At 44.2% G+C, this 71,324-nt stretch overlaps 3 protein-coding genes across 4 annotated transcripts; all 3 read right to left on the bottom strand.

Annotated features, from left to right (window-relative positions):
- Positions 1–933: 933 nt before the first annotated feature.
- LOC117043009 (keratin, type II cytoskeletal 5-like) lies at positions 934–15,986 on the bottom strand. The gene is made up of 9 exons (XM_033142633.1): positions 15,507–15,986; positions 11,833–12,047; positions 11,082–11,142; positions 9,333–9,428; positions 9,030–9,194; positions 7,593–7,718; positions 5,643–5,863; positions 2,553–2,586; positions 934–969 (listed from the first exon to the last, which is right to left on the bottom strand). Exons 1-9 carry the CDS (start codon positions 15,984–15,986, stop codon positions 934–936), a joined length of 1,434 nt encoding a protein of 477 aa, XP_032998524.1.
- A 9,460-nt stretch (positions 15,987–25,446) lies between these two features.
- Positions 25,447–36,612, bottom strand: LOC117040577 (keratin, type II cytoskeletal 1-like). The gene is made up of 9 exons (XM_033138424.1): positions 35,852–36,612; positions 33,134–33,351; positions 32,768–32,828; positions 31,512–31,607; positions 30,698–30,862; positions 29,848–29,973; positions 27,540–27,760; positions 26,764–26,795; positions 25,447–26,670 (listed from the first exon to the last, which is right to left on the bottom strand). Exons 1-9 carry the CDS (start codon positions 36,479–36,481, stop codon positions 26,267–26,269), a joined length of 1,953 nt encoding a protein of 650 aa, XP_032994315.1. The 5' UTR covers positions 36,482–36,612; the 3' UTR covers positions 25,447–26,266.
- A 13,125-nt stretch (positions 36,613–49,737) lies between these two features.
- Positions 49,738–64,093, bottom strand: LOC117040578 (keratin, type II cytoskeletal 3-like). Of its 2 annotated transcripts, XM_033138427.1 has the most exons (9): positions 63,464–64,071; positions 59,317–59,537; positions 57,334–57,394; positions 57,037–57,132; positions 55,965–56,129; positions 54,599–54,724; positions 54,021–54,241; positions 52,095–52,129; positions 49,738–50,436 (listed from the first exon to the last, which is right to left on the bottom strand). In XM_033138427.1, exons 1-9 carry the CDS (start codon positions 63,995–63,997, stop codon positions 50,168–50,170), a joined length of 1,728 nt encoding a protein of 575 aa, XP_032994318.1. In that variant the 5' UTR covers positions 63,998–64,071; the 3' UTR covers positions 49,738–50,167. The 2 variants fall into 2 exon arrangements, with proteins under 2 accessions (XP_032994318.1, XP_032994316.1); XM_033138425.1 differs by lacking the exon at positions 49,738–50,436 and having other exon boundaries at positions 52,072–52,129; positions 63,464–64,093.
- Between the last annotated feature and the right edge of the window lie 7,231 nt (positions 64,094–71,324).

Genomic DNA, 71,324 nt, shown 5'->3' with positions numbered 1-71,324 from the left:
GTCCCTGAAATCCCCCCCGACATCCAACCACTGAGCATTCCTACTTCCAAAAGGTGAATGCCCAACACCCATGTAATGCCTGGCTAGGGCTTATTGGCTGGGACAGCAGGCAGTCCCCACCTTTAGTGCAGGCACAATCAGGTAGCTCAGGAGGTTCATGCCCTTTGCTCACTGCTGAGTTAAAACAAAATAAAATAAAAATTCTTTCCAGTAGCACCTTAGAGACCAACTAAGTTTGTTCTTGGTATAGCTTTCGTGTGCATGCACACTTCTTCAGATAACATATGAGTTATGCTGAGTTAACATATGCTCTGCTCACAGCCAATGAGGAAATGGGATTCCATTGGGATGTTTTCTCATTAGTCATTGCAGAAAAGTGCCTTCTTGCTAACTTTCTGTCCTCCAGGGGCTTTCTGTTTTGGGATGGGAGCTATAGATAGGATGTTCCATCGTTCCCCAACCGCCCCCTCCTCAAAAAAACCTGGGATAGTATGTTCTCACAAACAAGCATTGGTGGGCCTGTGATTCTTTTCTCATTCTGGGATTGTGCCATGCAAGCCCATCAGTAAAGTGAAATATCAGTGCTTTGGGGGAGGCCCTGACATCACAGGAGGACTTTGGAAAGCACAGTGGGAGCAAGTGATGGGTGATTGGGCAGTGAGTCCCTTGCGTAAAGGGCTATAATGGTAGCCAGGCCCACTTGGAATGAACTCAAGCCTGCAAGATCAAACTGTTTGAATGGGGGAAGCGGAGATGTGTGTTAGGGTGCCATTCTGAGCTGCTGTCACAACCCTTTTTTGCAACACAAAGCAACAGTGCGGAATAATATTGAGAGCATATTAACAGCCCAGCGCACCACAGACTTATATTGGATTAACTGTCACCCCCTCTTTCAAGAGAACCCTGGGAATTGTAGTTCTTGTGCAAGGGTGGTTAGCGAAGCCTAACTAGAGGCTTCTCCGCACTGAGCTGTGGATTTGGAGGAGTGGGGGAGCCATAGCAGATAAGTTAAATGCTTGTAGGAGATTATATATATATCAGTGCCAGCCAACATGGTCAGTGGCCAAGGATGCTGAGAGATATGTGGAGTGCCACAGGTTTCCCAACCCCATTCTGAAGCCATGAAAAAGAGTTGCTGCACACAGAGGGCGAGTTTCTTCACAGCAGATATTTAGTGTTGACAGCCTCTAGGCTTTGCAAGTGGTCAGCTTGGTCCTTCAGTACATTATATGATTGTGGTTCATCTGGTGGTTGTCTTTTGCTCGTAGAGGTTGTTGATATGATTTTCAGGCCAGGGCAACTTCCTCCACCTCCAGAGCCGTATCCCACGGTGCCCCTGCCACTTCCAGAACTTGAACCGCTTCTGATGCTGAGCCCTTCTCCGCGGCTCAGTTGTCCATTTCCTCCTGCCACGCCGCAGTTGCTAACTACAGCTTCAGTAAGAAGCAAGAAGAAGAAGAAGAAGAAGAAGAAGAAGAAGAAGAAGAAGAAGAAGAAGAAGAAGAAGGAGGAGGAGGAGGAGGAGGAGGAGGAGGGAGGAGGAGAGGTGGAGGTTTGAATTGTGGCACATTAATTTTAGAGAGAATTCCCAAGTGAGACACTCATTCAGTTAAGTCTGTATAGGATAGGATACCGTATTTTCCGGCGTATAAGACGACTGGGCATATAAGACGACCCCCAACTTTTCCAGTTAAAATATACAGTTTGAGATATACTCGACCGCAGATTCTCCACCCGGCGTATAAGACGACCCCCGACTTTGAGAAGATTTTCCTGGATTAAAAAGTAGTCTTATAGGCCAGAATATACAGTAATACAAATTGCCCATGCATCAAAACATTGTAGAGAGGAGTTCCTTTTTTCTGAATCCAGCAGCTAGCTAGCCAGCCAGCCGGGTCCTTTTCTAAGAAACTCATTTCACCACCCTCTCCTCATCCAGTTTTTTCCCCCCATTTTCTCCTAACACTCAGTCACCATTCTGCACCATCTGAGGATGTTCAGTCACCGCTGAGTTCGTTTGGGTCTTGTCTAAGGGCCCTCTTTAGGGGAACAAGTTCCCTGTTAGTATATTATATTCACCTTAAAAGCTTTGCAAATATTCGGAACATTTAATGTGCAAACATCTGAATCCTTATGCAGTAGGGGCTGTAGCTTGGGGGAAGGTTCATAGCTCAGTGGTACAGGCAACCTGCTTTACATGCAGAAGGTCCCAGCTTGAACTCAGGTATCCCCAGGTAGAGCAGGTAAAAAGATTTCTGCCTGAACCCTGGATAGCTACTGCCAGTCAGAGTAGACAGTGCTAAACTATGGACCAATGGTCCGATGCAGTATAAAGGAATATCCCCTCTCCTGCTCCCACATGCTGTACTGGGCTTCTCCTGCCTCTGGAGAGTGGATTTGGTGATGCGCAGAGAGAGGGAAAGCTTCACTGCACCAGCAACAGTCTTTGCTCTGGCTTCCAGTGGACTGGGGTACTGAATCTGCCCAGGTGCTTCAGAAACATGCTGTCATTGCAAACACAGAATGCCAGCACAAAATCTTTGGCTACTTACATATGTTACAGCACTGCCGTATTCTCCAGACATCCTGTTTGGGGAAAGCAGAAAAAATAAATAAAAAATTAAAAGTGAGCAATTCAGGACTCCATGTCCTCCTTCTCAAGCAAGTCTGCATATATTATTGTGCATCATGCACACTTTCAGCTTTGCTCCAAACTAAGCCCCACTGAAATTCAATAGGACTTACTCCCAAGTAAGGAGTATGTAGGGTTCATGGATCTTGCTGTTGAGCAGGGATTGAACTCACTGGTATTTTGGTGTTCGTGGCTGCTGAAATTACCTTGCCCAAAACTGACTCATAAAATCATTCAGCTAACAAAATGCCTTGTAAATCAACCTGAAATTGTCCATTGCAAAATTGATTTCAATTGTTTCTTTGTTTCTTGAAATGTCAGTTGCAACTGATGGCACAACTAACATTAACAGCATGGTAATTTTTCTAGGCTGCCATCTCCAGGGACACTGTTGTGCCCCCAGGCTCTTGTGGTGTCTTCGTTCTCAGCAAACAAAACTTTTTTCCCACCTTACACTTACTCAGTAATTACACCTGCCTGCAACTTGCTTTCTTTTCCATGAAAGACTGGTTGTCTCTCTCAGCTTGAAAAGTTTAAATCTGCCAGTTGTTGTTTGTTGTTGCTGTTGCTGTTGTTGTTGTTGGTGTTGTTTAGAATTGTTGTTTAAGATAAATTTTATAAATGCGCTTCAATGGGGAAAACAGAGTTGACACAGAAATGGTTGGTGCAATTTGAGTCACTGCATTTGCTGAAACGCAGTCAAACTCATTCTTTCTGCAGCAATTGCAGGAATAGGTTCTGATAAAGAGCGAAAAAATGGCTCAGAGTGCAGTATCGATTCGGCAGCAGTTGCTGATGTTCTTCACCACGGGAATTTGGTTAAGTTTGAATGAAAACTCGATTTGCGTGGACAGACGGAGTCCCCACAACCCCAGGGACCCTGAGCGGAATAATGATCAAGACAATGTGCTATGGGATTAAAATTGGCCACAACTTTATTAAGTTCAGGTGTAGGGAGGCCTTGGCTCAGGCATTGGGCGTTTATCCTTTCCAGTCCCCAGCCAGGGATCTGGGAGACAACAGGGTTATCCAGAATGTGTAGGGATTGGGCTTGCTCTGGAGAACATGTGTTCAAGCAGAGAGCCCGCCCCCCACCCCCATTCGCCGCCACTGGAGAGCAATGACAACCTCTCGGCGTATGGCTAATCCTTCCCCTCAAGACCCCTTTAACGGAATCCTGGGATCACCGCTGCAAGGAGGGCATGGGTCACCACTTCACACACACACACACACACACACACATTTAGGAAGATAGACTAAAGGATTGCATCCAAGGCCTGAAAATTGCCAAAGTTGTGACGTTTTGCTACGGGAAAGGCAAAACCTGCCAATGCAGGAAAATTCCTTTCCGGCCCTTCAACAGCAACCATGACATAGCAGCGCCTGCGTACCTGTGAAGAGGTTAACCTGCAAAAGAAGGCTTAACTGAGGGAGGGGAGGGAGGGTGGGAGAAGCTCTGGAGCCAACTGAAGCTTCACAGGTAAGAATCACCTTCTGTTGTGTGGGCAGGGTGGTCCCTCCCCCTACCTGGCCGATCCCCTGGCAACGCCTCCTCAGACAGGATTGGGTGATTGGCTGAGGCAGGCGGAGACCTCCAGGTATCCTGCCTGGGGAGGGCGAAGCCAACCCGTACTACTGGGAGCCACACTGGATCCGGGGGGCTGCGCACGGCCATTTGATGTGGGGAGCGCTCATTCTGCAACATTCAAGTACACCCCTGCCATTGAGAATGTAAGTACAGTATAGGATTGCAGCCTTGCTGTTGTTATCCATTATTGCTTATGGCTCATACATTTGGCAAATCATCACCTCTGTACAGGGATGAGGATCCCATGGCCCTCCAGACATTGTCAGAATCAAACTCCCAGCCAGCATGACCAACAATCAGGGATGATGAGAACTGTAGACCATCAACACGTGGAGGACCACAGGATTCCCATTCTGAATATGAGCATTTCTAGGCTGGATTCACTCGTACTTGCTAGCATTATTGTTAGCAAAGCAAATTGCTTGATAATCTACTTACATTGTGAAAATTGTATCACCATACATTGAATACTGCCAGACAACTTTTTAAAACAAACCAACAAACAAGCATTAGTGCTATACTAGTACTGCCACTGTTCACTGGGTGATTGGATTATCTAGTCTTTATATAAAGGGGAAAGTAACATTTTCCATTATTTTTCAAGCAGCACTGAATGAAACTGATCATGTGCCCTCTTCAGAATTTGCTGGCCAAACTGGCTTCCTTTGTCCCAATAGCACTGAGCTTCATCAAACTAGCTAGAAGGTTTATTATTATTATTATTATTATTATTATTATTATTATTATTATTACTATTGTTACTATTACTACTACTACTATATTTGCTCCAATTATTATTATTATTATTATTATTATTATTATTATTATTATTTGCTCCAACACTGACTATCATAGCTGTCAACTTTTCCCTTTTCTTGCAAGGAATCCTATTCGGAATAAGGGGATTCCCCTTAAAAAAAGGGGAAAGTTGACAGCTATGCTGACTATACAGGGGGATGTAGGAGGCAGCATTAGCAATGTAAGATTGCTTGTCTTTACATGAGACAATAGTGGTGGAATCTACACACATTAAAAACGTTCTAAAAATGCTTTTTAAAAGCATTTTTAAAAATACATTGAATTTTCCATAAGGCTCACCATCGCCATCCAGTGTCACATTGTAATATTGCACTTAAATGTTTTACTTGCAGCTGTGTAGCTGAGTCCAGAGTTTGTTTTGATCTCAGAAGATTGTGATGGGATTTAAACAACAACAACAACAACAACATAACAAATCAACATTTGAAGAAGACAGGGCAACAGGGTAAATGAGAACAGAACCTTTTGAGATCAGTGCCTAGTTTCTCAAGAATAAATTGAGGAATGAAACATGTCAATGCCAGAGAAAATGGTGAGTATGGAAACAACTAGTCCTAGTGTGGACAGCCTGTCAGCCATGCCATTGGTTTTCATCACACCCACCTCCATTCTTCTCCTTCCAGGAGGGTCCTGTAGGTGGCAATCTCAATATCCAGGGCTAGCTTAATATTCAAAAGTTCCTGATAATCACGCAAAAGGCGGGCCAACTCCTCCTTAGCCTTCTGCATGGCATTCTCCAGTTCCAACAGTTTCTCCCTTGCATCCTTGAGGGCTATCTCTCCACGTTCTTCAGCTTCAGCAATAGATGACTGAAGATGGACACACTATGGAGAAAGTGCAAAGAATAGAAATCAGCTCACATAGAAATCAGCTCATATAACTAGAGGGTTTTTTTCCTCCTTTTTTCAGAGCAAACATTAGCCATTTTAATTAGTATTTATGATTTATTTTCAGAAATTTCCCATATGCCCAATACAGTCTCAAACTGATACAAGAACACTAACTTAACTGTAAGAACATATTGCATAGCTTTTTAACAAATTGAAATAACAGAGCCATAGGCAAAAGTCACAAAAGGCTTACACAGTCACAATCTCCATTTCATTGTCAAGTACAAGTGATACAACTCAGGAAATGTCTTGGCAATAGGTCTAGCCATCAATTTAATAATTGGGGCTTTAAGAATTTGCACCACAAGTGAAAGTGCTTTGTATTTTTCGAATGTTTCTTTCTGCCTCTGAATGAACGACTCATTCATTTGGATTACTGGAGTCCATTTTTATGCCCTTAACTCTCAGATGCAGCTATGCAGTAAGTCAAAAACAACTCAGGAATCATTGTAGTGCATGAAACTTGGTGCCTTCTAGGTGATGTTGGACTCCAGCTCCCAGCAGCCCCAGCCAACATGACTAATAGGAATGATTTGGCCTATTCCTAATTTAGCCCCCAGTTTTTTTCAAAAGTAAAATTATGTCCTGCACTTCTTGAGGCTAGCATGTTACAGATGATCAGACTAGAATACATCTTTTTGAAAGAATTTTTTTTAAAAAAATGTTCACATCTCAAAAATCCATGTTTACATTTTGAAGTTTGTAGCAGTCATAATTTAAAGGATTTGTGACACACCTGTATCTATGGAATGCCAAACAGGTAAATGAGAGAACCCCATTGTGTTGTGAAAAATATAATAAATAAATAAATAAAATAAAATAAAATAAAATAAAATAGCAAAACTATTTACCAGGAACTGAATTATTTAGTTGAAATAGGTTCAAGGCATATTTGTAGAATCAAACATAAATATTATTGCCAGCCTTGGGCTTAACTCAAGATCATTTCTTCATGATGCTAAAACACCCTGAAAGCAGGGAGAATATCACAGGTGGGGAACCTGTGCCACTTCAGATCTTGATGGACTACAACTCCCATCATCATTGACCATTGGCCAGGCTGTCTGGAACTGATGGGAGTTGGAGTCCAACAGAATCTGGAAGGCCACAGTTTCCCCACCCTGAGTGTGGAACTGACCCCCAAATATTGCAAAACCATGGTAAAACTGCTGGAGCTAAGTAGTGCTGGATTGAGTTATTTTCCAGAAAGCATTACTGGTATTAAATTAGCTAATAATAGATTCACTCCATTAAAAGTCTGTTCCCAAACCACTGCAATGTGTACTACTCACTGTAACATTCTTAGACCATGGATGAGAACCATGTGATTCTCCAGACATAGAATCATAGAGTTGGAAGAGACCACAGGGGCCATCCAGTCCAACTCCCTGCCAAGCAGGAAACACCATCAAAGCATTCCTGACAGGTGGCTGTCAAGCCTCCACTTAAAGACCTCCAAAGAAGGAGACTCCACCACATTTGTTTGACTCCACCACCATTGTTGGACTACAACTCACATCATCCATGACTTCTGATTTTGCTAGCTGAGGCTGATAGGAACTGAATTCCAACAACTTATGGAGAACCTCTGCAGTAGAGCAATCACTGGATGCAAACAAACAACCTTTGCTATGCATATCTGCTAAAGGAACGTGCATCTTACTTGTTTCCTCACGCTTTCCGTTTCTGATCTTAGTCTGTGGATGAGTCGATTCAACTCAGAAATCTCCATCTTGGAATTTTTCAAGGCATCGTCATGTTTCCCAGCTGTGAGCTGAAGTTCCTGAAACTGATTTCATGTGACATCATAAAGCATAGCAGCAGCTGCCAGTCCTTAGGCCAAATCCATCACCAGTTGCAGCTGCCTGAAGCTGCCAGTGGCTAAAGGTAAAAGAGGAGTTGGAGGGAAGAACTATGCCCCCAGGTTTAGGGGGCATGCAGGTGGAGTAGAGGGGGGGGTCCTCAATGCACAAGCAGACCTTGATCCACAAGTGCATACCCCACCTAGCATCAAGTTGAATTCCATCCATTAGTTAATGGCATGTTTCAGCAAACAATTGCGAAAGCAAGAAGCAATAAAACAAAAAACTCTCTGTGTCTCGAGTGTCCCTCAGATTCTCAACTTTGGCTTTTGAATGCAGAAATTCCCAGGCAAGAAGGATCATAGCTCAGTGGCCAAGCATGTGTTTACATACAGGAGGTCCCTGGCCATCTCCAGTCAATAGGATCAAGTGGCATGTGATGAGAAAGCCCTCTCCCTCTCTCTGCCTAAGACCTTGAGGAGCCATTGCAGCCAGCCAGAGTAGACAAGAGTGGGCTAGATTTTTTTTAGAAGCAAGTCAATAGATTTTTATTGTTTTGAGCTCTTCTTTGCAACTAGAAAGCATGTGAATAGAAAAGTACTACAGTGCTCTAACTGCGGGAATTATTTTTAGGTGGGAAATTCTCATTAACTCTCCTGTTTTGAATTTGTCGAGTTTCTTTAAGTAATGTTTGGTAGGCGGGCCACTTTACACTTGAGTTTTTCCTCCTTACACCACTGCCTCAATTGGTGAGATCCACCATGGCATCTTCTGTTCTAGAAGGTCTCTGTATTTCTCCCAGACTTTAAATAAGGATTTTCTGACAATATGATTGGTAAGTCCTTATGTACTTTCCATAGATCAGGTACACATGCCAGCCTTACCTGATATTAAATCCTTCAAGATCTAATAAGTCTGGGTTCCCCAATGAACACCAATCCCTCAACCAGGTGAGACAGACCACCTCATAGTACAGACTTATATCTGGCAGTGAGAAGCCTCTTCTGTCCTTAATATCAATTAAGACTAGGTGTTTTGTTCTGGGTCTCTTCCCCTGCCAGATGATTTTTGAAATATATCGTTGACATTCCCTGAGACAGTTTGTCCCACCCAGTATCGGGATCGATTGAAAGAGAAACAATATAGAGATCCTTCCTAAAAAGGATAGCTACAATCTGCTCCAGGTGTCCAAATTTCTTCTGATGAATTTGTCAAGTTTCATATGGATTTGAGTGGCATTTTAATGGCCACATTTTGCATCACTTGTCATGTTACTTGCCCAAGCCACATGTACACACCTTGCTTTGGTACATGGCATCTGCTTCTGCTCGGCTCCTGTTGGCCATATCTTCATACTGAGCTTTGACTTCTGCAATGATGCTGTCCAAGTCCAGGTCACGGTTGTTGTCCATTGAGAGGATGATGCTGGTGTCACTTAGCTGTCCTTGCATCTGTGACAGCTCCTGTAAGTCACACAAAAATCTTAATCATTGGGTAGCCATTGCTCTATGGAATCCAGATAAGGGTAGGAATGTTTGCAATCAGTTTATTTCATGCAGGGAATCTCAGGTGGTCCTTAGGAGAGCACAAAGTATCCTCACCACTTCATACAGGGATCTCAAGAAGTTGAGTTCATCTGTCAGAGAAGCCACCCTGGTCTCCAGCTCCACCTTGTTCATGTAGGCAGCATCCACATCCTGGGAGGGGGAAATTACATTGAAGCTCATAAAGGGTTAAGAACCAGTCAAATGAACACACAGCAGTAAAGGTCTAGCCTAAGTTAAGCATTTGGTGTAACTGCAGGGAGGAAATCACAGACTGTGGGGCATACCTGCTTTACTCTAGGGTCCTTTCAGATCTACAATGCAAGGTCCTGGGCCTGCAGGGGAAGAGCATTGTAAACACACCTCCCTCTGCCAAAAAAAGGTGAATCCAGTTGGAGCAGGGAGGTAAAAATGGAAACACGTTGCACCCCACCTTCCAAACATAGGCCCTCATTTTCTTTTAGAAGTGTTAAAAGCCCTGAAATTACCATCTTAGATCTCAGATTTGTGCCCTCTACTCTCCCAAACTTAAATCCTATGTTGAATGGAAGAGATTGTGCATCTATCTCTCATCTCTCTCTCTCTCTCTCTCTCTCTCTCTCTCTCTCTCTCTCTCTCATCTATCTATCTATCTATCTATCTATCATCTATCTATCTATCATCTATCTATCTATCTATCTATCTATCTATCTATCTATCATCTATCTATCTATCTATCTATCATCTATCTATTTATCTATCATCTATCTATGGCATCAGCAGTTGATATCCTTGAGCAGCTGCTAGGGCTCCAGTGCTATGGCAGCACCCAGTACAGATGTTGGTGGATTTGAAAGTCACCCACCATTTCAGATACTCATAACATCTCCAGCATAGCATCATTCTAGAGCACTGTGGGAAATCTACATGGCAGATGACTTACCATGCTGCTGCTGCCACCAGTCCTGCTACAGCTGCCTGCTACTGCTGCCACCATAATCTCTAGCAGGTAAGCCCACCAGGAGAGACCAACACCAGAGGAGGCACACCAGAGGGCCTTTCCCCCCCTCAGTGCCCACTCGAACATGGAGCTCATTCAAAACATATGTGTTCATTCATTCGTTTGTTTGTTTTTATTGAACAAAATTCATGCACTGCTTTAATTGTTGATAGAACCTCTTATCCACTAGTTGCACACCCTCCAACATGCCACAGAGGAAAATTGGGAGAGCAGCTCCTACACGAGTCATGTGACTTGTGTGAGAGTGTGCCCCCCCCCCCAAATGCACATCTTTCAGGGCTGCGCTCTCGTGTGAGCCAAAACAGGACATCATGGGATCAGAAGCTTCTGTAATTCCAGGATGTTCTGCTTAAAGCAGGACAGTTGATGGGTAGGTCGTCTGTATATTTACATATTCCCACACTCACATTCCCCTCCATTTGGAATAGGTGCGCAGAACCTTTTTCAGAGCGAAGGCCACATTCTCTTCTGTGCAGCCGCCCAAGGGACCGATGCCAGAGGCCCATGTGGGCAGGGAAAGGAACGTAGATTTTACTTTTGTACAGAAGGTTGGCTTTTACACACACACACACACACCTCTAGCCTCCACCCTGGCACACAAAAGTCATTATCGGAGTTCAAGGACATGTTTCAGCCTGGAGGCTATGAAGCCAGGCCAGTGGGGAGAGAGTGTGTGTGGTTGTGCAGAAAGATTCCCCAGAGCCAGAAAGAGGCCTAGGCAGAGCTATATTCAGACCTCAAGTCTGGGGTATTTCACCCCTGATTTATAACGTGTGTCATCACTTTGCGTGCGTTTCAAGACTTGCCTTTTTTAGCAGTACAAATTCATTCTCAGCAGTGGTGCGCTTGTTGATTTCTTCCTCATACCTTTTGAGAGTCAATGAAAACAAAAGCAAAGATTTTGATGGATTTGTGGCCATAATCTGTTCAGTATCTGTTTAAAGTAAAAGGGGGGGGCACAAACCAGGGGAAACGCCACTGGCAAGGTGAAATAGAGAGTAAAGGGCTCTACTAATTTCTGTTCTGCAATGGCACTTTCCCTCAAATGTGTAAACCATGATAGGAGACCTTTCTCAAAACAGTGCCAGGCAAATGCACTGGCAAGTGAATGTGGTGCTGATGAGGGTTGCTAGTTTATTTGTGACTGATTAGCTTAGAGGCTCAGAGAATGAGGGAAATGGTCAAGGAGAAGCTGGGTACTTTTGCAAGATTGTTTACATTTCTAATTAAAAGCTGAAGGTTGCGTTTCAGTGGGCTGAAGATCTTTGGTTGAAGCCTGATGTGCTTTACAAGGTGAATTTGTTCTTTAACATCTATGACTTGTCAGTTGTTCCTGGTTAAATTTAGTGTTATGCTACACACTGCTGCTCTGGTGCAGGGAAGTGTCTGTGAAGATATGGATAACGCAGCTGCCTGCATTTGAGAGCTGCTGTTCGGATTGTAGCTATGAAGGCTGTCATGATGAGCTCCTGAACTTCAAAACGTACGTCTCCATCACTGGGGAATGGCACTCCAGGTGGGAAGAACTGAGCGCTGGCTTTGCCTTTCCACACCTACCTGTGCTTAAAGTCTTCCACTAGATCCTGCATGTTCTTCAGTTCTGAACCCAGCCTCCCTCTTTCGCCCTTCAGAGAGTCTAGATGTTTCCTCAGGCTGTTGGTGTAGGCCTCAAAGAGGGAATCCACATTGCTCTTCGCATGGGAGATGGGTTGCTGCTGCAGGAGGTTCCATTTGGTCTCTAGGACTTTGTTCTGCTGCTCAAGGAATCGAACCTGAGGATCAAATAGATTGAAAGGGAGGCTGAGTGTCTTTGCAAGTACCCAACAAGAGCACTGGTGAGCAACTTCAACATGCATATAGGAATGGCCAAGGGTAGTCGCACGGCAGCTCTAAGCCTTTCCGGGCATAGCATGGAGAGCAACTGTACTAAAATTTCACATGACATAAAAGAAAAGGAACTGAACTCTTGAATTTTTGAATGCAAATTTTTAAGTCCAAAATTCTCAAATTCATGTGGTGGACATGCCTTGAAGTAAGGGACTTTGGGAGAAAATATATAGTGAATTGAAAAAAGTGTTGAAAAACACATTTAGTAAGAAACCAGAGGCCTTCTTACTGGGCATGCCAAACTATGAAATCTCTAAAGAGGATAGGACAGTCTTTATGTACGCCACAACAGCCGCAAGAATTTTATTAGCTAAAAACTGGAAAACAGAAGAGATACCAACGGTGGAAGAATGGCAAATGAAAATGATTGAATATATGGAACTCGCAGAACTGACCAGGAAACTCCAAGACCAGAAGGACGAAGCGGTACAGAAAGATTGGAAGAAATTTAAAGAGTATTTAAAAACTTATGCTAAGATTAGTATTTGAGAAGTGAACTAGAAGACATATTAGGCTACAGTTATGGAAAATAGATAAGATTAAATAAAGATAGAAGTTTGATAAGGGTATTAGATTCAGAAGAAGATTAAGATAGATTGATGAATATATAATGTTAAGAATTTACTAACGATGTTATACAATGAAAACAGAAGGAGGGGACGTGACGAAGTCAATTAATAATGTTAAGGAAGAGAATGATTATAGTGTTATAGTTGTGTTTGTTGTAGATTTCTTTGTATTTTTGTATTGTGTTGTTTTTATTTTATGTATTTTTGCATTTTGTATAATTTTTGTTATTATGTTATTGTTTTGTTGTGATGTGCTGTTGAAAACTTAATAAAATCTATTTTAAAAAATCTCAAATTCAGGTTTCGACTCTAAAGGACAGGGCACTTTCTATCAGGGTAGCCAATGTGATGCCATTCAGAAGTTGCTGGACCACAACTCCCATAAGTCCACCCAGCACAGTCAATGGTCTGACTGGAAGGTCACAATATTGGCTATTCCTGATATTAATTGCAAAGGTATGGGTCCTTATGTAGTCTAAACAATTCCACCCATGCTGTAGATGGTAGTATCTGCACTCATGGGGAAACCCCAATTTTGCAGAAGCACAAAAAAAGAACACCATGTGGAAAGGGGAACTTCCAAAGCAGCACATTGAGGACAGTATGGTGAGTGGCCACAAAATGCTGGCTATTGAGGGAGAACATGGAAAACTTCCTGAGAGGAGAGAGATTAAATGGAGTCCTGGAAAAGGGCATGGCTAGCTGGCTGGCTGGCTGGCTGGAACCTTCCACACTGTGACATTAGATACATGACTGATTGTATAAATGGCAAGTCTGGATAATAATGCTTAACATTCTATTAATATTTTCCTTGCCAAATCCTGTATATACAAGACGTTTTCTAAACACCCTGGTCCTGATTCAGCTGTAGTTGCAGAAGCAATTGTTGGGCTTGGATGGAAAGTGGTCTCACTCTCTGCATCAATAAGTTCATCCAGCCCATTCAATATGATTTGGATAAACACTGCAGTATGCATGAGCAATAAGACATTGATATCCATTGACTGGCTGCACAGACAAATGTCTACTTCTGCAAATGGATATCACTTGCTGGATGGAGACGCATGCCATCATAAGCAATCATTAAACTATGCGTTCAAATTGGGGGAAAGAGAATCAAATGAGGAAAATTTCCCTGAGTTTTCTTTTCAATTTTATTTCTTCTCTAGCACATAGGAAGCAGCATCACAGTAAGTCTTGTGGTGTATTGTGTGTCCCATCCAGTCTACACTGAAGAAATCACCTGATTGCTTTACTATATAGCTTGCAGCCCATGTTCCCCTACACTAAAGTGGCCAGGTAAATTTCCTCTGGCTTAGATGGAAAACTATGAATTTAAATTTACAAATATTGGAGTATGGAATTTGATTCATACATCCTTCCTGAACAACGAGACGCTGTTCTATCTTTTGTTTCTTTATCCTCCTTGGGCTTGCGTCTGGTTTCCCCCCCCCCCACTCCTCAGCAAGAACAATGCTGAGAGTTCATTGGGCTCCCACAAGACTTGTCAAGATATGTGTTATGGAGTGGTGTTACCTTATGGAGTTGCCTTTCAATATTCTATATCATCTATCATCTATCTATCTATCTATCTATCTATCTATCTATCATCTATCACAGAAAAAGTAAAAACAAAATAAGAAATAAACATATCTATCGATCTATCTATATCTATCTATCATCATCTATCACAGAAAAAGTAAAAACAAAATAAAAAATAAACATATCATCTATCTATCCATCTATCTATCTATCTATCATCTATATCTATCTATCAATCATCTATCTGTATCATCTATCTATATCTATCTATCTATCTATCATCTATCACAGAAAAAGTAAAAACAAAATAAAAAATAAACATATCATCTATCTATCTATCTATCATCTATCTATATATCTATCATTCATCTATCTATCTATCATCTAGATCTATCTATCATCTATCACAGAAAAAGTAAAAACAAAATAAAAAATAAAAAAATTCCTTCCAGTAGCACCTTAGAGACCAACTAAGTTTGTTCTTGGTATGAGCTTTCGAAGAAGTGTGCATGCACACTAAAGCTCATACCAAGAACAAACTTAGTTGGTCTCTAAGGTGCTACTGGAAGGAATTTTTTTTTTTTTCTTTTGGCTATGGTAGACCAACACGGCTACCTACCTGTAACCAGAAAAAAGTAAGTTCAACCCAAATGCATCATACCATGATATTACCACATGCTGTTTTCTCTCAAATGGGAACAGGGGGGTGTACCCAGAATACATTGTTAGAAGATCTTCTTACAAATGTAAAGGCTAACTGAAAAGAGCCCATTTCCTTAACATCACCAAGCTTCATTACAAGATTTCCAAATAAATTTGAAAAAGGACAGTCTTATTAAATCATTCATCTGTCCCCATTCTGTGAATTAAGGTTCAGTGTTTCTACTAAAATGTCTATTTTTCATTGATTTTAATTTGCCATAATGAAAAGACAGGCAGAATCCAAGAAATCTGACCCATTCCCAGATTTAGATAATACAGTAATTGGCCAAAGTAGATGCCTATAATGTCCGTGTGTCCATTGGTGGTGACAAGTGAGTTAAGAATTGTAAAGTGTTTGTATGAAGGGGGTAAGGGGCAGATAAATATATATAATTCAAAAATGTATGAACTAACATAATCACAGGCATATCAATTTGGAATACTGCTAAATATTTCCTGTTTGACAAAGGAATTAAATAACAATTAAGAAAGCAGTTAGTTAACAGAGCAGCTCAAAATTGCAGAACCTACCTTGTCTATAAAGGAAGCAAATTTGTCATTGAGGTTCTTGATCTGCTCTCTTTCTTCTCTGCGCACTTTCTGGATCTCAGGATCAATTTCCAGGTTAAGTGGCGCCAGGAGGCTCTGGTTAATGATGACTTCTGGGATGCTACCCGGCGGATGAGAAAGAAACCCAGGGCCGTTTCTGCCATTGCCAAAGTTGCCGTTGGCCCATCCACCACCAGGAAATCCACCAAAACTAACACCAACATTGCTACCAAATCCACCGCCACGATGTGCACCTCCAGGAACCACACTCTGGGAAATGCGCTTGGTACCCCCCAGATTGTAAAGGCTCCTACTGTAAACGCCGCCAATTCCACTTGCTGCTCCGGTGCTTCTTCGGCTGGGGGAGGAGGCGTTGATCCTGCCCCCTCCGAAAACAATTGCAGAACCAGCGCTAAACCCCCTCCCTCCATTCAAAGCTCTGGCATTCAGCTGCCGACTCATTGCAACATAAAGGTGGTGGCGCAGAGAGAGAGATGAACAGTCCAAAATCCTCTCCAAGTCGTCTTCCTTTATATGGCTTTTCAGAAGCTGGGCTTGGTTGGAGAAGTGAAATGAAAGAAATTCGAAATATTCACAGGCTTGGTTAGTCTGGCACCAGCCCATCCTATCTTGAAACCCACTAAATAATATGTTGACACCTAGTGGGTCTGGGTGAAATGCAAAAAATGACTTTCATTGAGATTATCAAACGTTCCCCTTGCAAACATTTTAACTCCAGAAGGCTACCCCTATATAATTAACACAGTATCTGCCTCTAGTTGAAATCCATATTTCATCATCCTTGTCACTCAAGACCAACATAGGTATTAAATTGTCAGATATAAACATTCAGAAAGCTTCCCCCCTCCCCCTTAGTTTCTTTCTACTATTTACCGCAGTCAAGTAAATCAATCCCTCCCTCATTGGTAATTTATGGGAGTGGTTGACAATTTGTGAAGTATATATATATATATCTGATCGGCCTTTTCGAAGATACCAACCTGTGCACCACCCACGCCAAGCAGGTCACCATCATGCCCAAAGACATCCAGCTGGCTTGCCGCATCTGCGGAGAAAGGGCTTAAAACCATTGTTAAAGTAGGGGCTCCTGTGCGTATGTGTGGCTGAAATTGTGCTTTTTGTTTTGTTTTGTTTTGTTTATGGGATGGCATCCAATTTCATTGTACTTGTACAATGACAATGAATAGTAATAGTAAATTTTATTACGGCCATTGGCCCGTATCAAAACAAAACAGACAAAGCAAACAGAAAATTTGGAGCAACTCGACATAAAACAATAAAAAAGAGGCAGCAACTGCTGCAATTTGAACAATATCAATTCTAAACAGTCCTTCAAGAATAACATTTTAACTCAATTTGGTTAATACATATGCAGGATAGGGATTCAGCTAAAACTTTATTTAAGAGTTAATTAATAACTTAATAATACTGGGTATTAGTTAAACTATCAAAACTATGCAGTGACCCATTTCTCTTTTTCTGGGATAGGACATTTATCAAAAATCTAGCGACTGTAAGAGATCTACTCGGTTCCTCGTCATTCAATAAATGGATTAATTTGGCCTCCTGGGTTCCGTCTGCCTGTCCTATCAGAAGGGGGGATAGAAATCTAGACCGGGCTGCCGAATAAGCTGGGCAGCAAAAAAGTATATGTTGTAATGTTTCTACGGAACCACTATTACAGTCGCATAGCAATGAGACCTGGCCATTAGAGAGTCTGTTGCCCATGACATTTGATGGGAAGGCATTGAATCTGGCCTTGATAAAGGCATACCTGTGCACCGCAACAGAAATAGAAGATAAGTAAGATGGTAATTTCGTTATTGGTGCTAACCCCAGGTTTGTTGGTGAACAAGTGCCACCTCCTGTCAAAATGTTATGCTGGAGATCAACCTCCTTTAGCCTTCTATTAACAGCTCTCTTGACAATGAAGAAATATTATCTTATCTATCTTATCTTATCTTATCTTATCATCTTATCTTATCTTATCTTATGTTGCCCCTCCCCCTTCCATTCAGAAGTTATTTATTATTTAATTATCTTTTTAAAGAAGAATATTATTGGTTTTTCCACAATTTTATACATTTTAACTTCACCATTTCAAACATTAAAATAAAAGGTTCTTTTGAACCTTCGGACCTCCTTCCCTCCCTCCATGGGTTCCATAAAGGTAACGGTAAAGGACCCCTGACAGTTAAGTCCAGTCACGAACGACTCTGGGGTTGCGGTGCTCATCTCGCTTTACTGGCCAAGGGAGCTGGCATTTGTCCGCAGACAGCTTCCGGGTCATGTGGCCAGCATGACTAGGCCACTTCTGGCGAACCAGAGCAGCTCACGGAAACGCTGTTTACCTTCCCGCCGGAGCGGTACCTATTTATCTACTTGCATTTTTTTGGCGTGCTCTTGAACAGCTAGGTTGGCAGGAGCAGGGACCGAGCAACAGGAGCTCACCTCGTCGCAGGGATTCGAACCGCTGACCTTCCGATTGGCAAGCCCAAGGCTAGTGGTTTAGACCACAGCGCCACACGCGTCCCTCCATAGGTTCCATATTTAAGATTAAATTTACTGCATCTTTTACCATTGTCCATCTGTTATATATCCGTAGTAGTAGTAGTAGTAGTAGTAGTAGTAGTAGTAGTAGTTGTTCAGTCGTTCAGTCATGTCTGACTCTTTGTGACCCCATGGACCAGAGCACACCAGGCACCCCTATCCTCCACTGCTTCCTGCAGTTTGGCCAAACTCATGCCAGTCGCTTCGAGAACACTGTCCAACCATCTCATCCTCTGTCGTCCCCTTCTCCTTGTGCCCTCCATCTTTCCCAACATCAGGGTCTTTTCCAGGCAGTCTTCTCTTCTAATGAGGTGGCCAAAGTACTGGAGCCTCAACTCCAGTATATCCATAGTTACCATAATTAATTCCACATTACAAGTGTCATTATATGCCTGCCAGTGATTTTAACTATTTACAGTGGTCTTTTAAATAAATTAAAAATACTTGATCTTCCTGGTTCGGGATCTTCCCCGTCAGTTTCGCCATCTCTGAATACCCCATCAGTTTTGTCTGCCGTCCTTCTTTCGCTGGTACTTCTCCTTCCTTCCATCTCTAGGCTAGTAGCATTCTCGCTGCCTTCGTTACATATATTATTGTTTAATTATCCACTTTGAGGGACAATTCTGAAAGGCAATCTGTAAATACAGAAAGGGAGACATGTGGGTTTCTAAGTTAAGAATTTTGAAATTGACTTCCTGCCACAGACAGGCCTCCAGCTACAAATGCTATATTTTAGGGGGGAAATGACCTGATTACCAAGGGGGGGACCCCTTTAAAATGCCAAGAATCCCTGGGCAATGAATGCATGTGTAAGAAGAGGGACACTTACCTAATTATTATTATCCTAATTATTAGAGCAGTGGTGGCGAACCTTTTAGAGACCGAGTGCCCAAACTGCAAACCAAAACCCACTTATTTATCGCAAAGTGCCCAGAGTTGTTGAGCTTTTCGTTGAGGGTTTTTTTGGGGGGGAGACACCCCAAAGCTGCTGAGCTTTTGGGGGGAGGAGAGAGAACAGAAATAAACGACAAATAATACCTTCCCTGGAACTAACGTGCAGCACCGACATCATCATCAGCCAAAGCACAAAAAACCTAGCACAATAAGGGTTAAAAATGAACGCTGTTATCAGGGGTGGAGCAAGGGGGCGGGGGGCGGTCTGCCCCGGGTACCACCCTGGGGGTGACACTCTGGGGGCAGGCCCCACCCACTCGATCGACAGCGTCGGTGCGGCAACTTTTAAAAGGCTGCAACGCGCGAACAGCAGCATAGCGTCTGTGCTGCTGTTCACGCGCTGCAGCCTTAAAGGATGCCGCACCACATGGAAGGGGTGCCGGCTGATCGCGCCCGCCATCTTGGGTGGACTGCGCATGTCCACCCAAGATGGTGGGCGCGATCGGCTGGCACCCCTTCCAACAGGCGGCACGCCGCGTTTTAAGGCTGCAGCGGGCGAACTGTTCGCCTGCTGCAGCCTTAAAACGCGGTGTGGCGCAGCGCAGCGCCGGTCAGAAGGGGTGCTGGCCGACCATGCCCACCATCTTGGGTGGACTGTGCATGTCCACAGCGTCTGTTCTGCTATTCACACACTGCAGCCTTAAAGGTTGCCACACCGCACGGAAGGGGTGCCAGCCGATCGCGCCCGCCATCTTGGGTGGACTGTGCAAAAAGGAAATAAAAGGTTCCGGGTTTCAACAGCGGACACAAGCTGCAGCATAGAGAGGGGGACACGAATGGGGGGGGGAAACAACAGCAGCACGGATGGGCCAATGGCACGTGTGCCAGCAGTGAGGGCTCTGCGTGCCAAGTCTGGAACACATGCCATAGGTTCGCCGCCGCTGTATTAGAGTGTCTGTGTAGAACCCAACACAAAATAAAAAGGACATGGAAAGCAACATGCTACTTCTGCAAACATCAGAGAGAGAGAGAAAAAAATAAAAAATAAAAAAAATTCCTTCCAGTAGCACCTTAGAGACCAACTAAGTTTGTTCTTGGTATGAGCTTTCGTGTGCATGCACACTTCTTCAGATACCTTTGCATAGTGCAAAGAGTAGGGTGTGTGCCTGTGATGCCTAGGCAACTGGGAAATGCTTGCTTTCATTTGGCAAGTGTTGTGCAGGTACTTAGGCAACATTGGGGGGGGGTGGATTGCCAAACCCTTTGTCGGGATAACCAGTCGCTGGAGAGCCTGCTCCCACTGGTTATGAGGGTTGCTTGAAGGTCGTGAGGAGTTTTAGGAATAGTTGAAGGGCTGAAGAGGATAGCGATAGGCAGTAAGAAAAGTAAAAGGTGTGGCCGAAGAAGCAGAAGGAGGCCAAAATAAATCAGACTGCAGTCGGTTGTTGAAGTGCACTCACTGAATGCGAGTGAGCTCTCCGTCTCTCTGTGTTAACCGCTAACAGAGGCAGAGGCTATCTATTGAGAACTTGTACAGCGTCACCAAATCAGCATAAACCAATCACAACTTAGCAATAATGAGTCTTTTCGGGCAGGAAACCAGCCTTGCAGCCCTTAGCAGGAGGCTTCCTGGCGCGCTCTTGGGAGGCGCGGAGGGATCCAGGCTCCAACTCCGGCCGGATCTTCTTATCCTTCTGCGCGGGAGTGCGGAACGATCGGTGCAGCGGCTATCGCGCGCGGGAGAAACCAAAAACGTATTCCCACACCCTTAGCACTCTGTGCTGCAGTTGCAGTATCATTCCGAAAGCTAGGAAAGCATCCCCACCCTTGGGACAAAGATGATCATGGCTGCAAACTGATCAAAGCCAAATTAGCTGGGCAAGAGAACAGAACCAGAGAGGGCACACCAATTTCATAGAATCATAGAATTGCAGAGTTTGAAGGGACCACAAGGATCATTTCTGCTTGGCTTTCATAACCTTTGCTGTTAGCTTTCACCCCATCCTCATCCGTCTCCAACCTCTGATGCACCGGACACAGCCAGGATCTGTTCCCTTGACCTACCAGGTTCTCTTTCCTGTCAGGTTAGGCTAGGCTTCTGCCCCATTCCACTAGGCTCCACTCCATAACCTATCAGGCAGCATCCCTTACTTCAGAAAAGGGGGACCTGTGGCCTTTCAGGTGGTATTGGACTCCAAATCCCATCAGCCTTAGCCAGCATGGCTAATGGATAGAGATGATATGAGCTGTAGTCCAGCAACATCAGAAAGGCTGCAGGTTCTCCGTCCATGTCTTGTTGTAGCCTCTGCCCTCTGGGTCTTAGGATCTCAGTGGACCAAGCAACCCTAAGCCAGGTGGAGAAGAACCTGGGCAGGTTGGTATGAAATGAATCTGCTAGATTCAAGTGTTCTATTAACTAAGGCTTGGGTTACAGGGAGACTGAGGGCTTGTGGTGGCGGTCTGGGTATTATTGCCCAAATCTTCAGAGATACAGACCCTGGGGGTCAGGGCAGAGCATTGAGAGGCGAGCAGGTCGTGGCAAAATGTCTCTGGTAGGTTGAGGTGGAGCCTGGAAATGTGCAGTTGGTCTAGGGACTGGATCATGCTAGGGCCAGGGATGAGTCCTGTCACAAAAGCCCATAGTTTATGTATCCAAAGCGCATAGTTTAGTTCCAAACTTTTTTCAAAGAGGGCCAGATTTGATGAAGTGATGAAGTGAAGGGCCATGGGGGTAGACCAAAGGACCAGCCTAAGTTGTTGACCATTTTTTTAAGGATTGAAGTTGCTTGAACTTTTTTTTAGGGTTAGAGCTGTTGACTTTCTTTTAGGATTGAGGTTGTTGAGGGTTTTTTTTTTAGGATTTTACCCCAGGAAATAAACTTCCTCAGGGGCCGGATTAAACCGAGCAGAGGGCAAGATTAGGCCCCTAAAACAGACTTTGGACATGCCTGGTTTAGGTATTCTACACCAAGGAACCAGTTTTAATTCCAGAACAGAGGAGAAGGCTGGGAATGAACCATATAGAGAAACCTGACACACACACCCTCAATCTGAGGTTTAACTAAGCTTTAAATGTGCAGTGTGGATGGGACGTCATTTACTTAAAGAGTCCAAGGAGGAATATTATGTGGTATGTTGCTTCTTTCCCTCTCTGTCATCCTGGGACTCTATGAACCAGGACTGTTTGTGAGCAAGATGGGAAAGTGACAGAGGTCAGCATCTACCAGTCTGAGCAGTAAAGATCTGGGCACACTGAACCATATGAACCAGTAGAAATTTAGAGAACCACCCAGGCTTAACTGCAGCTTGAGGGTGTAGGTGTATATATATAGGAGGAGAAGTGTGGTAAGAGACAGGATAAACAGGCTGGATTCATTAGGGTGGGGTCTAGAATTTATCTATTGCAGAAAACAGTATTGCAGAGGTGTAACCTGTTAGGGTGTGGCCAATTATGCATCATCACAAAGAGAGGACACAGATTTGCATCAAAATGGCAGGTGCTGATTTGGATGAGTAGATGCACATTTATAAATAATTTCTAAGATTCAAATCCAAATACATAAAAAAGAGACCTGCTGGATCAGGCCAATGGCCCATCTAGTCCACATGATGGTTCTCACAGTTGCCAACCAGATACCTCCATAAGCAGGACCTGAACACAAAAGCATTCTTCACTCACCTGGTATTCAGAACCATTACCGCCTCCAATTGCGGAGGCCTAGCAAAAGTGTCAGTGGATTAATCTAATCTTTCGAAAGAATTAGATAAATTAAGGGAGGATAAAGCTAACTCTTTTAAAAGATTAAATTAATCCAAGTTGGCAGCCATCACTGCCTGCTGTAGGAATAAGTACATCTCAACACAAAGGGGGAAACTGTGGCCAAGTGACCTTTGTGCCTGCTCGGAATAAATGTTGGCGGACAACTTCAAGGCCACTCCTTTCCTTTCTTTACACCAGACCTGGACCAGAAAACACCTGCAAATAGGGGGCGCCTTCCAAGCAGGTTTTTCTGGTTTGCTTTTAAATGCTGGTAAAAGTGCTTGTTGCTGCTTTTAGAAACTGTTTGTTACATTTGTACTGGGACCTTATGGTGGAGCATGAGTAAGAAATCAAAATTTAAAATAATAATAAAGGTGAAGGTACCCCTGACCGTTAGGTCCAGTCATGGACGATTCTGGAGTTGAGCGCTCATCTCGCTCTACGGGCCGAGGGAGCCGGCGTTTGTCTGCGGGCAGCTTCTGGGTCATGTGGCCAGCATGACTAAGCCACTTCTGGCAAACCACAGCAGCGCACGGAAACGCCGTTTACCTTCCCTCTGGAACGGTACCTATTTATCTATTTGCACTGATGTGCTTTCAAACTGCTAGGTTGGCAGGGGCAGGAACTGAGCAACGGGAGCTCCCCCCCCCCCCGTCCCGGGGATTCAAACCGCTGACCTTCTGATCAGCAAGCCCTAGGCTCTGTGGTTTAGACCACAGTGCCACCCGCGTCCCTAATAATAATAATAATAATAATAATAATAATGCTTTGTATTGTTTATATGACGGCTTTATCATTATGCTATAAGCATAATTGCTTACTTTTAATGGTTACCTTATACTTTTAGCCAGTTTCAGTTTAAACCAGGAGGGTGTATTGCAGCTGCCTTTCTTATCTAGGAGACAGGCAAACTTATTCCTCATTCACACTTTCCATGATGACATCAGCAAGCCTCCACCCATTACAGTACAGTGTACAGATCCGTTGTGGCTGTTGCCATGGCAGTGAACTCGTCAAATGATTAGCGGGTGGAATACCACTTCATGTCTCCTAATCGATAATATAACATTATAACGGAAATGCACACTTTAGATGTGAGTACCATGACTGCCTTCTGTTTTCCTGCTGATTCCAGACATAGGCTTCCCTTGTGTGCTCACATTTGTGGGGGACACATACATTAGATGTTTGCCATCTAATCTATGTGAATAGACTCCCAGAAGCTGGGAAGAGGTTCCAGTGATTGGAGGGTCAGCCTTCATAGTCCCCCTTTCCCATGGCTCTGAGTCTCCACCTACATACTATGGCCTACCCCCCGCCACTCTATTCTTTACCAAAAAAAAAAAAACTCAGAAGAAATCCTGAGTCTTCAGAAAGCAAATTTAGAATAAATTATACTTTGCAACATTTATGCAAAATGTAGCATCCTGCATAATTTATTCAAAGGGAAGAATTTGGCACACATGGTATTTTTCATAATTCAAGGAATGACTCTAGGTTTTCTTCCAGGATTCTCTTTCCATTAGGTCCAGCTGGCTCATGGTGACACCCTCCTGCTGTCAATTTTGAAAAGCAAGGGCATGTAAAAGGGTGTTCATAGGGACCTCAGAGTTCCCTTTCTGCACAGACAAAGCAAAGCCAGACGTTCTATTCCATAACCAGCCTCTTCCTGTCAAGAAACGTTTAAGGGCCAGTGAGCACTGCAGCAAGCGGCTCTTTAAATGGCTACTATTGTTTCATTTTTAAAAGGAATGCTTAATTGATTTAGATTGCTCTCCCCCGGGACATATTCACAACCAGCATTAGGAACACCTCTTAGTCTCACCTGTGACACTTGTGAACTAATGTAATGAAGCATGCTGTGGACCAGAGACTCATTTTAACTGCAATTACAGGCTGGAAGGTGGGTTCCTATCCTTGGGTCGGCGCTTGATAGTATTGTTTCTGCCACTCTGTGCTTTTAGTTGGATTCTGTTCTTAAATCATGAGTTATATTGCTTAATTTTAAGGCACAAAAGTATTAATTGGCCAAGCTAAATCCCTGTGTAACCCAAACATCACCCACGTTTATGAATGCTGGAGAAAGGAACAGACTTGAAGCTACAGGTGGGTAGCCGTGTTGGTCTGCCATAGTCGAAACAAAATAAAAAATCTTTCCAGTAGCACCTTAGAGACCAACTGAGTTTGTTCTTGGTATGAGCTTTCGTGTGCATGCACACGAAAGCTCATACCAAGAACAAACTCAGTTGGTCTCTAAGGTGCTACTGGAAAGAATTTTTTATTTTGTTTTGACTTGAAGCTGCAATCCTATAAACACTTGTTCAGATTTGTCCCATGAAACTTAATGGGCCTTAATTCCTAAGTAAACATGCACAGGATTTTATTGCAATAGTTTTTTTTTTTTTAAAAGCTAATTCAGCTTCAGAGATGCCATATGACAGCAATCTCCAGCCTTTTCTGGCTGGGAACCCACCTTTTAACCTGCATTTGGAGACCCCTTTCTCAACTTCTTGCCATACATTCGTATAGTGGCAGTGCTGCTCTTGCGACCCACTTAAGATCAGGCCATGACCACCAAGCTGTGGCCCCAATCTACCATCTGAAAACTGGCAGTGTACAAGATCCCTCCAAAGTTGTTTTAGCCTTAAATTAAATGAAATGTACCAATAAGTAAATAATAATAATCAAGACCACATATGACTTGACTGCAGTTTATTGAAAATGGCCACCTCCCAACAACATGGGAAGCAAACCATGGGAAATAAAGACAGGTGCAATGTAATTCACAAAACTGACACAAGAATGTACTTTGAGATAGCTTTTCCAATGACATAATTATAGTAAATGATTGTTGACTCAGTGTTGTTGCTCTGTAGCCTCGATCAGGCTGCCTGATCATTGATTAAACCATGGCTTTGATTCAAGGGAGGAAATGCTCTATTTTCCTTTCTATTTCTAGGCAGATAAGAGCAATCATAACTCAGCATTATCAATGTTGACTTGTCCAACATCAGCACATAGTCGAATGCAGTGGGAACAAATTATGTCTTTTGGGAAGCAAGGAACTACAACAACACCTGGAGAGAACAACCAACGGGAAGTAGCCTCAAGAAAGAGAAGGAAAGGCCACTTCAATACAGAATGCCATGAACTGGCAGCCACCATAAAAAGCCAAAAAATGTACAGCATACTCTGAAAGAAATAAGAGTCCTCCCCTTCCCTCTTCCAGCTACTCTGGGCTAACTGATATCCTAAAATGCAACACCATCAGCATATTTCATTAGCATTCTCCACCACTGAACAACTAAGCAACAGGTGACAGAAGCAAGATGGAAGATGCTAAGCTTAATGGTGCCTTCTTGCAGGTTTTCTTTGGGGAGCAAATTAGATACAACATTGTGTTTTAAAGGACAGAGTTTGTTGTTTTCTGTATTACCAGGGTGGGGTTGAAGGTGTTGTGCTGCTGCCACAAGAAGCTAGAAGATGTTTCTTTCCTTTTAGGGACCAGCTGGGACATTTAATGCCTTCCTCCGCCTTTGATGGATGAGCTGCTTGTGGTGGTTCTCCTAATGATCGTGCTAGAGCCGGAACCTGAACCCTGAGAGTATCCACCACCGCCTATGCAGGAGCCTCCAGAGCCTCCTCCTCCTATGATTCCACCTCCGTAACCTCCGCTTCCACCGCCATAACCTCCACTTCCACCGCCATAGCCTCCGCTTCCACCGCCATAACCTCCGCCATAACCTCCGCTTCCACCGCCATAGCCACCTCCTACAATGCTGCCACCGCTAATGCCACCTCCCATGCTACCAACGCCAATGCCGCCGCCGCTCATGCCGCCGCCGCCAATTCCGCCCATGCCGCCGCCCATGCCGCCGCCAATTCCTCCCATGCCGCCGCCATATTGGGAACTCCTCACAGCTGCAAAGGAAACACAGGTTCAGTACGTACACTTTCATGTTGAAAAATAATTCATTTTTTTAAAATGTGAAGGTGAACATGGAAGCTACTTACAGACGTGGACTTGGGATCCTTGACCACTCAGCCTGTTTAGGAACAAGAAAAAACTGGTCACAAAATGAAACAAAACCTTCTTTTCACTACAAGTATGATCACTTAATCCAGGCCTCCTCAAACTTGGCCCTCCAGATGTTTTGAGACTACAATTCCCATCATCTCTGACCACTGGTCCTGCTAGCTAGGGACCATGGGAGTTGTAGGCCAAAAACATCTGGAGGGCTAAGTTTGAAGAAGCCTGACTTAATAGGCCTAGTGGTATCTGCAGATAATAGTAGTCCTGTCTAGCACCTGTGAGTCATAGAATTACTAGGCCTGACTTACAAGTGGCCAAAAAAGCCATGTAGTCCTATGCCCATTTTACAAGGCTAGACCTTCCATCCTCCATCCTCCAACCTCCAACCTCCCAATCCCCTCCTGCAAATCAATCCATATAATCCAGACCAATGAGAAGCAAGCAGAGATGGCAGAGTGCTACCCAACCTGATCAAAATAACTAAAGGAAAGCACACAATACAGCAAGGAGGCATAACAAAATAACAAAAAAAAAACCCACCAAGGACATTCCTTCTGGAGCCATAACAAATTTGCTCCCCAAAACGTGGATGTCCAATATGCCACTAAGCATTCTATGAATGCTCAAATATTTGCAGAATCCTTCCTGAACCCAGCAATATTTGAAATCGAGGCAGATGCTGCCTGTGGACACTTGGCCTAGTTAACCTACAAAGGAAAAAAAAGTCCCCATGTGGAAGGTTGCAATGGTCACCCACCTGCTCTCTTCTCCTTCCAGCAGTTTCCTGTACATGGCAATCTCAATGTCCAGAGCAAGCTTGATGTTCAGCAGGTCTTGGTACTCTTTCAATAGGCGAGCCAACTCTTCCTTGTCCTTTGTCAGGGCACATTCCAATTCTTCCAGTTTCTGCCTAGCATCCCGGAGGGCCAACTCGCCACGCTCCTCAGCTTCGGCAATGGCTGACTGCAGTTGAGCACACTGCAAGACAAGAAGAAGGAAAGGATAAAAACTTTTCTGTTTCCACGATGAACTTATTTCCAATACAACTGAGACCTTGGGATGGACTTTTTGGACACTGTTCCTTCTGGAATCCCAGCCTTCCTTGTTGCTTTGTTTACCTGCCCAGTTATTTAACAAGCCTCCCAGGCAGGGATTGCATCAGAAGCCCAAGTTTTTTGGACAGCTTTTTCAGTCCAATCTCTGAATATCTGTCTCATTATTCCTGTCTAGCACCTGAAACCCTGAATTTAGGAACAAAGGTTGGGAACAGACTGATCCATCCCTGATCTGAGCACCCATCAGGGATAATTGTTTCCAGGCCAAAGAATGGGATTTATAGGCCAGCCTGGACCCACAGTGCCAAGGGATATGGCCATGTTAATGATCTTAGAAAAATAAAGATGCTGAGGCTCAAAACTGCATAGGAGCCTTTGTCGCTGCCCTGAAAGATGCATTCAAGATGCCACGAGCATCCTTTCCCAACCTGTTGCCCACCAGATGTTGCTGGACTGGCCCTTGGCCATGCTGAATGAAACTGATGAGAGTTGGAGTCCAATGACATCTGGAGGAGAGACTACTTGTGAGTGCTCAGAAGTGGTGGGGACCAACATTTTGCCTCAATTGAGCCATCTCTTTCAAGTCTGAATTCTGATGTTCCAAACAGGTTCAGAGGCTGAGTCCAGGTAAGCCTAGGATCAGGTTCAGCTCTCCCAACACATGTCTTTTCTACTTATTGATATGCTAGATATCATTATTTAATGGAGAAAATTAAGCAATATTTGGGTGTGTGTTTTTTTGTTAAGTCTACCTCCAGGTGCTTTCCCCAGTCTTCCTGTACTAAAATATCTCAGCTGACACTTGCCACCATAGCACATTTCCACAGAAGAGTGGCAGCTTCTAGCAACAGCTGATGTGTGAGAGACTGAGAACTCTCTGTAGAATATGGAGCAACACTTCTCCCATTATGCTGCACATTAAGGCAGCAGCTTGGAGAGGGCACCACACAGAGGCGATTCCAAGTGGCCTCCATGTGGCCATGGTGAATGTGCTGGTCCCTCATTGCCAACATCCATGCATCTTGAATTAGAGTATCACGAGTCCATTGCTGAGCAACAGTTGTAAATCAAGGTCCTCTCCAGAAAGGAGCTCTGCCTCTCCAAGGCATGCATATGGGTGCAGTGGAGCAGAGCTTCTGCCAGATTCCTTTTAGGCAGGAGACAAGACTCAGAACAGAACGACTGCTGCTGTCTGCACAATCCACTAAGTGGCGAGTCAGCATCCCTCCTCGCTCAGATGTTAAAAGCTGAGGAACATAGGAAACTCCCTTATACAGACTCAGATTATTTGATCATCTAGGTCAGCATTGCTTACACATCCCTTCCCTAACATGGTTTAGAGTACAGTTCCCATTATCCACAACCATTAGCTATGCTGGCTGGGGTTTATGGGAATTATAGTCCAGAATATCTCAAGGGTTCCAGGCTGGTCTAAATTGACTGACTGCAGCTCCCCAGGATTTACAGACAAGACTTGGCTTAATGCCAAAACGTTTCCACCCTAAAAGTCTCCCATGTTCAAATTGCAACATGGTGTCCCTTGAACCACCCAGGCTTCTCCGGGAAATGTAACTTCAATCACTGTCACACCTGAATTTACACACAGGCAATGCAATTTGCATCGTGTGCTTGCCTGATCTGATGCAACGGTTGAACAAAGCCACCGCCATCCTTAACAGATTGCAGAGTGTTGAGAGAGTGGAAGGGCAATTCCAAAAGAGAATAGTGGGAATCAGGCATCTTCCAGAGATAAATGTATGAAGTTGCTGAGTCAGAATACCATCTATTTCAAGGGAGGCATTTGGTCTCTTCCAAGGTCTAAGACAACAATGTAACACTTAGATCTGGAATTATCGAGGATTGGACTAGGAGATTCCAGAAGCTATCATTGAGCTAAAGACCACCTGACAGCTGAGATGAACTTTACATCCATGTAGTGTGATGTAGATCTCCTGAAAAAAGAAGACACTTTTCAGCCCTTGCCAAAATGGGAATGTTCATGTCCCATACCTGCTTCTTGACACGGTCAATCTCCCCACGCAGTCTCTGAATGTTCCTGGTCAGCTCTTGAATCTCATGTCTGGTGTTAGTCAGGCTGTCCCCATGTCTTCCAGCTGTGTTTTGCAGAGCTTCGTACTGTTGGGCAGAAACGGCGTTGTGTTTCAGAAACAAAACAAAAGCACCCCCAGCAATATTCTAATCATGGATACCACCCAAAGGTCCCTCTGTCACAACACATTAGCCCAAGCACAGGGGTCATGCAGGGGCAGATTTGGGTACTATGGTGCCCTGTGCAAGGCCAAAATTTGGTGCCCCCTTCAGTCCTTGCGGTGCCTTTCCAAAGGTAGGCAAGGAGGTGGCCAGCTTTGGGAAGGAGGTGTGAGGACTCTGGCAGGATCCCAGGGTCCTCCTACCTCATTCCCAAAATCATGAAGGCACTAACTAGATGAACTCTATGACCCTGTCAGAGCCTCATGACTCCTTCCTAAAGCCCAGCACGCCATCGTCTCAGCAACTCAGTGCAGGCACACCACTCACACAGCCCTAAATCCATCCCTGGTTCATGATGGAAGTAGGAAACTGCAGAGGACTTCTCACTATGCTACAAGTCTATGTTGATTTCATTACACCAGTTTGCATGCCATGACTTCACCAAAGGACTAGGAATTGTGGCTGCCATTTTAAATGTCAAATAATATTCTAGTTTGGCTAAGGATTCTCAGTTTGAGATTTGCAGTGACTTTCCTTCCTTCACAGGGGTCCCATGGAGAAAGTGATCTGCCCTCAGGTCCCTTGCAATAGAAAGTAAACCCAGGAAACCACAAGGCATGTCAGGTTTCCTCTTTGCGTGATTGCTTACCTGGCTATGGTACCAACTTTCGGCCTCAGCTCGGCTGCTCCGGGCAATCTCTTCATATTGGCTTCGTACTTCATCAATGATGCCTTCCAAGTTGAAGTGGCTGCTGTTATCCATACTCACCACCACAGAGGTGTCATGACCACCTGTCTGGACCTGAGACAGTTCCTGTTAAAGGACCAAAAAGCCATCAATCAGTAAGACTTGCAATCTGCCTCATTTCTGCCATTTCTCCCCTGATTCACCACTCTTTGGGGGGGGGGACGAATATCAATTATGTTTGAACTAATCAATATAAATTATAATTTTTATGTGTCTGGGTTGTAATTGCTTTCATGCTTTTTCATAGCTTTCACTTTTAAAAAAAATAATGCAAGTTTCTAGATTTCAGAGAGGAAAGGGGGGGGGAAACAAACCCTGAAACTTGCCATGCTGTTACACTGATTAAGTTTTTTGTTTCAGGTGCAGGGCATGGAGCAACCCAACCTAAGGTGAACACAGATGTCTCCATCCCAGTTTAATTGTGGTGGCTGGGAGGAAGTTCAGCACAGTCAAGGGAAGTACAGAATCACCAGGATGGAGTGAGGCTTCTGCGGCCATCCATCTTAGTCCTTTAGTCCTCAGTGACTATCACATACTTTCCTCCGGTTCCTTGCATCCCTCCCTCCAAACTATGTGGAGTGGTAAGTGACATTCCCATGTATGCCTTCATCTATTTTAAGGAGAGGGAATTCAGTTCCTTTGAATTTGGGTTCAATGGGTGATGGTAGAGGAGGGAGAATTCTTAGCTAGCAGTTGGAATGGATAGACTCCTTACCTGTTCAAAGATACGTCTAAGGAATTGTATCTGCTCAGCTAGCGCACCCACTTTGGCTTCCAAGTCAACCTTGGTCATGTAGGCAGAATCCACATCCTAGAAGAGAGATTATGGGGAATGCAAACTTTAAAGCTTCACAGATTGTTATCGCTGACTGAGGCACCACATACAAGAGTTTAAGCATGTCCACATACATAACATTTTGTCCTCCCTTCCTGTTGGGATGACTCAACAGGGACTCTGCTTCCCATATGAAGACATAATTAAAGACAGGGTGTTCCTAGCATGCACAGATTTCTCTTTCCCTCTTCACCAAGAAACCCCAGGAATTACCCACACATCTGGCTGTAGGGGGGAAAGGGCTTCTGGGTCAGAGGGTGTTGTTGCCAAGCAGGCTTAATCCAACAGCTCCTCTCAATTTATTAATGAAACAATGGATTCTAAACAAATTACCCTGGATGCATAGGAAGCAGCAGTTTAATAGACGCTGCCATGTTTTGCAATGTGCCCCTGCAATTTCTATGATTGCCATTTTGAACTACTATAGATCCAGTATAATTTGCTACTATGAGCTCTCCAGTGAGATGAGTGAAAGGTGTCTTGGGGGTTCAGTTGTTCTCCAAAAGGCCATTAAACATGTATGCAGGCCCAAGAGAAACAGAGGCAGTGCAGTGGTTAAAGCGTCAGATCAGGACCTGGGAGAAAAAGGGTTCCGATCCGCACTCAGCCATGAAGCTTGCTGGGTCACCTTGGACCAGTCACAGATTCTCAGTGTAATCTACCTCACAGGGATACTGTGAGGAGAAAATGGGGAAGCTTGTGCTGACATGTCAGGGAGAAGGCCTATACTGTACTTATAGCCTAGACTTCCCCCTGACATATGGGATAAAACAACATTTCTATGCAATGGTTAGGCTTTGTATAGTGGTACCTCTGGTTACGTACTTAATTCGTTCCGGAGGTCCGTTCTTAACCTGAAACTGTTCTTAACCTGAAGCACCACTTTAGCTAATGGGACCTCCCGCTGCTGCTGCGCCACCAGAGCACGATTTCTGTTCTTATCCTGAAGCAAAGTTCTTAACCTGAAGCATTATTTCTGGGTTAGCGGAGTCTGTAACCTGAAGTGTATGTAACCTGAAGCATATGTAACCCAAGGTACCACTGTATAGCTTGAAAACATTTCGATGCCTGATTCAATTCTATCCGACCACGATGCCTTCTCTATTTATAGTATGTTGCCAAACGCCACTCCTCACCTTTTTCAGCACCACAAATTCATTCTCAGCAGATGTGCGCCTGCTGATCTCTTCTTCATACCTGTTTAAACCAGAAAAAGAGGTCACAATCAGCTCACTGAGACAGACTACTGCAAGTGTACAAGATGCCAAGGCATTAAAATAAACCACACAAGCTGAACATTGCAAATCCCCCAGAGAAACACACACACACACACAGCTACTCAGATTAGTGTTTCCAACCTTCTGTTGTACTGCAAAAGGTTGTAATTCAGAGTGCAACCTGCACTCATTTGGGATGCCCTGGAACTGAGGACAATTTCAATATTCTGAACCGAAGCACAAATAGTGATGGCAAAGCACATTTCACTTTTGGTTGTTCCTTACTTGTTCTTGTAGTCTTCTACAAGGTGCTGCATGTTCTGAAGTTCTGATGCCAACTGTGACTTCTGCATACGGATTCGTTCAATTTGGTTTCTCAGGCCATTGATGAATTGCTGGAACTCAGCATCCAGGTTCTGGTGTGGGCCTCGGCCCTGGGTTTGCTGCTGTAAGATCTGCCATTTGGTTTGCAGAACCTTGTTTTGTTGCTCTAGGAACCGGACCTGAAACCCAAGAAATGGAAGATGTATAAGACATTGAAGAGGATCAGCATCATAGCACATTGGAGATGGGTCCATTCTTTCACGGGTTACTGGATCCACATGTAGGCAACCTGGCTGAGCCCCAAACTACACTCTGCTCCCCCTGTTTGTTGTTACTCTGAATTAATAATTGCATAATTGGAAACACTCACAATTTTCAGTTTCTGGGGCCCATTTCCTTAGAACTATGCTTTATGGTTCTCATAGCAGGGCCACAGATCAGTGCCTGCTCCCCAAGTGATGATACAACATAAGAAACCGGGATGAAAGGTCATTTTTATGGTGACCATAAAATGTAGCTGTGCAATAATAAACCAGTGTTGGCACTGTAAACTGCAGTTGCCTCTATCTGGGCAACACCACCCTGGCTTGAGATACCAACCCACCAGAGTGGATCAGTTCTTGTCACAGCCACAATGTCCTAAAGGCAGCCTGAGGAGTCCATACTTGATCTCCGGTCTGCATTCACCAGGAAGAGGACCACCTAAACCGAGTTCTGCATCCTCCCACATCATCTCAAACATTCAAGAAGTGATAGCTCAGTATAGAACATCTGCTTTGCATGCAAAAGATGGCTGGCATCTGCAGGTAAGACTAGGTGAGACTCCTGTCCGAATACCTAGAGAGTCTCAGCCAATCAATGTGGACAATATTGAGTGTGATGGATCAATGGTCTGACTCAGTGCAAGGCAGTTTCCTATGTTCCTTCACCCCACATGCCTCAAGGTGCTCACCAAATATTCTACACTTATGTCCACCACACCCACCCTTAAACTGACCAGAAAGCAAATCAGCCACAAGAGAAGCACACACCCCAAAAAGAGACATGACAGTGAGGAACGGATGGAAAAGATGTGCACAAAGGTGGATCTTAAGCCCACCCCAGATAAATCCTATTCTGACCACACAAATAACAGCCCGCCATAGCCCTGGCTATCAACCCCAGGATGACTAGGTCGGTGGGTAGCTGCACCAAAGGGATAGAAGAATTCCAGGCAGTATTGCCTTATGTAGGGTCATGTGAAGGGTCATTCCTGAGTCCTAGTGAAGACGTAGCATACTACCCTCTTCATTCAATCCAGAAGCATCGGGGAAACTCACCCCTGATCAATGCCGGGGAAATGACATTGCATGTAGACAGTCAAAGGTTGCCATCTGTAATTAATGTATATCAGGTAGGAGGACTGGGGAGACCCCTACTTGAGACCCTGGAGAGCCTCTCAAAATAGACAACACTAGGCCAGATAGACCAGTGGTCTGAGTCAGCAGCAGCTTCATATGACATATCTTAGGACTGAAGTTGATGGACTGCAACTCCCACCATCCCTCACACTAGCCATGCTAGCTGGGGCTGATAGGAGATGAAGTCAAACATCATCTGAAGGGCACCAGGTTCCCCTGACAAATATATGAAAAAGCTACTTTAGTTTTAACAGCCATGCAACTCACAGCTGAGAAGTTTTGCTAGTCATACCAAAATATTTTTTGCTTCCTTAGAATCCTTGCTTTGGGTGTATCCAGTGCTAGTCCTACTCAGAGTAGATCCATTGAATTTAATGGACCAAAGTTAGTCATATCTATTGACATAAATGGATCTACTCTGAGCAGGAATATCATTGGATACAATCCAATGTTTCAGCAGAGGAGCTCCCCCAAATCCCTTTGAATTTTGCTTAAAGCCAAGTTCCAGGCAATGGCAATTTTAATTGGCATGTTGTCCTGTGTGTCAGGCCTCAGTGCATCCCATCGGGCCAATTCTGCACACTTCCTTGGGCTTTGGACAACTCTTAACACTTCATTAAACTTTTTCCATTTCACATGTCTTGTGAAACCATATACATCCATGTACCTGTAACACAAATATTTCTCCCAATAAATCTCACTTGTGTCTTAGCCAAGACCAATAAAAAAGTAGCAACATACTATTGCTATCCTGGAGTTCCTTGGCGAATCTACTGGCTAATGCAAAGACTCCAGACATCTGCTTCTGCTTAATTTTCTTAATATTGGGCAGATGGGAGGAACAGAGCAAATTTTCTTCCCTCTGTTTCATGCCACAAACATATTCAACACCCTGATCATCTTCCATTGCAAATGGCCCCAACTGACATTAATGGCTTTTCAACAGTTAACTAGAAGGCTGTTACAGATATTGTGATATATAAGTATCACCACCCTGAGTCATACATATGCATGTAGAAAGGTAAGATATAAATGCTGGTATAAATGAATAAAGCAAAGAACTCATCATTTCAGAACTTAAGTAAAATACTCTGTGAAAATTAAATCCCATCTAATCCATAATTAGTGGTAAACAAACAAATGTAAACCTCAAAATTCAAGCTTTCATATTTTCAGACGTTACTCAAGTGGTCATAGCAAAAATTAACGGCATTTTCCCAGACAACACGCATTATGTGAAATCAGTCAAACTGCATCACTTCCTGCTCTGGTAGCTTACCTTGTCAATGAAGGTAGCAAATTGATTGTTGAGACTCTTGATTTGCTCTTTCTCCTGATTTTTCACTTGCTGGATCTGGGGGTCAATATCTACACGAACTGGTCTCAGAAGACTTGGGTCTATTTGAACACTGCCAATGCCTCCACCACTAACACCAGGGCCAATTCCCCCACCGAAAGGACCACCGCCCATTCCTCCGCCACCATAACCACCGCCCATTCCTCCACCAAAAGGACCACCACCCATTCCTCCACCAAAAGGACCACCTCCCATTCCTCCGCCACCATAACCACCGCCCATTCCTCCACCACCATAACCACCGCCCATTCCTCCGCCACCATAACCACCGCCCATTCCTCCGCCACCATAACCACCACCTATTCCTCCACCACAGATCCCACCACCATAGCCGCCACCCATTCCACCGCCATAGCCTCGTCCGTAGGAAATTCTTGTTCCTCTACTGCCATAGTTATGGAGGCTCCTGCTGCCATATTGGCCTCTTATGCCACCACCATATCCCCTGCTTGATGAAGCATAGCCAATTCTACTTCCTCCACCTCCACCACCGCCGATAACAGAAGTTGAGCTGTAGCCTCTGCGGCTCACTTGGCAGGATTTGACAGACATCCCTGTGTCAGAGTTGAATGAGGAGCAGAGAAAATGATCAAGCCCAGAAGTTGCAATGCAAAAAAAAGGAGAGGAAGAGATGTATGCAGAGCCCAAGGGAAGCGAATCCCTCTGGATCCGGAGTTGGAAAGAGCCTCCCTTTTATCTGCTTTAGGGAGGAGCTGGGCTTGAGTTTGCATGGGCGGGAAGAAGGATATCATTGTATTGTGTTCATGAACTTGGTGTGGTTGACAGATCTTCATCTTCAATTTTCCAAACACTGACCCTACCCATTAGCACACCCCTTCACTGCCAAAGGAAGAGAAGATGACAATGATGAGGATGACCAATGATGGCACAATGTCTTTTCCAGTGACTAAGATACCTTAAGCTTGATTATTTTGTCTGGGGAGTAGGCTCTTTAATTGGCACAGTGCATCACTCTTTATTCTCAATGGAGGTCCTATCTATCAGTATCTTCATCTGCATTTCTAATTGCAAAGCTCCATGGCAGGCAGCCGCTTTGCAGCATGCAAAGCATTAGCACGCCTTTCACAATCCTCAAAGTACGCCCGCAATTACACCCTAAATCTGCCTCTATGTGGAAAATTGCCTTTGGCTCCCTAAGAGCAATTTCTCAACTTGAAGTTCACGGAGGATCTTCATCACCTCGGTAAACAAAATGCTTTGTCAGAGCAGATCCGTCTGGGCTCTTCTCGCATGGGCATCCCTAAAACTCCTTGGAACAGCAGCAGTTCCTTTATGCCGAGGAGCTAGCAACAACACTGAATGAATCTTAAGACGGGCAACACCAGCTAAAAGAGAATGGAGATCACATGCTGATGGACAAATGGTGGACGTCCATGGAGGACACTTCTCTTTTGACTTTGGATGGTGGGCATAAGGAAACAAAGAGGCGACTGAGGCATGCAACCCTCTGCTTTGGTGGAGATGGTAGGCTGTGGATGGCAAAGCTCAAGAAGAACGGATGGACTAAAACAGCAGAAGGGAAAGGATCAACTGTTCTGCAGGACCTTCAAGAATGACTGATTAACTGCAGCATGAACTGTTCCTACTTCTTCTCTCTGTCTCCTTCTAGGTCACATGTAGGAATCCCATAAGATACATGCTGTGCTCAGCCAATTTATAGACTTTAGAATCTGAGTTAGCTTGTTTAGAAAATTTATATACCACTTGATTGTGGGGGGAAACCAAGCAAACAAACCTTTTAAAAAGTTTTTTAAAGATACAGGTGAAACTCGAAAAATTAGAATATCGTGGAAAGGTTCATTTCTTTCAGTAATTCAACTTAAAAGGTGAAACTAAGATATGAGATAGACTCATGACATGCAAAGCGAGATATGTCAAGACTTTATTTGTTATAATTGTGATGATTATGGCGTACAGCTGATGAGAACCCCAAATTAATAATTTCAACTTTGGGGTTTTCATCAGCTGCATGCCATAATCATCACAATTATAACAAACAAAGGCTTGACATATCTCGCTTTGCATGTCATGAGTCCATCTCATATATTAAACTCCAGTAGCTAATGAAAACAATTGCTTACATAAATGGACTTTTCCACGATATTCTAATTTTTTCGAGTTTCACCTGTACATATAAATGAGTGTATATGTGTCACAGAGAGAAAAAAAGAGAGGCAGTCAAACGTGTGAAGGTAGATTAGAAGGATTGGATGGGTCATTGATGGAGAGATGGGCAAACAATTGTGAAACAGATTGGATGGTAAACTAAGAGCTTAAAGAAATTGCTATTCAGGCTACATGAAAATGGGACCCAGCAATCACCTAGTGCTTATGAAGGAAAGAAAACATTGTGAAGAAAGTCATTGTGAAATGTATTTTTTTTTTTATTATGAAATGCATTCATCACGCAGGAGCTAATCTGTAACAAGCTGAGTTATCGTTTTTCAAAGACATGAGCCATGTCTCAATCTTCTTTTTCCTTTTTCCTAACCTCCATTAAATATACCCATTAAAATTTGCTATGACTTTGCCAGACATTATTTCTTGGGTAATAATGACTGAATTCACCAAAAAGCATTTTTGCTCTAACTCCCCTCCCACTAATAATAATAATAATAATAATAATAATAATAATAATAATAATGCAGATTTAAGAAAATAACCATTTTTAAATATTGTCCTTTTAAAAAGGAAGAAAGAATTTCTTAGCATTATTTTCTATTGAACCAATCAGACTCTTTGAAGCCTTGTTTGTACATGAATGAACAGGTCAGTGCTTCTTCTCTATCCTTGGTGATTAATACACCCATCCATTTCTTGCAGATGCACATATAATACCTTCATTTGCATTTCCTCCTGCGCATTTCAATATCATGGGCAATGCCTCTGGAGGTGCCCTTTCCACCTGCACAGGTGCTCTATGGAACCTGGCACATAATCAACTAAATGTTACTCAGAGTAGACCCACTGAAATTAATAGACTTAACTTGATCATGTTCACTAATTTCAGTGTGTATACTCTGTGTAAAACCTAGTCAAATACTACCCACTTTGTTCAACAATACAGTATATATCAAGCAAGGAATAACAAACACAGTCCACATGCAATCAATCCTATCACTAAACCATGTAAGCAATTTTATGTTGCTTGATTCCTTTCAGTGCTCTAAGATAACATCCTTGTGCATCAGAGAGCTAATAAATTGTCATTTTTAATAATAAAAAATGGTTGTTTTTTGGGAGTTGTATCCCATGTTAATCCTACTCAGAGGTTTTGCTACAATCAAGAGGTATATACTTTTCATAAAATGAATAAATAAAACGCCTAACTCAAGGCCTTTCATTTCCATATGTCTACAGTGGACGCTCGGGTTGCAAACGTGATCCATGCGGGAAGCACGTTCGCAACCCGCAGCGCCACGTCTGTGCACGCACAGGTCGCGATTCGGTGCTTCTGTGCATGCATGAGCACCAAAACCTAGAAGTAACCCGTTCCAGTACTTCTGGGTTTGGCGTGGGGCGCAACCTGAAAACGCGCAACCTGAAGCGTCTGTAACCTGAAGTATGACTGTACAGTCGTACCTCATGTTGCTTTCGCTGTGGGTTGCGAACAGAGTGGGTTACGAACGCGGCAAACCCAGAAGTGTTTACTTCTGGGTTTCGCCGCATGCACAGAAGCGTTTTGCGCAGATCGTGTGTGTGCAGAAGCGCGATATCATGCTTCCGCGCATGCGCGATATCACCACTCGGGTTGTGGACTTTTCGGGGTGTGAATGGCACCCCGGAATGGATCGTGTCCACAACCCGAGGTACCACTGTACTATGATTGGGTTAGCATTGAGGGAAAGCCTATATTTTTAACACTTTCCCTTTCTTTTCCTCTCTCTTTCTCCAAGTTTTCCTCATTTTGTCCCGCTCTCTTCTCATTTGGTCCCATGCCTTTCTTTTCAGATTGTGAGCCTGCACAGAGAAATCAGAATTCCCCCTCTATTTTTGTACCACGTCAATACTCCATTGTAAAAATGTCTATGGCAGACTTCTTCATTCTTCTTGTGCTTCAGCATATTGCCACAAAATTGACACACTTTCCATTTGTCTCACTTCTCTAATCCATACAACATTTGTTAATTTGATCCGGAGACCTCCCACATCCCAGGCTGCACATAACCTGTCCATAATAATGATCACATATTTGCATTTTCCAATCCCAGGGCAGCATCTGTCCTTGCAGCTCTTAATAAGTAAGAAAATCTTTCCAAGTTATCTCACATCACCAAGTACTGTAGTCAAAAGAAAGGAAGGGGGGAAGGAAGGAAGGAAGGAAGGAAGGAAGGAAGGAAGGAAGGAAGGAAGGAAGGAAGGACACTGGGAGTAGTCCTATTGGTACCCTGTATCTAATAATATCTTCCACTTCAATTTCCAACAGATTATTTGTTTGGGAGCATTTCCATTCCCAAAATGTGTATATAGTGGACGCTTGGGTTGCGAAAGCGATCCGTGCGGGAGGCGCGTTTGCAAGCCGCAGCATCTGTAACCTGCAGCGCAGCATCTACGCATGCATGGGTTGCGATTTCGCGCTTCTGCGCATGCACAGAGTGCGATTTAGTGCTTCTGCGCATGCACGAGCACCGAAACCCGGAAGTAACCCATTCCGGTATTTCCAGGTTCAGCGCGGTGCGCAACCCAAAAACATGCAACCTGAAGCGGCCGTAACCCGAGGTATGACTGCATAAGATTTGCATCTTCTTTGCATTTCTGGTCCAATTATTATATTTTGAACTTTTCCTCTCATACAAACAGGCATGGGGGAGGGGAGGCAGGCATCCAGGTAAAAGACTTTGGCAATACCACCCACCATTGAACCCTATGTGTTTGGACTATATGCAGTTTTGGCTTAGGCGTGACCCCCAGAACGCGACCCCCACATACGTTGCGGGCTTACTGTATTTTGAAGTTCATATTTCCAAGTTTTTCTGGATGAATATTCCACAGGGCATATTAAAAAGTGGGGTCTTTCAATGCAACCCTATGAAGACTTCAGTCACTATATAAACCAAGTGTTCGTATTCCCCTTTAGTGAAGGATATGATGTTACTGGGAAGAGGGGGAATGGTGGAGGCAGCCTCCCCATCCTGACCGTTCCAGGGAGGAGGAGGAGGAGGAGGAGGAAGATAGTATAAATTTACAACAGGGGTTTGGGGGAAGTAGCAGCTCAGAGGCAGATGAGGGGGGAAGATGGGAAATCATGGGAGTGCCGGGACGACACCCAGCTGACACATTCTCATTAGAAAGCATTCCAGACCCTCCATCTCCCAGAACCTGGCGAGCCTTAAAAGTAGGGGAGCAAAGAGCTCAAAGACAGAGGGCATACTGCAGCACCCTTAGAGGAGATGATGATGATGATGACGAATGAGGAAGTGGGAGAGGAGAGAGGAGGTGGAGATTCACTCTGGCCAACACCATTATCCAAGAGGTTGGGGTCTATAGCCTTTCTCTGTAAAGATTGAAATAAAAAAGGGCAGTAAGTAACTTTTCCTTATCTTTATACTTTCCTGGGCAACCATCCGGGAGCCACTGATAGCATCCTGACATCCACTAAGCCTCTCCAAATGACGGAATAATGGGGACATCTTTTCCTCCTACTGTTTCCAATGGGTGGAGAATACACACACACACACACACACACACACACACACACACACACACATTAAATTTTGACTTCAGGAAATGGGCAAAAGCACACAGAGCTTTCCTGTACCTTCATTTCTGCCCTGACACTTCAAGACCAGCAGGGCACAGAATGCAATGGTTGAACCACCTCCAAATTCCCCTCCCTGACCTTAGGACTGCGGCTATATTTAGCTACCTGAACTCAACCTGAGTCTCCTGTTTTAAAAGCCATCTTGTTTTAATTGGATTGTTTTATTGTGGGCTTTAATTATGGATACTTATATTTTGATATTTTAATGAGATAGTTTAATTGTGTATTTTAATTATGGGTATTTACAGTGAGTTTTAATGTCTGTATAATGGGTTTCTAGACTGACAGCCCTATCCACAGGCTACAGGGAACATGTGGAGGACCCTTAGCTCATATTGGCAGCAGAGGTTTCCCATGTACTTTCTTCTTTCTTTGGCGATCCCTCGTAGCCAAGGAAGATTGATCACAGTGTGGATTTGCCAAGCGTGCCTTCCTCTTAGCATGTTTCTCCCTTGTGTCCTGAGTTCGAGTGTCTTCAAAACCCATTACACCTTTGGTAAAGGTACACTTAGGGCTCAGCCACACTTTTGGAAAACCTTTCAAACCCATGATTTTGTGGTGCAGGACAAGCAGAAATATGGTTGAGCCTTAGTTATGCAAATGCAGCTCTTGTGTATATGAGGAGGACTGGGGGAGCCCCTGCTCCCTTACAGGTGAAACTCGAAAAATTAGAATATCGTGGAAATGTCCATTTATGTAAGCAATTGTTTTCATTAGCTACTGGAGTTTAATATATGAGATAGACTCGTGACATGCAAAGCGAGATATGTCAAGCCTTTGTTTGTTATAATTGTGATGATTATGGCATGCAGCTGATGAGAACCCCAAAGTTGAGATTGTTAATTTGGGGTTCTCATCAGCTGTACGCCATAACCACCACAATTATAACAAATAAAGGCTTGACATATCTCGCTTTGCATGTCATGAGTCTATCTCACATATTAGTTTCACCTTTTAAGTTGAATTACTGAAAGAAATGAACCTTTCCACGATATTCTAATTTTTTGAGTTTCACCTGTAATACACATACATTTACCATTATTTTTATAGGATACCTTCCTATTTTTCCCCTAACATGTGAATGGCATTGTCCCAGTAATAATGCTGTCACACCCAACTACAGATGCAAAAAAAAAAAAAAAAAAAAAAAAAAAAATCCCAACAACAACCAAGAACATGTAATTGATTCACTAATTTTTAAAAAAACAAACAAACAGCAACACTCATTTCCCAGGCACTGTACCTTAGAGAACACGGAAGGTGTTAAGTCAGCAAGAACCCTAAATCAAAAGAAGCCAATAAATCTACTTAGAGATAATGTGTCTCTTGCATCACAGGAGGTAACTCCAGACAACTACAGATTTTATTATGAATATCAGCCTTAAGGCTCAACCTTGATTTGGATGTTTTGTACCAACCAATGGAAGAATTGGTAGTATACAAATGCAGAGCTACAAGGAGCACATGGAAAGCAACATGCTACTTCTGCAAACATCAGAGAGAGAGAAAAACAAAATAATAAATAATAAAAAATTCCTTCCAGTAGCACCTTAGAGACCAATTAAGTTAGTTCTTGGTATGAGCTTTCATGTGCATGCACACTTCTTCAGATAGAGAGAGAGAGAGAACTCCTTAGTATATTCCCATTATTGCCCCCAGGCCCTCCTTGTCTTCCTTATTTCCTAATGCAACTGTGTTTCAGACCTTGTGAGTTCACGTAAGGACAATTCAGCCTTCAGCCTTTCTCCCTCTTCTCAATTAGAGAGACCTTCCTTAAGAGCTCTGCCAGAATGCTGTAAATAAACCAGTTAACCTGGTAACATCTATCCTGTTGTTGTTGTTGTTGTTGTTGTTGTTGTTGTTGTTGTTATTTTGTTGTTTAGTCGTTTGATCGTGTCCAACTCTTCGTGACCCCATGGACCAGAGCACGACAGGCACTCCTGTCCTATGTGCAGCTAAATGCAATAGATGACCTTCAAAGTACAACACAAAGTCCATTTCTTTTAGTTCTTTAGTTCTTTAGTTCTTTAGTTCTTTAGTTCTTTAGTTCTTTAGTTCTTTAGTTCTTTAGTTCTTTAGTTTTTAGTTTAGTTTTTAGTTTAGTTTAGTTTAGTTTCCATAGCTCAAAGGCACTGTAAATAGCTACACAATGTTCTGCATCCCAACAATTACTGTAAGCTGAGTGAGCAGCCTTTTTTTTCTCTTTCTCATCTAGGGCTTCAAGTTGCCCAGAAGGAGATAAGGCTTATTAGAAAGTGACCACACAAAACTTCATATTTAGTACTCAAAGATATAGAATGGCTTCCACCACTCTTCTTCTTCTTCTTCTTCTTCTTCTTATTATTATTATTATTATTATTAATTTGTACCCCACCCATCTGGCTGAGTTTCCCCAGCCACTCTGGGCAGCTCCCAATCGAATGTTAAAAACAATACAGCATTAAATATTTAAAAACTTCCCTAAACAAGGCTGCCTTCAGATGTCAGCTACTTATTTCATTGACATCTGACAAGGCAGGCGCCACTACTGAGAAGGCCCTCTGTCTGGTTTCCTGTAACCCCACTTCTCGCAATGAGGGAACCACGAGAAGGCCCTTGGCGCTGGATCTCAGTGTCCGGGCTGAATGATGGAGGTGGAGACGCTCCTTCAGGTATACAGGACCGAGGCCATTTAGGGCTTTAAAGGTCAGCACCAACACTTTGAATTGTGCTTGGAAACGTATTGGGAGCCAATGTAGATCTCTCAGGACCGGTGTTATGTGGTCCTGGCGGCCACTCCCAGACACCAGTCTAGCTGCCGCATTCTGGATTAATTGCTCTTCTTTCCCTGTGCCCCTCTGATGCCCCCCAAACAAGTTTTGAGGTCAGGAGAATCCCCAGAACAATGTGAGGGGAGGAAAGGGGGATAAGTCCATGTGGCAGACTGCAATGTTTGCGCTGACACAATGTTCAGCGCAGTGTGACATTGAATTCCACGTACACTGTCTTGAAATATGGAGGCTCTGTTTTTCAGCCTTCAAGATTAATTAGCCATTGATTGACCTTTCCACCTGTTTTCCAAAGCCAATGTACATGTGAAAGTTGTGAATGGGGCAGTCAATTCAATCCCACTCCTCCATTGTTGCTCACGTGGGAGAAAATGAAGAAGACCCATAATCTTATCACAACTAGTGTACACTTCATGCCATGGATACATAAACTACAGTATGTGCACTTACTCATGTTTGTTTAACTTTTGCTTTGCAGTTTGGCAAGGGGTCATTCCCTCCGATTTCATTTACTAGGTTTTTTCCCTCTATTCCATGGGTAGGCAAACTAAGGGTCGGGGGCCGGATGTGGCCCAATCACCTTCTAAATCCGGCTCACGTAAAATGTGTCCTTTTATTTAAAATGCATCTCTGGGTTGTTTGTGGGGCCTGCCTGGTGTTTTTACATGAATTGAATGTGTGCTTTTATTTAAAATGCATCTCTGGGTTGTTTGTGGGGCCTGCCTGGTGTTTTTGCATGAGTAGAATGTGTACTTCTATTTAAAATGCATCTCTGGGTTGTTTGGGGGGCTGCCTGGTGTTGTTACATGAATTGAATGTGTGCTTTTATTTAAAATGCATCTCTGGGTTATTTGTGGGGCATAGAAATGTACGGAAGTGAGAGCTGGACCATCAAGAAGGCTGATCGCCGCAGAATTGATGCTTTTGAATTATGGTGCTGGAGGAGACTCTTGAGAGTCCCATGGACTGCAAGAAGATCAAACCTATCCAGTCTCAAAGAAATCAGCCCTGAGTGCTCACTAGAAGGACAGATCCTGAAGTTGAGGCTCCAGTACTTTGGCCACCTCATGAGAAGAGAAGACTCCCTAGAAAAGACCCTGATGTTGGGAAAGATGGAGGGCACAAGGAGAAGGGGGCGACAGAGGATGAGATGGTTGGACAGTGTTCTCGAAGCAACTAACATGAGTTTGGCCAAACTGCGAGAGGCAGTGGAGGATAGGGGTGCCTGGCGTGCTCTGGTCCATGGGGTCACGAAGAGTCGGACATGACTGAATGACTAAACAACAACAACAAGGAATTCATTCGTTCCCCCTCCAAAAAAATATAGTCTGGCCCCCCCACAAGGTCTGAGGGACAGTGGACCGGCCCCCTGCTGAAAAAGTTTGCTGACCCCTGCTCTATTCCATAGTCCTGCTAAGAGAAAATCCATTGGTTTGTCACTGTCCCATTTTTCTTACTTCTATCTGATTATCTAGCAGAGCAAGAACATTGTGTACCTGGTGTAAAGGAAACTGAAATCTAGGTTTGCAAAGCCAGTGGGAGGAGTCCCTTGAAGGAAGCCGCACGTCTTTCATTGCTCCTTGTGGGCGGTGGTTAAGCGCTTGGTAGCATGAAGTTACAAAACTAAGGCGAGACACTAGCCGTTCATTTGGCTGTCTCAGCAAAAGGTGAATCAGCATGGGGTTTTACCACCCCACTTAAGGGAAGGTCTCACTTGCATACGCAATCCTATGCACATGACTCTGCTTCAGTCATGTTGCTGCCATCTCAGACGTTCTACCAGCGGTGCCAACTTGAATAAAGTATGTGGGGAGCAGGTACCGTATATTCCGGCGTATAAGACGACTGGGCGTATAAGACGACCCCCAACTTTTCCAGTTAAAATATAGAGTTTGAGATATACTGGGCCGCAGATTCTCCACCCGGCGTATAAGATGACCCCCGACTTTTGAGAAGATTTTCCTGGATTAAAAAGTAGTCTTATACGCCAGAATATACAGTAAGTCCCATCCCATATAATTGATCACATGACGTGGCACACAAACACCATCTGAATGGAAATGCCCTTCAGCTTTGGGGGCTATTTACACTACAATGTTTTCCACAAGCTTAACTTTCATGGCTATTCTCGAAGAATCCTGGAAACTGATGTTTGAGAGGGCTCTCAAAATTAGGAATAGAGGGGGAAATTTGATTATTGTTGTTATTATTATTATTGCGTTTTAATGAGAAACTATCTAATTTGAACCTTTTTTTGAAAAGGGTGATTAAAGGGCATTAAGGAATCTGGAGTCACAGACAGGCCTGCGTCCAATGCTTGTGGTCTATATATACTCCAGATTAGTCTATCTTGCCCTGTCCCCTCCATCTCAATTCCTTGCCTGCCCTCCCAGTTTTTCATCTGCCTCCACTTCCCTGCCCCCTCCCTCCAAAGCCTCCCATTCTGCTTCTGCCATCTTCCTCTAAAGCCCTTTCTCCACCTCCCTCTGCCTTGCTTGGCCTGTTACTGGAAGTTTTGGCGGTGAAGTTCACACCTGCAATGGGAATGGACCCCAACCCCATATTCCGTTCCAGCACAGAATGGAGACACACACACACACACACACACAGCGAGAGAGAGAGAGAGAGAGAGAGAGAGAGAGAGAGAGAGAGAGAGAGAGAGAGAGAGAGAGAGAGACTGTTCTCACAGCGACTAGGTAAAGGTAAAGGTACCCCTGACTGTTAGGTCCAGTCGCCGATGACTCTAGGGTTGCATGCTCATCTAGCTCCATAGGCCAAGGGAGCCGGTGCTTGTCCACAGACAGCTTCCGGGTCATGTGGCCAGCATGACTAAGCCGCTTCTGGCAAACCAGAGCAACGCACGGAAACGCCGTTTACCTTCCTGCCAGAGTGGTACCTATTTATCTACTTGCACTTTGACGTGCTTTCGAACTGCTAGGTGGGCAAGAGCTGGGACTGAACAACGGTAGCTCACCCCATCGTGGGGATTCGAACCGCCGACCTTCTGATTGGCAAGCCCTAGGCTCTGTGGTTTAGACCACAGTGCCACCTGCGTCCCTTCTCACAGTGACTACCATCTGTGATCACTTCTCCCTTCCAGATTTTGCCGCCCTATCCTCATGGGACAAAGACAAAATTCGCGACTGGATTCTTCCTAGGGACGCTGCCCTTGATCAAGAACCATCTAATGCGGCCAGACTCTCCACGTGGTTCCCCCGCGTGAAAGTAGTTAGATCTCTGGCCTACTATTTGAGTGATCTGATAAATCCTACGCTAAGAAGGGCCTTTACACTAGCTTGATTTCATGCCATCCCCACAGCATTCTTACAGGGTGTATTTTCCAATACTCCTCTGGATCTTCGACTCTGCCCATGCAACAAAGGAAAGATAGAGGACTTTATTCACTTTTTTCCTCTACTGCCCACTATATGTCTCAATAAGACCTAGGCTTTACCCTCTAATCCCGCCGACTATCACAAGGGACGTTGACCGCATGAAATACTTACTGGCGGATGCCAACCCCTTGATTTCACGTGGAATGGCCATCTACACATTACAGGCCCTGAAACTCAGGACCACCTTTTTTGGCTAACTTGCCTTAGCCTTAGTCCTATGTATCTTCCTGGCATGGACACTGTCATCATGCTCTGCTATTGTTCTCTATTTTATTTGTATTATCCAGCATGATTTTACCTCCAATGTTTTAACTGTATCTGTAGCATTCTTTGTATATTCGCACCAGGCCACTGCCTGGTCTTTTACTATGTGCTATGGCCATATGGCTAATGCAATAAATAAATAAATTGATTGATTGATTGATTGACTACCAGATGCTTATGGGAAACCTGCAAGCAGGACCTGAGTGCAAGAGCACTTTCCTCTCTTGTGATTGCTGCTTACTGGTATACAGAGTACCTGTAACTGGTATACAGAGACATACTAGAAGAAGAAGAAGAAGAAGAAGAAGAAGAAGAAGAAGAAGAAGAAGAGGAGGAGGAGGAGGAGTTTGGATTTGATATCCCGCTTTATCAATACCCGAAGGAGTCTCAAAGCAGCTAACATTCTCCTTTCCCTTCCTCCCCCACAACAAACACTCTGTGAGGTGAGTGGGGCTGAGAGACTTCAGAGAAGTGTGACTAGCCCAAGGTCACCCAGCAGCTGCATGTGGAGGAGGGGAGACGCAAACCCAGTTCCCCAGATAAGGAGTCTACCGCTCTTAACCACTACACCACACTGGCTCTCACAATGGTGGCAGAAGAGAGTCATCATGGCTAATAGTCATTGATAGTCTTATCTTCCATCATAAGGCTTTCATGATTACTATCCCAGCATAAAAGCCCTTGGCAAAAATCCAGGAGACACCATTGTTCTCTTAGAGTTTAATGAGCTGCAAGTGATCACACGCGAGAGAAAAAGAATCACCGCCAGAACAAAAAGATTTTCAAGACCATTACAAAAAGAAAGACAGAAATGTGGAGCACAAAGCAGCTAAAGTTAAATCTGGATAAGCCGTCTTGCTTTCAATAGGAATGGCTTAAGCAAATGCTTAAGCTCTCTCATTTGGCGTCATTGGGACTTGAAGGAGCGAAATTTTGGCAAGGTCCCATGCCCCTACCTTTTAGCTGCAGGTATTTTGCATATTCATTTAAGTAAGTAACCATTATTACTCAGCAAAACCACAGGCAGGTAATCACAGGAGAGTGGCTGGTAAGATATTCATTTGTATCAGGGCATTTTTTTTTCTTCTTCAGCCAGAACTCTCCAGAACTCAGTTCTGGCACCTCTCAGGTGGGCGCCATTGCCATTTAAGAGAATGAGGGAGGTGCTCATGGTGAGTTCCAGCACCTATTTTTTTCTCTCTAGAAAAATAGCACTGATTTGCATGAATGAGCAAAACATGAAGGCTGTGTTCACATAAACAGTTTCTGATGTAATTCACATTATTTCCTCATCAGGTTTCACTCGGAGGAGTTAGAATGTAGACGAAATAGCAGTACTCTGCAAACGTTATGAGAATCAAATAACCTGACTCCTAGAATTGTTTTCTCGTGTGAACCGTACCTATCCAGAGCGAAGCCTGTCCCAGGTGTTTCAACCCACCAAAGAGATAAAGGTGTCTCCTCAGTTGAAGCACAGCCAATGAGAATTCTGGGATACCTAGGATAGAGATATTCCTCCTTGAAGGACATGGGGGAGAGTGCTGCTCTACGTCAAAGTTGTGTGAATGGTACAGAAGCAATGCACACATTGCCTAGAATAACCTAATACTGTTTGCCCTTGTTCATGCAAACACAGCCTTCACATATTACACGTCTGTTGACTAGACCTAATTACGTTAGGGGCATGAAATGTGTCAACAATGAGTTAAGAACAAAGGGTGGGTTACAGACCAAGTTTGGGTTGGGTTGCTTGGGTTGGATACTGACTACATTAGATGAACTAAAGTCCCACTGACATAAATGAGACAAGTTAGCAATGACAGGTCTCACAGAACTCAATGGGACTTAAGTTCCGCTAACTTCATCTGTATCCCACCCAAACAATGCAAGACTTAAAAATTATCCTGGGAGAGCACAGTCCACTTTTCTGAAAGGCGCCAAGATTCTGTTCAGGGTGGCTTTGCAGAAGTCTTCAGAAAAATGGTTCTTTCATCCATGCTGATGTTGTCATCCCTGCACCTGTTGTTTCTTATTTCCTGCTTAAAGACTTGATGGAAGTGGAGGATGTGGTGGTTTTTTTCACAATGGTGCCTCCGGAACTGTATCCTCCTCCTCCGTATCCTCCGCCGACGGAGCAAGCTCCCCCACCTCCTATGCTGCAAACACCTCTTCCGCTTCCAGAGCTGAATCCACCGAGGCCACCAGATCCTCCTCCATAGCACATTCCACCTCCAAATCCACCTCCAAATCCGCCGCCATATCCACCGCCAGAAGTAGTAGAGGAGCCGCCAACCATAGCTAGAAAGGAAGGCAACCATGGTTAGCATTGTGGTGGTTTTGTGGACTAATATAATATGGCCAATTAATGCCTGGAATGTAGTTCTCTAGCACTGAGCATGGGGCTAGGGTTACTTCATGTCTGTTTCAGGGCATTCTGTCCCAGGAATGCACCAGTGGAGCATTGCCTGAAGAGATGGCAAGTAATGAAAGAAGAAGAAGAAGAAGAAGAAGAAGAAGAAGAAGAAGAAGAAGAAGAAGAAGAAGAAGAGGAGGAGGAGGAGGAGGAGGAGGAGGAGGAGGAGGAGGAGGAGGAGGAGGAGGAGGAGGAGGAGTTTGGATTTGATATCCCGCTTTATCACTACCCGAAGGAGTCTCAAAGCGGCTAACATTCTCCTTTCCCTTCCTCCCCCACAACAAACACTCTGTGAGGTGAGTGGGGCTGAGAGACTTCAGAGAAGTGTGACTAGGCCAAGGTCACCCAGCAGCTGCATGTGGAGGAGCGGAGACGCGAACCCGGTTCACCAGATTACGAGTCTACTGCTCTTAACCACTATACCACACTGGCTCACAGAAAGAAAGAAAGAAAGAAAGAAAGAAAGAAAGAAAGAAAGAAAGAAAGAAAGGGCTCTCAGCTACTTTGCATCTTAAAATAAGACAAGTGAAGCCTCCAGGGCCAAGGAGCCATCCATGTGATGAGAGTCAATTGAGAAAGTGTGTGGCATGTAAGGGCTTAAACCAGGGGTCAGCAAACTTTGTCAGCAGGGGGCTGTTCCACTGTCCCTCAGACCTTGTGGAGGGCCGGACTATATTTTGGGGGGGGGGATGAATGATGAATTCCTATGCCCCACAAATAACCCAGAGATGCATTTTAAATAAAAGGACACATTCTACAGATGTAAAAACACGCTGATTCCCGCACCGGATTTAGAAGGCGGCTGAGCTGGATCCGGCCCCCAAGCCTTAGTTTGCCTACCCATGGCTTAAACACTGAACTAGAACTAAAGCAGGGAACCTGTGGCCTTCCAAATGTTGCTGAACTCCAGATCCCATCAGCCCCTGCCAGCATGGCCAATGGTCAAGAATGATGGGAGTTACAGTCCAGCAGCAGCTGGAGGGCCACAAGTTCCCCATCCTTGCACTAAAGGGATGCTGGGTTCAAAACGGTCCCCATTCAGCCATGAAGTTTATTGGCTTGCTTTGAATAAGTTACAAACGTTATCAACCCAGGAGCATGAAGCAATGCAAACCATGGCATCGCATACAAAAGTTGTCCCCACGTGGTATTTCTGTAACATTTTTAAAATCAGGAACAGAGAACCTGTGGCCCTCCAGGTGTTGTTGGGCAGCAACTCACATCACCCCTGACTTTCTTGAGTTTCAACCTCTTTCTGGCATGTTACTACAGCACACTGGAATTGCACCAACACATTTGCATTTGTGGTGGTCAAAAAGTGTTCAGGATAGTGCATGGGGGAATCTTCCGCAGCCCTGATTCCACACTCTGCCTCCACAACTTTCCTTCTATGTCCATTAAGAGCTTGGTGCATATCCACTATGACTACTGTTGTCAAAACCCCATCAAGACACAGTGGTGCCAGCGCATGCCATTTCCCAGAGCAGCTGGTTACAGGATAGTGCGACTAATTTTAAAAGTTGAGTACAAAGTCATTACTTACAGATGCTCACAGTGCTCTGACACTCTCCAGACATCCTGTGAAGGAGAGAGAAAAAACCTGATGTTTAGGCAAGAGATGAGATCCAATTGGGCATTCGTACACAAAATACTGAACAATAATGAACAAATCCTTTGAATCCCTTTGTTGCTTTCATCATCCGGCACTGCTAAAGTGAGTGCTGTGCAGTGCAGAGGGCAGATAGGGTTGGACACAGGAGACCTGGGTGCAGCTGCTTGCTTGTCCATGAAGATCACTAGGGAATAATGTGGGGCATGATCGGATAGACAGGCTTCGTTTCAAGAGTCAGGGACACACTTTCCAGAACCTGCAATCCAGACAGGCATGATCCTTCAGCTCACACTTCCATAATGAATAATTGAATAAATGGAAATTAAGAGGTAAGAAAGTTAAATGTGAAGATGATCCTGCTTAAAATAGGAGAAAAATGGAAGGGAAGATCAAAGGAGGTCCCATCAAGGTGTTAAGAAAATTAGATAAAAGTATATTAGTATATTGTTGTTGTAATGGTTAATGTCATGTTTGTTTGTTTGTTTGTTTTTGTTGTTGTGTTTGTTTTTGTTATATTGAGAGGATCGGAGAGACGGGAGATGGCTTCTCAATCTCCGGGGAAAGCTCTGTAATTTATATGCTTGTAAATAAAGCTTACTTGCTTTAATCAAGCCAGACTTTGTGGGAGTTTAATTGCTGGCATGAAAGGTACACACACCGTTGCGCAAGAAGTAAGAAGAACTTAGAAGTTTGAACAGAAACTCTGCTAAAGCACTAGAGAAGCAGGAGAACACAGAAGGAAGCGTTGCTAGACACCACTCCAAGTGCTAAACTGGTTTTGAGGCTTTTCCAGTTAAAACCAAAAGCCCCACAATTATAAAATGAATAAAATTATTTAAAAAAAAACAACTTCCAGTGATTGCTGCAGCTCCACAGTCCACATTGTAAACCTCTCCCAGCACTGAAAGGAAAGGCAACCCCAGAAGAACCATATGTGCCTTCGTGTGTGACACTCCCAACCTCTCTCCCTCTTATTATTATTATTTGTAGTAGTAATAGTAGTAGTAGTAGCAGTAGTAAAAATGGCAGGTGTTCCTTATATGCTTCACACTCTTATTATGACTTGTTTGCATTGGATTTGATTGTTATAAGAGGTATGATATTTGCTGTATATTTTGCATATAGCAATACAGTATAGAAAGAGGGTATACATATTAAAAGTGAAATGAAAATGAAAATATCTGGATAGATGCCTTTGGGCAAAGAAAGATGGCAGGGGGCTGGGCTCTAGCTTTGCAGTAGGTAAAGTAACCACACACAAAAAAGGAGTGTCTTTTTTAAAAGGAGGAGAGACCCAGCCCCCCACCACCACCGCCCCGTTCTTGCCACAGCATCCACCTTAACCCTCTCAATCAGGATTTGCACTGCCGCAGCCTAACCTCAGCTCTTACCATCCCATCAAGCTTAACCATGGCTTAACCGGAGCCATACCATGTGTGCACAGTATGCAGTACATCAGGGATGGGCAAACAATGGCCCTCCGGATGTTGCTGGACCAGAGTTCTCAGCATGGACAACCAACAGGGATGATGGGAGTTGTAGCCCAGCAACGTCTGTAGATCCTACCATCCCCCATCACTGCAGTACATGCTTTCCTCGCCAATGGGCATACATTGCCGACCCTTACATTTCTGATCTCGTGGACAGGCCTTCCCAAGCGGGCTTCAGTCTTGGTATCTCACCTTTTTAGAATTTAACTGCTGGACTCAGTCAAACATTTCATGGCGTCCCCCCCCCCCCGGCGCCCAAGAGGAACGGGGAGCGGTTATGCAATGAAAGCTCCAGTTTCATTTTCTTATTTAGTCTTCTCTTCAGCAAAGCCCAGATACGCATCTCCTTCCTTTACAATACACTCACCTGCTCTCCTCTCCTTCCAGCAATTTCCTGTAGGTGGCAATTTCAACATCAAGCGCCAGCTTGACATTCATCAGCTCCTGGTACTCCCTCAAGAGACGGGTCATTTCTTCCTTGGCCTTCTGCAGAGCACCCTCCAGTTCGTTCAATTTGTCCCTGGCATCCTTGAGGGCCAGCTCACCGCGTTCCTCAGCTTCTGCAATGGAAGACTGCAGCTTCTCACACTGAAAGGCAAGAGAAGCATTCGAAAAACTGGTTATTGAAATATCATTTTATTTTTTATTTTTAATACCACCAGCAGCATCCCTCCTGGATGCAGCGCCCCCCCCCCTACATTAACTGGGAACCATTTGTGAGTGCCATATTTTTTTGAACTGCAAGGTTCAACACCCAATCAAAGAGGCCACCCTACTTCAGCCTGATATCGCTTGGCTTGCCTTTAGTTGTGTTACTAAATGAATTGCTGCAGTTAAGACAACAGCCCAGGACTAAGATGACCAGATTGTGAAATTCCAATATAAAAATCTCTGCCCCCCCCTTCCACCCTTGGGTTAATCTTGCATATATTCCTCCAGCCTTACCTGCTTCTTCACATTATCTATTTCAGATCGTATCCTCTGAATCATCCGGTTCAGTTCAGAGATCTCGGCCTTGGTGTCGCGGAGACTGTCACCATGTTTCCCAGCTGTTAGCTGCAGCTCCTCGTACTGGTATTCAGAAAGAAGAAAGGGGTCAAATTGTGTTATGTCAGAGAAGATAAATCTTCTTCAAATACAAACGCAGTTGAGCAATGGCTCAGGTTCTGCCAAACCCTCTGACATCCTTCCAAGGTTGTCCCCAAAAAGGAAAGCAGTGTTTTGCAGTGCTTGGTGGACTAGCCTTTCCTACAAGTGATTTTGAAGCAATACTGGTAGATTACTAGCCAGTTTCCGGTGGACAAAATAGCACCTTGGGGAAGGGCAATAGCTCAGTGGTAGAACATATACTTTGGATGTGGAAGGTCGTAGGTTCAGTCCCAAGATCTACATATAGGGCTGGGGAAGTCTATGAACCAGGTGTGGGGAACCTGTGACCATGCAAATGTTGTTAGACTACAGCTCCCCACATCACTGATCACTGGCCCTGCTGGCTAGGTCTGGTGGAAGTTGGAGTCCAATAGCATCTGGAGGGCCACAAGTTCTCCACCCCTGCTGTAAGCCCCAGAGAATCGCTGCCACTCTGTGTAGACAATACTCAATCAGATGAGCCAATGGTCAGAGCAAGTATAAGGCCGCTTCCTATGTTCCAACTGCTGTTTGCTGGGCTTCTTTGTAAATAATGCTGGATTGCGTGGCCTTTAGTCTGTTCCAGCAAATTGGGAAACACTTGACTGCGAGCGCTCCAACTGGAGACAGCCTTTACCAAAGGTGTCATGGGGCTTTGAAGACACTCAAACTCAGGACGCAAGGGAGAAATGTGCTAAGGGGAAGGCACGCTTGGCAAATCCATACCGTGATCAACTCTGGAAGCCAATGTCCCCACTATGGAAAGACGTGTAGATCCAGAATTGGCCTCCACAGACACTTACGGACTCATTGTTAAAACCTTGTTTATGGAAGACATTCTTACTCGGCTACAAGTGATCGCCAAAGAAGAAGGCATTGTATGTTCATAAGCATACTCAGGACCACTTCATTCGGGGTTTTATGGCTCGACTGGCAAGAGATTTTGAACCTGCACTCTTGCTTTGCGAATGTAAAACACATTGGAAAACCATGGCGATTCTAGTTAAAATTAAGCAAAGCACGTGGAGCTGAAGTCGGATCACTCCTAGTTTAATACATTGCCTTGTGTGCATTTGGCCTTTCCCATTAATGAACAACAAGAGATTCTTTGTTTGTTGGGATTTGGTTTTTGCTCAAGGAGGTCATTTTAGACTGGCAAGGCTTGATAGGCCTGAGAACTCACCTTGCACTGGTACCAAGATTCTGCTTCTGCTCGGCTTTTCTGCGCAATTTCCTCATACTGAGCTTTGACCTCTGCAATGATGCTGTCCAAGTCCAGACTCCGGTTGTTGTCCATTTGGAGGACAACCGAGGTGTCAGAAACGGTCTGCTGCATCTGGTTCAATTCCTGCCAAAGAAAGCGATTTACTGGTTTTTGTAAGCTGCCATGGGAGTCCATTTGGCTAAAGTGTAGAATAGATCTACCTTAAATAAATAAATAAATATGTAGACAGCACCATGGTCACACCATGTTTTTTTCACCATAAATGTTGATTTATAACTTCCCTCTCCCCTTGGTAGAGGCATTTGTCTATTTTTTTTTTCTTTTTAAAAGTGACTAATGGCTGCGGTAGTCCATACTGGCCCACCTGCAAAAGGTCTGTCCTTCTAAAAACTATGCTTAGAACTTTCTGGCATCCCAAAAGCTGGACATGAAAATCAGCTGTTATAGTACACTAGTCAAGTTGCTGTCAAAACAGCAGGTGATGTTGCGTGCATGTGGATTTATGCATTGCAAGGATGTCGTATGGAGAGGATGCAGTGCACTTTTTACACCTTCTACAGAGCAATGAAGAACATAAAAGATTTCCCATTATAGTGAATGGGAAAACTGTGAGCTTCATTTTAGACAGAGTAGCTCAGGAGATGAATTACAGATCGAAGTGGAGACAGCACAGAGTGACTCAGAAGCAGACTGGAATTTTTACAAGCGCACAGGTAGAAGGGGAAACTTAGGGCCTGTGCACACCCCTAATACTTAATTAAGGAATGTGACACCCAAAACAGGTAGTCATCAGATACAGAATAATTTCCTAATCTAACATTTTAGTCTAGCCTAACTTCCATAACAGCAATCCCAACTCTTTTACATAAGTGTCCTCTCTCATTTCCACCCCTCATTTCCATATCTCTTCCTCCAATTGTCATTTCCCCAAATGACTCTCTACCTGTCACTCACTCTTAACTCCACCCCAAAATTCGCATCACTCTAGTGTTCTCCCAGGAGGCCACAAAAACTCAGCAAGACTACTTACAGCTTCGTACAGGCATCTCAAGAAGTTGATTTCATCTGTCAAGGAGTCCAGTTTCGCCTGCAATTCTACTTTGTTCATGTAAGCAGCATCCACATCCTGAAGGAAAGGACGGAGAGAAGTTCATATTTTGCACACAATGATGGAGACAAACACACACACACGAGAGAGAGAGAGAGAGAGAGAGAGAGAGAGAGAGAGAGAGAGAGAGAGAGAGTTCTTCTTCTAAATGCCAGTATGTGAATAGCAACTTTCACCTCCGAAACACTGCAAAGGAGCCAGGAAGAATGGCAAACTTACCTTTTTCAAGAGCACAAAGTCATTCTCTGCTGCCGTGCGCTTGTTAATTTCTTCCTCATATCTGGTCAATGCAAAGAAAGAACATCAGGTTTAAATACTTTGGCTTTTCCATTTGCACAGTCTTTTCCAACATCTATCTACACTCCCCAATTTCTAGTAAAAAAAAAAAAAAAAGGTCCAATTTCTTTTAAGAACCTGAAATCTTGGATGCAACAAAAAATAATAAAATAGAAGCAATATGTGAAATATTGCTTTGTCATTCCACAGCATTGTTTGGTTATTATTATTTTTAGAATATCTAGATCAGGTGGGGGTGGAGTTGAACAAAGGACATCTGTAGCCCTGCCTTATTCTTTCTAGATTTTCTTAACAATCAAAGGCCTTGTGAATTTGCTTGGCCTGCAAGTGAAATCCCCAATTTTGCAGGTTACTTGAGATCCTAGGTTTATAACTCGTAGAACCTTCTTCATCGTTTCCATTCTTCTGACGCTGTCCTCTGCCAAGAGGCATTCTACATTCTTTGGCATCAAGCAAACAAAGATTCTGTTGAACACCATCCTGACTAACAACATACTTTCCTGGCTCAAGAGTTTATTAAATTACAGTACCTATCTTCCAGTGCCACCAAATGCATACCTTAGGGCTGCCCAATGGATCTGTTTGTCAGAATTCAAAGCTGTGGGTCACCATTTTTGCTAGGATTTACAACAGACATAGCCAGTGTGGTGGGTGCCCTCCTGGTGTTTTGAGCTAAAATTCCCATCAGCCTCAGCTAGCTGTTAGGATATTATTACAAGCCAACCTGCGAACGCCTCAGCAGCAAGGTTCACATGACTATTGTGTCTGTTTTCATCCTGTGGGAAAGCCACTAGTTCTACCAGCTTTCCCACACACGTGATGTTTGTACTGTACTGTTGTATCTTTCACTTTCAGTTCTGGCTCATGAGATGCTGGACACTATTATGGATAGCTCTGAAATCATGAGCTGGCAAGCAGAGACATGCTCTGCATTTTAACTGCAATAAAGTAGTTTTTAGCCTTCACGGCTCGTGTGTGTTGTTCTTCAAGCTGGGGAACAATCACATATTACTAATGTGCCCCTGGACTCGAGCATGGCCAATGGTTAGGGAATATGGAGGTTCTAGTGCGCAACATCTGAAGCCCACAGTATTCCCTGCCCAATTATAGAGTAGTGTAATCATGTTCCTGGACTTCATTGAGTCTTGAACAATGAAAAGCAAAACAATTTGTAAAATCATATATTTCAACGTTTGGAGTTATTGGAAGTCAGCCATAGTTTTTCACCTTAGCTGCAGTAATTATAAAGGTGCAAACAGCCCCAAAAAGATACAGTCACATGATTTTACAAAAAAAGACCTTTTAAAAAACAACAACCTGGTTACTCTGTAGATCACACAGGATGTATACTATGTTCATGAGTCACCTCATATATAACAGTGAATCACATCATTCAGTGTGATGTAGTAAGTAGACCATGGAGATTCAAGTTCAACTCCACATTCCACTCAATGAATAATCTAGTCAAGGTCTCACAGAGAATTTGGGAGCATAAAATAGAGCAATCCCATTCCAAATCCATCAGATTTCTAACAGGGTTGAATTCAAATTCAAGAGGAAGTCAGGTCCCACCAGAAGCATGACACCATGATCAAATTGTGACTTCTCACTCACACTGAACATTCATTGTTGAGTGCCCAAGCTAAGAGGCAAACCAAACACACACACATCTGAGGCCTTCTGTACTCTATCTAATTGTGGGTATATATGCTTTTGTTTAAAATAAATAAATAAATTGAAAGTTAATATTTCTATTTTCTATCATCCTAGCATCAGCAAAAGGTCAGGTCTGATTTTTCAAATAGGTAGTCTGGGCTGGGCCAGGCCAGGCCCATCCACCCTCAATTGCTCCGGCAGGGAAGATCATTTATTGACACCCAATTCTTTGGTCCAATAATCCCTTACTTGTTCTTGTAATCCTCCACAAGATCTTGGAAGTTCTTCAGCTCTGATTCCAGGCCTCTCCTCTCATTCTGAAGACACTCAAGCTGCTTCCTGAGGTTGTTGATATAAATCTCAAAGAACTGATCAAGGTTCTTTTGACCAATTCCAGTCCCTTGGCCCTGTTCTTGCAAGAGTTTCCACTTGGTCTCCAGAACCTTATTCTGCTGTTCTAGGAAACGGACCTGAACCAAACAAAGAATAAGGGTGGAGAAAGAAAGGGTTATTATCATGTACTCTAATTGCCTTTAAGGGGGGGGGCAATTCCTGGAGCAAATCGCTATTCCTGTTCTGTCCCTGTTTTGGTTTTTTGAAGCGTTTGGAGTTCCTTTTTAAAAAAATGATGCTAGTGTGAATTTCTATAGAGCAAGCTTTCTCTTCTCTGTTTCTCTGAAGCTAAATAATAGAACCATAGAATTGTAGAGTTGGAAGGGACCCCGAGGACCATCTAAACCAACCCCCTGCAAAGCGGAAACATGCAGTTGTCCCATATGGGGATTGAACCTACAACCTTGGCATTATCAGCACCACACTCTAACCCAGTGTTTTTCAACCACTGTTCCGCGGCACACTAGTGTGCCGCGAGATGTTGCCTGGTGTGCCGTGGGGAAAATTGAAAAGGTTGCAGGCGCGGATGCCGAAGCGGCGCTCGCAGCCGCCCAAAGGCCGGCTACGCCCAAAGGGCTCCCACTGCATGAGGACGGTCACCGGCTCGTCACCCTCATCGTTGCCGCGGCCCCACGCGGGCGGCAGCTCCTGTAGGCTGCTGGCAGCGTAGAAGGCCAGCACGGTGCAGCAGGACAGCCCGACCGCCAGCAGACGCCGCTTCAGCCCCGGCACCTCTGGGTAGGAGAAGCCGTGGCACGGCCAGGGCGCACCTCGCGCCAGCCGGCCTCTCAGCCGACACAACAAGCCTGGCTCCGGGGCTCCATCGCGGGCCGCCGTCCCCGCCGCCGGCCGAGGGGATGAAGAAGGTGCCGAGGGCGCATCGTGGTCCTTTGGCGGCGTTTGCCACCGCCTCCTGCCCAGCCCCGCCTGCGAGGGGTTGCAGGCCTGCCTTCCCCAGAGGGGGCCGCGGGCTCTCCGGCCTCCTCCAAGCCCTGCTTCTAGCGGGAGGGTGGCCACTCCAAGGATCCGAACTCCTTGGAGAGCCGCCGGACACGACCTGGTTGCTCCTTGTCCCTTTGTTTGTTTGTTTGTTTGTCTGTCTGTCTGTCTGTTTGTATATGCCGATTTCCTTGGGACGGGCAGAGATTCAGCCGGGACAGCTTCCCCCTCTGCCAGCACAGCGGGAGAAGGGATGGCATGCACCTGTTGGATTTCTGCCTGCTGTAAGAGGTGGAAGGTGTGAGCCCGCGAAATCGGATGGCTTCTGCTGTGCTGTTGCCCTCTGCCTGCTCGGAGATGCAGTGATTTAGTTGGGAGCTGGAACGGTTTAGTTGGAGTTGGAACGGCTTCTGTCTTGCCTACCCAGGAGGGAAATGCCCAAAGCTCTCGCTTTAACAGTGCGCTCCCAAGCATGGCATACTTAGAAGTCAGCCTCTGGTTGAGTTAACCTGCTGCGGTATTGCAACCCGAAGCACGGAGAAGTGCGACGCAAGTTGTGATCACGATGCAAGAATGAATTTTTTAAAATTAAATTTCTGTTTTACATTTTAGAATATTCACCTTAAAATGTCAGTGACTTCAGTTCCTCTCTTTCTGTGGTTCATTTTGCACAACATAAATCCCTGCATATTTTATATAAACTTACTAAACCATTCAGCTTTCCATTATTACATCAGTAAAAACTTATTTACACGGTTGAATTTATCTTAATTTAAGAGAATTACTTTATATATAGTCAATATAGGCACAGAGTTAATTTTTTTAACATTTTCTAATGGTGGTGTGCCTCGTGATTTTTTTCATGAAACAAGTGTGCCTTTGCCCAAAAAAGGTTGAAAAACACTGCTCTAACCAACGATATCAGAAGGGACTGCTGTGTATTAACATAATATGTGCATATGTAGAGAAGCTTTCACCAAGCTGATATCCTCCAGATGCTCTAAATTAATACTCCCACCCACTCCCAGCTGTGCTGGCTGGGGATGATGGGAGTTGTAGTCCAGCACATCTGGAAGGCACCAAGTTGGCCAATGCACATCCTGCTGTTTCAAAGGTTGCAATTGGTTAAGCTTAATTTTGAAATGTAGGTAATATATTATAGGAGACAAGTTAAGTTGTTTTAGCATATCTTTAGCCAGAAGAACAAGCTTACTGTTTAACTTTGGGGATAATGCAGAATCAATGGATGCACATACAGCAAGCAAAGAATAGTGGTGACAGGGATGTTTTAGCAGTGCATCCTGAGCTAGCAATATGAACGGCTGCAGGCACAAAATGAGTATCCCTCTTTTCATCTTTAAAATATTGGAGGAAATCTATTAACCTTCAGGGCTGGAGAGAAGATGGTGTCAACAACCTCTCCCTCCAGTGCCAGCAAATTGACAGGATAGGTGTTGTGTACTGCGCTGAATCCTAGAACAATAGGATCCAGACTGCTTCATTCTGGATCCTATTGTTCTAGGATTCAGAATGCAGCAGTCTGATTGGTCCTACAACAATAGGACCCAGAATGCAGCAACCTGGATCCTATTGTTCTAGGATTCAGCTCAGTACATAACAATAGAGAACAATACCTGCCCATTGTCTCAATGCTGCCATTACTGTCAGTGGCTCTGTTCCACTCAGGCTCATGCGGAAAGCTACAGGAGCCACATTAAAGCCACTTTCAGTTCTGCCACATGCGATCTGACCTGACCTTCACAGTTTCCTTCTTAATAGCAAGAAATAGTGCCCTGCTCCTTCTCCTACAAGCCAAGGTGCTCTTGCTTTCTGGAGACGAGGATGTGGCCACTGCCTGCACCATAGTGAGGGTGTGACCATCACCTTCTGGACTTTTAAAACCATCCAGTATTCTTCACGTTGCTCAACTCCTAGATAACTGAAACCACAGCAACAGGTGCTGGATTCTGACCAGTGTCCTCTTATGGAGTACTGGACATTGCCATTAGTCCAAACATGCTTGCTGATGTTGCTTTGCCAGAAAACCACACCCATTATTTCTCCTAACACCAGTTGTGTATCTCCTTCCTCCATTCTAGGCTTTCCTTTGCATTGCCCACAAGCAGGGAGACCTTCCAGCTGCATGATCTCTACTGCAGCCACTACTTTTTAGCCTCCACAAGACCCTTGAGTCACAATAGGTGGCTGAGGGTGCAATGAGGAGATGACCAGAAAAGGAAATAAGAAGGGACAAGGATTTGTTGCATCACCGATGCACGTATGATGTGGGTAAGTTGTACATTCAATGCACATCTAATGCCCTCAGTTTAGTGGGATTCAAAATAGTTTCTACCCTTTCCTATCTGTATGTTAGAGAAGGGTCACTACAGGATCAACTTGGTAGTTTCTGGGTATTGGTCCAGGATTGTCCTGGGGGAAGAAACGTGCGGCCACCTTTCCCCAGATTATCTTTCATTGCTTGCTGATTAGTACTGACAACATTATGCAAATGGGCATGTCAACAGTACACACTTGCACAGGTTTAACAGGCATGTCATACACCAGGGCATCCTGAGAAGTATAGTTCTGTAATGGGGAAGGATCTCTGAGAATAAGCATCTGCTTCACCAGAATCCTTTGAAGGGAGCCATGGCAATTACATTGGTACAGATTTTTAGGAGAAATTCTTGCTACACACACACACACACACACACACACTCTCTCTTTTCTATAATTCTGTTCCTGTTTACTTGAAACACTCAGGAATGGCATACCCTTGACGACTCACATTTGACCACCCCTCCATGAAGTATACAGGTTAAATATAAAACCTCTTGATTTGAGATTTTGTAACAAGGCAAATTAGAAAGAATTCACCATTTTTCAGCCTTGAAATTCATTGTTGTTTTTTAAAAAAATAAAATACAAATCAGACCAGCTCTGATAGACACAATACTCAGTACAGACACAAGGCAAAAGGCCCTCATACTGAAAAACAAAAAGGAAAGAGAAAGAGAAAGTCTTGGAGCTGCACGCAAGTTAAATGCTCTCAAAATCATTTCACCTTGTCGATGAAGGAGGCAAACTTGTTGTTGAGGGTCTTGATCTGCTCCCTTTCTTCAGTCCTCACTTTTTGGATCTCCGGGTCTATCTCCAGGTGGAGGGGCTGCAGGAGGTGCTGGTTGATGGTCACCTCTTTGATGCCACCAGGTGGGCATCCTGGGAATGGAGGGCAGATTGCAAGTCCAGGGCCACCTGCACCACCAAAGCCACCGCCAAAGCCACCGCCAAAGCCACCGCCGAGGCCACCACCAGCTCCGAAGCCCCCGCCCCCTTGGCCACAAGCGCCACCGAAGCCCCCGCCAAAGCCACCTCCACCATATCCACCATAGGAGATTCTCTTGCTGCCCCCCATGTTATGCAGGCTCCTGCTGCCAAAGCCACCGCCTCCGCCTCCGCTACGGACGGAGCATCCACGGGACAGGGAAGCGGTGTTGAAGCTGACTTTGTTTCCACCCCCAAAGCAGACAGAGCTGGAACTGAAACCCTTGTTCTGAAACCCTCCTCCAACGCTCCGGGCACAGGATTGGCGAGACATGGCTAGAGGAGAGGTTGTCTTGCTGGTAGTGGAAGCAGTGGTGTTCCAAGGAAGAGTTCCCAGTAATGAATGAAACTGAGGAACATCTACCTTTTTATCCGCTCGGAGAGTTGGCTGGGTGACAGGGGAGTGGAGGGAAAAAAAGTAGTCATTTTTTATATTGTGTTCTTGAGCTTAGGTGTGCTTGGCACCCTCCCTCTTACTCTGTGCCAGAAACTGACCTTCCCTGAAACACACCCCAAAAGAGCTGAAGAAGAACCTGCAACTTGACAGTGAACTCCTGGCGACCCCAGATTACCTGCATCACCCTTCTGTCAACTAAGACTAGATTTCTCTGTGAGCCTTGCCTGAATGGCAGGGCATGTCAGGTTTCCTTGACATTCTTTCGCCCTGCAGGGAAAATAATCCCCTGGCTGAGATATCCCCATCACTCCCTTTTCTGAAAACTCGATGGCAGATGGTTCCTTTCAGAGGGTTCCAAAATTAACCTTCTGACATGCAGAGAGTTTACATTAAATAAATAAATAAATAAAAATACCCACCCACAATTGCACCACACATCTGGGCATTTCTTCTTGGAATGAAAGGAATAAAACCAACATCAAATCTGACTTTCAGATTTCTCACAGGGGCGGGAGGTTGGGTAGAGAAAAAAAGACACTTCCTCAATTTGAAACGCCAAATAAATGACAATATTCAGCCAAGCAGGAAAGAACTTGTAGCTTGCAAGGCCTCTCGTGGGCTTTATAACATTTTTTATCCAGCTCTTCCTCCAAGGAGCTCAAGGTGGCATGCTTGATGTTTTTTTTCTCCCCTCACTCACAGCAACCATTTATTCGTTGTACATTTATTCTTTATTTTAAAATATTATATCCCATCTTTCTTTTATCACAGTTACCTATATGGCTCTATCAGTGTGCATGTCACTTTGCAGAAAAGGCTCTGCCCCAAGGAGTCTACAATTTTAAATGCAGCACAGTTAGTAGGACAAAGATGGCTGATAACCACAGAGTTATTTTGAACAATGCCAGACCCAGTATGCTTCAATCTACATGGATACGGCAGGAATGCAGGAAGAACTGCCTTCTTTAAGAGAATGAAAAAGCAGCAATACATTATCCTGTAAGGTACTCTGGGAGGGAAAGGCTTAAGGATGGGAAGGAGATTTGCTTCAGTTTGCATTCAAAGATTCATCTACCTAAACTGCACTTCTCGAAACTATATGTGAGCAGAAGCACAACCTTCATTTGACATTTGAACTTCTCTGAATTTTGCTGTGCCGTTTACCAGCTAAACGATGCACACACAAAAATGCATATACTAGAGGAAAGTGTGCATAAATGCAAAAGTTAGTAAAAACAGCATACGAAAGCACATTCTATTTGGGGCAATAACTTGCCAAAATAGGCATATCAGTCAAAACTGCATGCGGGGGGAAATGTATTAGGGTTAAGACCAAAAAAAATTCAAACTGATGCAGAAAATGTGGGAAACAGCACTTATGACTGGAAACAGAGAGAAACTAACATAGAGAGATTTGCCCATCCCTAATGTTAGAAGAAGAAGAAAGGTAGAACAATGGGATACTTGACTCATCACAAGTCAGCGAGCATTACAGATGGTATATGAACTGTTGAAAATTCTATTCACATGGAATCACAATGCACTTATTCAGGCAAGTGTTACGGTTCATTCACTGCAATAAACCCGGAAAGCTGTCATATTGGAGCTTTAATGCCCAAGAGTGTGATGATGGCACCTGAAAGGCTAGCTTATTCATTGTGGCTGCAGAAATGCACATGTGAATAAAGGTGGTAGTCTTTGAGGTGCTATAAGATTTTCGGTTGTTTGAACAGCGGGACCAGAAATTCATCAAAAACTGGTTAAACTTTACAAACTATTTGACAAATAATTCGCAGTAGGACTTCTAGAAGCTTTGTAGTTAATGTGTAGAAATATTATTGTAATTATGGTAGATAGAGTGGGTAAGAGATTTACGATAATGTAAGCAATGGTAGATTAAAGAAGTATAATATTAAGATATAATTCTGAATGCCATGTGGAAGGTCTGAGGGAAGTCACGGCTATGATAGCCAAAACTGAAAAAGGAATGTGAAAGTATATTTTATTTTTTTGTAGTAATTTAGTATAAAACAATAAAAAACTATATTAAAAAAAAGATTTTCGGTTGTTTGGGACAAGGAGTATCCTTGGTACACCATGAGGAATCAAGACCTTGCCAGCCATTTTCTCCCATCCAGCCTGAGAAAAGGGAAAGGGACTTCACGTGGGAGCAATTTGGAGTGGAGACAGTGAAGAAAGGTGGCGTTTTCTTGCCCTCTGCTTCTCCATTCAAAATTGCTTCCCACGTAGTTTCTCTCTCTCTCTAACAAACACACTTGGAATCCTCCCACCCAGGGTAGACTGGAGAGCCGTCTGAGGCTACAAGCAGAGGGTTGTAGTCAACCTTAGTCCTACTCAGAGCAGACCTGTTGAATTTAATAGGCATGACTAACTTCAGTCCAGTGAGACCTACCTCTCCCTCCCTGCCCATCACACCTTCTCATAACATAAAGGGGGAAAGTCTATCATGGGTTGGTTTACTGGTGTTTAAATATGTAATTTGGCCCTGAGCAGCTAACAGGGGTGCTGCTGGCAATATTTTTATGGTGGGTGCCAGATCTCTGACCCTTCCTCTTAATGTGTGCATGTGTGTGTGTGTGGCCACACAGTAAACTGCAGTGCCAATGAGACCTCAACTACCTGCCACTTCTCGAGCAGCTGCATATTTCTGCAGGAAGGAGAGGAAGGAGAGAAAGAGAGAGACGGCTAATTGCTTGTTTCCATTTTAATTTATACTTTAATTACCCCTTGTCAAGCTTGCCCTAGACCTTCCCAACCAGCATCTCACAAAAAAACCATACATAGGCAGGCACAAACACAAACTTTCTCAAGATCTGTGCTCTGCTGGTAATTCAGCATTGGAAGGATATCCTGTGCAGTGCTGGGGCTCATCCATACTTCCACTGGTCCCATGCGTAGAAAGCAAGGGCTCGAGTGGTTTCTCCCTTGCCCCACTCTTTCCCAAGAGAAAATTCACTCTTTAGCTTTAAATCAGAACAAATGGCAAACTGCAGAAAGCCTGATTGCTGTTTCGCTCTGATTGAGCATTAAAGAATGGTTTTCCCCGGGGCAAAGCAGTGGGATATGGGGAAATATGGACGAGCTCCTAGTTTTTTCATTCAAAGTGCAACACACAACAGAGTGCCTTATGTCCTTGGAAAGATGATTTTTCTGGGTGCAGCCAAAATCCAAAGAAGTTAAATGCTCCTGAAATCCATGGGAGTAATGCAATAAGGTGGAAGTTCCTCCCTTCCAAATCTCTTCAGACCTCTCTCATTGCTTTAAACCATCACTTTTCTCCTCTCAGTGTCCCCCCCCCTCTTTTGCTCCCCTACCCCAACCTGATTTTGTGCAAATCCAGGTCTGTGGTAAAGGTAAAGGGGCCCCTGACCATTAGGTCCAGTCATGCCCGACTCTGGGGTTGCAGCGCTCATCTCACTTTACTGGCCGAGGGAGCTGGCATACAGCTTCCGGGTCATGTGGCCAGCATGACAAAGCCGCTTCTGGAGAACCAGAGCAGTGCACGGAAACGCCGTTTACCTTCCCGCCGGAGCGGTCCCTATTTATCTACTTGCACTTTTGACGTGCTTTCAAACTGCTAGGTGGGCAGGAGCTGGGACCAAGCAACGGGAGCTCACCGCGTCACAGGGATTTGAACCGCCGACCTTCTGATCGGCAAGCCCTAGGCTCTGTGGTTTAACCCACAGCGCCACCTGGGTCCCTAGGTCTGTGATACGGCACTACAAATACTCCAATGGGGACTGTACGGTGGTAGGCTAGTGCAAGCATAATATAGAAGGATGTGTTGCATTTATAACCCACTCTTCCTCTGAAGCCCTCAGAGAAAATGCTTCTCCATTTTATTCTCTCGGAAACACTGTGGAAAGAAAGGAGACCAGCTCAGGGTAGCCCAGGGATCTTCTTAGAGTTCTGGTTAAACTGTGATTCAGATCTTGTCCAAGTCCAAATCTCTATACACCACATGTTGTTGAACCTCAGAGAAGCTCATTTGAGCAGGTGTATTGCTAAAACAAAGATAGCCCAGATGTTGTGGATTCCAACTCCTATCATTCGTGATGGCTCAGTCGGTAGAGCATGAGACTCTTAATCTCCGGGTTATAGGTTTGAGACCCACATTGAACAAAAGGTTCCTGCATTGCAGGAGGTTGGACTAGAAGACCATCGTAATCCCTTCCAACTTTACAGTTCTATGAATTTATCATTCTATTTTCCAGGGTGACTGGAGGTATTGGGAGTTGTAATCCAACAACATCAAGAGGGCACCACATTTGTTACTCATGCAACATACATTTAGGACTTGTTTTTTTGCATCTCCTTACTGATTCAGACATATTGAGCCAAATTCAACTAAATGTTTGCACAAGTGGGAGCCAGAGCAACAAACCCCACTAGTGCAATGGGGCTATCCGTCCTCCTCCCATCATGCCCCTGCCCACCAAACAAGCTCTGGGCATTCAGGAGAACCCATCGCATTGATGGAGACATCTCCTTAACGCTAATTTGGGTCCCACCCATTATCCCGAGGATGATTACAACAACCCTGCAAAGGCTACATTTATCTTTCTTAAATGTATGTCACTTTTCGACATACTGGTGACAGCCCTGCTGAAGATCAGAAGCAGGGCTGGTGATTGACAGATGAGTGAGTAGCCCCAGGCTACTTTGGAGAATCCTTGACAGCTGTAAAATTTGAACTAGGGCTTATGGTTTCACAGTGTAGCAGTGGTGGGGAACTTTTATCGATGTTGGGGCCACATTTGCTCATGGGCAACATTTCAGGGGCCACATGCTGGAGGTGGGCAGGAATCTATTGGAAACACTGAAATGTCTAAAATTAAAACCTGCATTATGCATACAGCTTGCAAAGTAATTATTTTTAAAAACAACAACAAGTGCACAGCTTTTATACCCAGTGTGGTGTAGTGGTTAAGAGTGGTAGACTCGTAATCTGGGGAACCGGGTTCGCATCTCTGCTCCTCCACATGCAGCTGCTGGGTGACCTTGGGCTAGTCACACTTCTTTGAAGTCTCTCAGCCCCACTCACCTCACAGAGTGTTTGTTGTGGGGCAGGAAGGGAAAGGAGAATGTTAGCCGCTTTGAGACTCCTTTGGGTAGTGAAAAGCGGGATATCAAATCCAAACTCTTCTTCTTCTCTTCTTAATGGATTTTAAAGCAGATATACACAAAAAGAAATGACCACAACAGTAAGGGCCCCTTCAGGCATCCTATTTATTGCACATTCGTGATGATTTGTACTCATGATGCAATTTGGACAGCCATACACACCAGACTTTTAGAATACATCTGAAGGCAGCCCTGTTTAGGGAAGCTTTTAATGTTTGATGGGTTACTGTACAGTGGTGCCCCGCTAGACGAATGCCTCGCTAGACGGAAAACTCGCTAGACGAACGGCATTCGTCTAGCGGAAGCCGCCCCGCAAGACGAAAAAGTCAATGGGGCTGTTTCGCAAGACGAAAATTTTTCGTCTTTTTTTTTTCCATTTAGCGGAGCGCGGCTGTCATTGCCACTTCACTAGACGAAAAAACCGCTAGACGAAAAAATTCGTAGAACAAATTATTTTCGTCTAGCGGGGCACCTCTGTATTTTAATATTTTGTTGGAAGCTGCCCAGAGTGGTTGGGAAACCCAGCCAGATGGGCGGAGTATAAATTATTATTATTATTATTATTATTATTATTATTATTATTATTATTATTACATAATCCCACTTTTAATACCTCTTGTGCCTGCAGAGGTTTTGGGGCAGTCATACTGCTTCATTTCCAATCAGTGTATGTCCTATAACTTCCTGTTGAAATCTCGTAACTTTTTGTACCACAATGTTTGGTGTTTTTTTCTCCCTGCTTTTGTTGCACTATAGACAGCAATAATGTGGTATCACCGAGGAATCATCGCAGTACAAACCAAAGCAGAGTAAATCCACCAGTGCACTATTATTGCGTCAAGAATGTATTGCAGGATGCACCCGCAATAAAATACCAGAATGGAGGGGACCAAATGTAGCCCTCCAGTCCTATCTCTCTGACCCCCAAAGGAAGGCATCTACAGGTGTACATCAAAGAAAACATCCTTTGCAAGCAACACACCCAAATGTTCCTCTTCTACCGCTGGAAAAGCATGGACTGCTCTACTTGGCTGTCAGCTATGCCATTTTGAGACTGAACGACAGAGATGCCATTGATCGCTCTTCTTGCCCAACCTACCACGTGAAAATAAAATAGAATCAGCTTGTTAGATCCTGGTTGGTCAACTGGAGACATAACTGCTGGGAGTTCCCAAAGGGAGTCGACGTAGGAATATACTACCATTTTTAATGGTCTGCCATATAATTTTATAGGTTGTTGCCCAATAATTTTAATTGTTAGGCATGGCACTCTCCACCGCATAACTGTGTTAGCTGCAGTTTGCATCAGTGCTATGGCAAGAGATAGGGAAGTATCCAGTGGAAGGATAGTATCTTGTGGGACATCTTTGAATAGGATTAAAATGCACTTACTCAGCAGATCTCAAACCAGTTTCCCGATTTTCTTCATAAAGTCACTGAGTAACATTGGGCATGTAAGAAAATGTTGAAACCCAAGGGGCTGAGGTGCAAAACGTTTCCTTGGGAGTTTCTCACACTCCAGACTTTGCTCTGGACTGCAAAAGAGGAAGTGTAAGAAGTCATAACCTGGGGATGAAATAAGATTCTATGCTGCATGGGGTTCCACCGTCTTCTACTCTTTGGAGTAAAAGCCAGCCTATCTATTGCAAAACACTGTGGCTAGGATTAAAGCAGCTAGGACTGTATTTGTTTAATGGATTTATGATCTGCTTCTTGAGACCACGCTCCACCAAGCAGATTGCAAGATGCAGAAAGATTCAAATCCAAATGCAATATAAACACCTCTGAAAATATGCATGTCATAATAATGCTAAAACCTAAAAACCAACAGAGGTAAACCACAAAACTCACAGAGATCCTCATTCAGGGGTGGGGAACCCCAAGACCAAGAGGCCAAATGTAGCCCCCCAGTCCTATCTCTCTGGCCCTCAGAACTCTCCCTTTTGTAAGGCTGGGATATGCCAAGCAGCAACTGTGAAAATGCCTCTTGCTCGCCTGCAGAAAGGAGGAGAGGTGTGTGCGTTTGTGTAGAAACCGCTAACTTTTGTGTGGCTGGAAT

Source organism: Lacerta agilis, chromosome 2 (assembly GCF_009819535.1).
Source record: "Lacerta agilis isolate rLacAgi1 chromosome 2, rLacAgi1.pri, whole genome shotgun sequence".
NCBI classification, from domain to species: Eukaryota; Metazoa; Chordata; class Lepidosauria; order Squamata; family Lacertidae; genus Lacerta; species Lacerta agilis.
The sequence above is the reverse complement of the archived record's forward strand: the minus strand, read 5'-3'. Positions and strand labels throughout refer to the sequence as shown.

Coding starts and splice junctions, on each gene's coding strand:
- LOC117040577 (XM_033138424.1), bottom strand. CDS start 36,481: ATGTCTGTCAAATCCTGCCAAGTGAGCCGCAGAGGCTACAGCTCAACT. Junction 31,608..32,767: donor AATTTGTGGTGCTGAAAAAG/GTGAGGAGTGGC, acceptor TCTCTCTTCTAG/GATGTGGATTCTGCCTACAT. Junction 26,796..27,539: donor CTGGAAGGAGAAGAGAGCAG/GTGGGTGACCAT, acceptor GTTCCTAAACAG/GCTGAGTGGTCAAGGATCCC.
- LOC117043009 (XM_033142633.1), bottom strand. CDS start 15,986: ATGAGTCGGCAGCTGAATGCCAGAGCTTTGAATGGAGGGAGGGGGTTT. Junction 9,195..9,332: donor TGAGATCCCTGTATGAAGTG/GTGAGGATACTT, acceptor TGTGACTTACAG/GAGCTGTCACAGATGCAAGG. Junction 7,719..9,029: donor ATGCCATGTACCAAAGCAAG/GTGTGTACATGT, acceptor ACATGAAATCAG/TTTCAGGAACTTCAGCTCAC.
- LOC117040578 (XM_033138427.1), bottom strand. CDS start 63,997: ATGTCTCGCCAATCCTGTGCCCGGAGCGTTGGAGGAGGGTTTCAGAAC. Junction 59,538..63,463: donor TTGCCTCCTTCATCGACAAG/GTGAAATGATTT, acceptor TGTTTGGTTCAG/GTCCGTTTCCTAGAACAGCA. Junction 52,130..54,020: donor CTGGAAGGAGAGGAGAGCAG/GTGAGTGTATTG, acceptor TCTCCTTCACAG/GATGTCTGGAGAGTGTCAGA.